This window comes from Triticum aestivum, chromosome 2D, assembly GCF_018294505.1.
Source record: "Triticum aestivum cultivar Chinese Spring chromosome 2D, IWGSC CS RefSeq v2.1, whole genome shotgun sequence".
Taxonomy (NCBI): domain Eukaryota; kingdom Viridiplantae; phylum Streptophyta; class Magnoliopsida; order Poales; family Poaceae; genus Triticum; species Triticum aestivum.
Genome location: NC_057799.1, coordinates 22,984,136 through 23,056,224, shown reverse-complemented (window position 1 = coordinate 23,056,224; position 72,089 = coordinate 22,984,136). Strand labels below are relative to the sequence as shown.

Genomic DNA, 72,089 nt, shown 5'->3' with positions numbered 1-72,089 from the left:
TGGGGCTAGCCATGTGCGCCCAGTTCAAACTTAGCAGCAGCGCGTTTTGCTAATACGCGCTACTGCTAAAAGGATAGCAGTAGCTTCATTTTGTCTAGCGCTACTGCTAAGATGTTTTGTATAAGGTTTTCCCTAGTAGTTTGACCAAATTAATACAAATTCATCATCACACTAAAACCAATGCCACACTATAGTTCTCATTGAAGAAGAAGAGGCTCATGGGGCACCTCATGTGCATAGGAGGTGAGCTAGAGCAACACATACCTCTTCCACGGCCAGCCAAAAAAACATAGCAGTGAGCGAACAGAGAAGTGAGCGGGCAGGGGTATATATAGGCTTCTCTTTAGTCCCGGTTTGTGGCTAGAGCCGGGACAGGAGACTCATCTTTGGTCCCGGTTCCAGCCACCAACCGGGACGAAAGGTGCTGGGCCAGGAGCGAGGCCCATTGGTCCCGGTTCGTGTCTGGAACCGGGACCAAAAGTGTCGGACGAACCGGGACCAATGGCCCCCGAGGCCCGGCCGGCGCCATGGCCTCACGAACCGGGACTGATGCACCCTTTGGTCCCGGTTTGTGAGTGAACTGGGATTAATGCCCTTATCCTGGCCTCAACCAAATCCCTGTTTTCTACTAGTGTGCATACGCCTCCCCTGATGCCATATGTCCTCACCCACCACTAGCCGATGTCGCCAGGGCAAAGTCCCTCGTGGTTGTTGGCGGCGGGGTCTTCGTCCTCCTCCGTCGGGTGGCGCAGTGGAGTGCAGTATTGTAGGGTGCAGCGGCAGCAGAGCGTATGGCCAGGCTTGTGGCACGGTTTGTTGATGAGGATGTCGCTGAGTGGTGCTTTTGTTGGGTGGAGGCGCCTGTCAGATGTGACGTGACGGCAGGGGGGGGGGGGGGTCGCGGCAACCCAGCGTGGTTATCGATGTACGTGCAGTGTGGCGGTAGCTCCTCGCTGGTCTACCATAGTTCCATGGAAGCGACGTCTCTGACTCGATCTGCTTCGCTTTGTGTTGTTTCCTATCTCTGGCAATTGCGGTCATCATCTCCTGGATGGATATGGGGGTGTGCATGGATTTGGGGGAACCACATCCCAACACGGCAGCATCACCAAAGTCTATGCCCTATGGTGCCGATCCCTTTCCTGGAGGCTTCGGTGTGCATCCTGTCCCACTCACCTTCTCCATGAGCATAGGAGAAATTCTCTTTTCCTCTTCTATGTCAGGGGTTTTAACCTCAGGCGCCGCTTGGAATCAGACTACTGATGGTTTGCATCTATCAGACTAGCCATAGGCCGTCAGATGGAAGCAGGTTGTACTTCCGATCACGCAAGAGATAACGAGCTTTCCTTTCCTAATTTATTGCTGCTTCATAACTGCTCCCATTACTTTGTCGTTTCTCCTCGTTTGATGCTCCAGATCAAGCTAGCAGATATCTCCATCACCACTACCTCCGTAAATAACGTGAGAAATTGTTGTTGATTTTCTCATCAGGATGTTTGTTTCGTTAAGATTATGAAGCAAATCTTGAATCCTGGTTTTTAGGTTAGGCTGTTTGCTTCCATATGAGGCATATCTTGAATCCATTATTATTTAAATTTGCTTCCAGGAGTTTCTTGTGACTTTGCATCGACATCAAAGACATTTTATTCCAACGTAATGTAGAATTAAACCTGCATCCATTTATCGATGAATTTGCTCCCACAGTATAAAACCTGAACGTGCTCAATTTGCTTTCATCATATAAAATCATGCTTCCAGCACTACAAACCATGCTTCATAATCCGTAGACGTTTCTGGATTACTAGCAATTTATAGTATGCTGCACCACCGCTACTGTCCCATCCACCTTGTCCGACCTAGCAATTGATGACTTTCTTTTGCCCCACAAATCTGCTGCTGCTGACATCAGGATCCACAAGAGGCCAAAGAGGAGCAGCCAGGCTGACACCATTGACTCTTGAGCATATGTGGTGCTTCGTCTTTCTGTCTGCAGCTATGGAAAAAGTGGTTACAAATAAGAAAGCTTATTTGTTGACTGAGGCCAACAAGAATGTGGGAAGCATGAAATATGGCAAATGAGGACACATGGGTTATGTCGCCAAACATAAACTGAACCCATTGTAAGTTATTATGAGATGAAGGCACAAAAGCATTTTTATAGATGAGTACTGTGTAGAAACACAGAGGTATGAAGTTGGAAAACAATGCAAATGGTGGATTATTAGTGTTGGGAGGAAGCATGTAATTTTGAAAAATGAAACCAGAAATTTGCTCCCATCTAACATTAATTGGTTGGAGCACAGAAGCATACTAAAAACAAGCCTTTTAACAATAATTCTAACAAACAATCCTCAATGCATATATTTGGTACAGTCATGCTTTCATTTTTGTAGACGTATGAAGCTAGAAAATAGTTCAAATGGTGCATTATTAGTGTTGGGTGGAAGCAAGGAATTTTGAAACATGAAACCCGAAAATTTCCGCCAACTGTCGATGCATATATTTGGAAGCTCTTTATACAGGAAGCAATGAAACAATTTTTTCTCAGCATTTCTCACCGTCATTAGAAGCATCGAATATTGAAACTAAGGAATACCGATGGTTGCCCACCTACATAGCTGTGGGTTATCGAATTTACCAGGAGAAGGAACACCCGGAATGTTTGAAGCATATTTCAATGTCGGTCCAAGCATACGCTAACGGCGGTTGAAGCAAAAAGTTTACTATCATAGTAACATATGTGAGAAATATTGAAGTCTAATTAGATGTCCTGGATATAGGACCAAACAATATAAGCATTAAAGCTGGTAAAAAAATACATCAAACCACGCTCCTTGACATATTTAGGCATTACTAAAAAACAGAGTAGTAGATAATAATGTATGTGTACAATTTAATTATATGAGAAATAAAGTAAGCGGCGTGGTTGTGCTATAAATAGAAAATGATGGAAACATATGTCAGAAATGATGAAGCAGTCCTACCAAAGAACCGACACAGATCATAACATGTATCTGTGTGCAACATGTATATGTGAGAATAAAGGAAGTACACATATGTAGTGGTAGAAGCAAACATTACTACCGTAAGAGGGAAGTGAGATACAATGAAGCCTGATTAGTGGTGGTCTAAACCAATTTATTATGTCTGATCGAGAGAAAGATAAGAAGCAGTGGAAGGTTGCAAGCATGCTGCAACCTTCACTTATAATAGTACAATCTCCTCCGAAGCTCTCGAAAGAACATCAATCTCAGCGGCTCGCGATGAAGCATAGCCGGCAGTGGGTGAAGCAAAATTATGTACTATCTAGACATAAATAAGAAGTAGTGGGAGCATGTTGCAACCTTAATTTTTTTGAAAGTGATACATAATAAGCATGGGTTTTTTTGGAAGCAATGGTTAAATGCATTCTCAACATAACTTATATGTTGTGGAAGCATAGAATGTGAATGACCAAAGCTTGCCACCAATAGGTCGGTGCACCATTATATGATCTAGAAAACCAATTTCACCTGAATTCATTGGTGGTTTCGTCAGGTTACACACTAAACTGGGCAGGCTCATGAGGTTACGGGCAATTGAATTCTCTCCGCCATGGTACTGACAATGAGGACAAGTTTGTATGGCTGCAAGCTATATAGATAAAAGAAGCTATGTAGTACACATCAGAAGCATGGATGTTTTGAACCATGAATTAGTGCTATATCAACATGGCTCTCCTTAATAGGAGGCATATAAATTTGCAAAAATTGTCGCTAACATGTATGTGCCTGTTTAGGTGATCAATATACCAATTTAGATGTTGTACAGAATTAAGAAGCACGAAAATATTAGTTTTGGAGCAGATCTATACTTGGATGGAAGCAAGGAAATTTGAAATCATGTCAAAAACTAATATTGCCTGGAAAATTGGTAGTCATACTATTGTGAGATGCATATGAAACTAACCAAAATTCCATTATACATTGGATAGAACATAGATACACTCAAGAAATTCATCGAAGCAAGCATTGCATCCAAGATAAATGTGTGGTCCGCCTTGGATTATGTTCACAGAGCAATTAATTTCACAATTAGCTTTCCATTACACCATCACACAAGAAAAATGTGTGGTGCACCTTCTTAAATATTCATTTGAATCGATCTTGAATAGTTCCAAATCAGCACTACTTACAATGAAATTCGAAACTAAACAAGAAGTGTATGAATTTTGCATGACAAAATTGTGTTGATTTATTAATGAAGGCAACGAAACTGATGGATTTCAAATGAGGCAGGAAAGGAACCTGACCAATCAAGAAAACTGATGAGAGGAAGGAACAAGCGCCATAACTTTACATGTGTAATTGTCTGTTGCCGGTCACCGAAGACCGACGCTTTGCTGTGTGGTTAGATGAACTGGGCATATATGTCGGACATGACTGGTCGGCATCGAGGGGTATCATCATGGCTAGATGAAAGACCCTTTGCAGCATTTGGCTTCTAAGGGACTCTCACGGCAAGGGCTGGTTCTGTGAAATTATTTCTTTTGGGGTTGCTGTAGCTTGGACAAGTACACGGGTAGTAATCGTATACCAGTTTGGTCGAGCTCTGGTCCTCGAGAAGTAGATGGCAGATACCTGGCTGATTGCAATCGTTCCAATTGAGTTATCCATGTTCAATTCGCAATTATTCTTGTTTTGTTTGCATAGAGTCAACTGAGTAAATAGCATAAAAGTACTACAATTGTGGTTAGGGTTCCAAAAAACCACCAGATTGTTTTTCACTGATACTAACTTTGGGGTCGGCTGTTTCAAAAAACTCAAATCACCATGGGTTACAAAATTGATCTGATTTATGACAACTCCGGCCAGCTAATCAACAACTGGTAGTTTGACCGTTAGCTTACAAGTCGGTCCCACGTGTAAGCTATCTCTTCCTCCTCCTTTGTTTCTTCTCTCCCTGTCCTCTCCTCCCTCCCCTGATCTCTCTCTCTCTCTCTCTGCACGGCACACTCTCCTCCCCCAAGGCAGTGATGCCCCTTCCAACACAGGCGGCTCGATAAAAGCGTCGGGACTTGCAGGAGTAGGGGAATCGAGTGCGTCGACATGCGCTCGGAGATGGAGAAGAAGACGGCCGCTGCCGTGAAGGTAGGTGGCGTCTGCTCCTGTCTTGCCGCTCCCATGTGTTTTTTGCTTCTCTCGTGCGGTGCACTACCCTGTCCTGCAGTGGAGGCTCCCAGCTCGAGAAGTGGAGCAGCAGCAGAAGAGGATGTCTAGGTGTCTTGCGCGCTCGCCGTCAGATCCCACAAGGAGCACCTCACCTCTCTCCTTCCCACGGAAATTAGCTTCGACATGGTCGGCTCCCTCAATACGAGCTCGTCTCCTGCCGCTCCGGTCGGCCACCGACATTGGAAAGCATGGGAGCTCCGGCAGCATCCGTGAACCTCGACGCGCCGCTAAACCTGGCCAATGGCAGAAGCTGTCCTACGGGTGCCCGGCGGCAGCACTTCGTTTTAATGGCATGGTGCGGCGGCGGCAAGGAGCAAGGACATGATCACTTTAAAAAAACACAGGGACCCAATGCTTTTTCACAAACACTACGGGGACCTTTTTCTAAATTTGTAAAAAGAATTGGATTTTCAATATGAGGAAGAGGCACTTACATGTGGGCCTGACAGTTATAAACCGGATAAATTTTGTAAGCCATGGTTATTTCGGTTTTTTGAAACAACCAACCCCAAAGTTGGTAGGTATCAGTGGAAACAAAATCCGGTAGTTTTCTCGAACCCTAATCCAAATTGTAGGCTTGGCTATGATTTTCGGTTGGCTGGTTAGCATCGACCATCTTACTGAGTCAGCTGGCTGGCACCTTGAATTTGAAACTAAATCAAGCTTAAACAAAGCCTTAACATGGTATTATTTTTGGCTCCACTAGAATGGCAATCGTTGAGCCCTTTACCCAACTTAGTTGGTGCTTTAATGATATTCTCTTAAAAGGCAACAGTGTAATGCAAGTGGGCCATGTCGAGCGACCCACACTGATCCATCTTAGTTCTGTCAAAGGGATATGTGTGCACAACTTAAGCCACTTGTTAGAGAAGTGAACACCGGTTATGTGGGTGGGTTCAGTGGGTTGTTGATCCATTTTCATTTGTTGCATCCTGCTTTTGCCCTTTCTGTGTGGAAATCTGGAAAATGTTTGTGGTTTGGACTAATAATACTTCTACGTGTCAAAGGCTTTTAATTAACTACTATTCTTTGGAGTGGCGTTTTGTTGATTTTTTTTCTGATTATATTTTGTTGACTTCTATTTTTGAGAGGGTGTGTTTTCATTAACTTGAAGTTGAAACTTTATTCGGAGATGCTGTTATGTCATTCTTTGAATTAAAAGCTGCACTTGAGCAGTAGATCTGATTGGATGGCGACTTTACTAACTTTAATTCTCTGGGGTAGCGCTTTGTTGGTTATTCTTTTGAGTATATTTTTGTTAACTTATATTTTTTTGAGACAGTGTGTTTTTTGTAACTTGAAGTTGAATATTTTTTTGGAGACGCTGTTACATTTTTTTGGGGGGCATTATTCGAGTTATTTATCAGAAACTAGATGCAAGTTAACTTTCTTTGTCTCGGCTATAGTGCTTAGAAAAAGAAAATGTTTCCAGTCTGACATAGGTGTCATGATTGCCGTGTGGATGAACTGTGCTTTCTAGTATTCAGTTTGGGCGAGGTAAACATTTTGATAAACAGACTCTTGGTAGAGTAGTAACTGCTAACAGGTGACCTGCCTTTGCCTATGAAGGTTTTAGAACATGGTTTTCTTTAAACTGTTGTCCAATAAGTATATGATCTGATGAACGTCTGAAGGTAGGACCACCCAATTTGTGAATTATTTGTCTGGGTATCTGTTGAGCTGGAGCCTGGTTCAGAAGGCTAGTGACAATCTGTTCTTGCAACAAAACTGATCCACAGAGAATGTGGATGCATCATGAAAGATAAGGGTCTGCTTTGGCATCTTCTTGCGCTTCATCAATTCTATGATATCACGATACAGTACACATGGTTAGCTTGCTTACTGTCGTGCATCTGCTTCAAACCAGTTACAAGCTGGTTGCATGAGTGCACTAGGTGGTTGGCATGAATGCCTGATCACGTTATACCTCAGATGAATATAATAAATATGTGCTACCTAGCCCTATCTTAAAAACAACAAGATGAAGTGGTTCATTGACAACTCATCATCAGTGCTCCCATATCCTGGATCATGAACTCTTTTGCTACATGGTGAAGCATTTCTTTCTCTTTGAAACAGAGGCAAATGATTTGCCTCCTCCATTACTTAAGCAGAAGAGAGTTGCTTGGTTAATTAATGAAAGCTGGGCGAAAACCATTGCAAACCGTTGAACGGCACACATAGGATACCCCACACAAGCCTCTCCAAAGAGGGTCTCGCCGAGACAGCCCACCGGCATCATCGTCATCACTTCTGCTTTAGAAGGTCGAAGATTGTTTGTGGCAAAGTCGGAGTCGTTTGCACAGAGTTTGGATTGACATGGTGAATTATTGATGTCAGCTGTAAATAAATCTAGATCGGAGAAATTATTTGTACGTGCCATTTTTCTTGGTGCCTTTAAAAATTACAAATTTAGGGGATGCATTTTCAGTCGAAGTAGTAGTATTTTCGCTGATTTGGTACATGCCTGATTGAGGATCGTGGCTTTCTTTACAGAGGGAGTACATGAGACTGATTTCGTACATATGAACATGCCTGATTAGCTGTCGGGTCATGGCATGTACATGAAACTTCTTGCTTGCACAGACACTTCAGTCTCCTCACACGCCAGCAGACTACTATTAAAGACATCTAGCCAGAAGATAACAAGCTGTGATGGCAATGGTGAGAGTGAGATGAAGATAGTGGATCTGCCATCCATGTGACACTGCTCGATCTTGGCTGAGAGGTGGATCTAAGGATGGGCTAATTCGCTATGGGTTGGGTTTGGCTCGGTTTGAACAATTATCAAATCCAAACCCAAATTTAACGGCATTCTTTGCCAACCCATGCAAGAAATCACGGGCAAAAAATTGTGTAAGCGTCCAAACCCAATGGGTCTATGATGTCTTCCCAACACATATACATATGATACAAGCAAAATGCGTACCAATTTTGAGATTAGCACTTTGGACACTATCAAATAAGCATAATACCGGTCTAAGTTTCTCATAAAATGACAACACGACTTCCGCCGTCTAAACTTGGATGACATGGGCGATGACCCCAAATCGCGTCACCACCAGACAAAGCCCATGCAGTGACGGGGTCTTCTCCCCTTATTATGGCGTGTGGTGACGTAGAGGTTGGTGGTCGGCAGTGTGGCTAGTGGCGTTACGCCGACGTATATGCGCATGGTTGCCGACGCTGCGGCCCTATGGTGAGCTTCCCGGCACAACTTCGCGAGTGGGAGGCGGCAACTTGGGTGCTGGTGCAGGTGGCGCTCTTTGGCGTCTGTGCTGGATGGCTGGCGACCACGGAGGTTGGTGTGGGTCATATAGGTGGAGCAGCTTAGCCAGATTAGGGTCATCCCGCTTGGATATGTGAATGAGGTTGTGGATTATGTGTGGTAGCGACCACGGAGGGCTCACCGCTGCCATGGGAGGTGATGGGGTGGTCCAATTGCGATGGATCCATTCTATGCAGTGCAGTTCGGCCCGACAAGGGTCGGGGCTCGATCGTTGGTGGTGTTCAAAAGCAACGGGATATTTTTCGACTAGATAGAAATAGTAAATTTGAATTGAGTATCTTTTACTTCGGATCTGGCGTGAGCGGCGACTTGCCTAGTTGTTAGAGTTGTGGCTCCAATGTGGTTGTGTTGTGCATTTCGTTGGTCGTGTAGATGGCGGGCCACCGGTTGGTGGTGGTTGGCGGTGTTGGTGTGTCATCACCCTCGACATTGTTACTCGCGATGTGACATGGATGGAGGATGGTGCCATGGTGGAGCTCATTTTTGGCAGTGGGTCAGCGGCCATGCGGCTTCAGGTGTCGTGGTGATCATCGGCCGCGGTGAGATGCATGGGTTGCATCGCTATTGTAGCTTGAGAAGATGAACAAGCATGCACTACTAGGAAAAACCCTAGCAGTAGCGCGGGTATTTTGTCTATCAGTAGCGCGTGATGCCGCGCTACTGATAAGGCGCTACAACTAACATGTAGTAGTAGCGCGTGTCATCCAACGCTACTGCTATACATCGCTAGCAGTAGCGAGCTTTAGTGCAACGCGCTGCTGCTAATATTTGCAGCGCTTTTTAGCAAGAAGCGCTACTGGTAAGAGAGCGCTACTGCTAAATTTATTCCCCTCGCTACTGCTAGTTTTATTAGTTTCTGTTTTTTCTGCATATTTGTTTTCTATTTGAACAGGCTTATACAATAATCTTTAGCATATCATACACATACAAATGTAATCATAGCATATACATACAAATAGTCTCATCAAATCATGTCATCATCATAATCATCATCCAACACAAAGTGGTCTCTCGTCATCATCTTGAAAATACTGATACAAGTCTCGATTACTTGCAATCTAAACAATGATATACGCGAGAAGAGCTATCACTATGAGTGAGAGCGGAACTATGCAGTACATGAGTTCGTATCCCTCTCTCACATTAGCGTGAACCTAAACTAACTACTGGCTGTCGCTCGGAGACCGGAAACCAGTACACCTGAGCCTGACACTCCGGCAACTCGTCGTATACTCCTGGCGTAGCACTTCTTCGCCATCGATGATCTATGCACATGCATCGTCACATGAGTCGATGATATGCAACATATATAGTTGAGCAATAGAAAGAGACAGACTTGGCAAAAATAGAAGTAACATATCATAAGCATAAATAACAAAGTTCATCGTACCCAAAATTCCCTAACTAGAGTGATCTTCGCGAGTCGAGGAGGACGGTTTAATTACATCACAAATAAAGTTTCATCGTGCATAACTCAAAGTTTCGTCATACAGGAAGTATGGACTAAATGGACACATTGTCATATATCGACAATCACTCCAACATGTCGTGTCATCCCTCCAAGTCAGGGAGATAGTCCCCGAGCTTAGTGAAAGGCTTCAGGTCGAGACGCTGAGCGGCTACGCGTGTTCGGACGTCTTCCCGCGACATTTGTCCTTCTTCATAGAACATCCCTGTTTTTGCGACGACCTCCTTCATGATGATTTGGGCAAGTTCGCGTTGGATGTGATAGAACTCAGCTCGAAGTCGATGATCCTCTATATCTCCTAAGTTCTTTGCCCATTGCAGAATATGGGCATCGCCGCATATAGGTGACATGCGAAGGTTCTGGTGATCCTGTCTGTCCTCCAGCATGTGGTGTAGGACATAGAATCCATCATTAAGAGAATCACTCAGTTGTTTGATGTAGCAGAAGTCGGTCTTATGGCCGAAGGCGGGCCTGCCGTCCCTTTTCTTCTTGTCCTTGACCTCTCCACCCCGTGCTATGTAGTAAAACATAGCACTGTCGAGAACAGACTTGATGTGAGTGTAATCCTTTTTGTTAATGTTCTTCGATGAGTCCAAGTAAAGAGCGTGGGAGTATCGAGGGTAGAGGATGATGAGGACGGCGCACCCGCCGCTGCGCAAAATAAGTACACCTCAAATTAATTAGCCTCCACCGTGCAAATGAATGATTGAAATCGAAGGAAGGATATCCGCGCGGATGACTTACAGGGGATGATAAGGCACGAGAATCGCCTCCTTGTCCTTATTGGCGAGCATGAAACTGGCGATGTAGTCCCTCGCGTATTCACGGTGCTCTGCGCAGACTCCCAAGAAGCCCTCGTGCATGAAGTCGGGTCAGCGACACAGATATAAGGTATCTGCTCAACCCCGATGAGGTAGTTCATGTGCAAGGCATAAAGACGGACAAACGTAAAATCCAGCTTCTTCACGTGAAACATGTCGAAGATGTAGTCGAATCGAAGGAAGAACTTGTCCAGGACGCATGTGTGGACGTACGAACTTTGCCGCGGAACATTAACCACGTAGAGTGGGTATCCTAGATCTTTCGAGGCGATGAGGCCTTTCTCTATCCTGTAGGGGAACGCAGCATAAAACAAAAAAAATTCCGACCTACGCACCAGCCCAGGACCACTATGGAGACTGCATACAAGGTTCGATCTTTTTCGTTACCGACTCGTAGCGCAGTGGGAAGTAAAGTCGATGACGGGTGCAGATCCCCGCAGCTAGGATTTACAACCTCCCAACCGCGAGGATGTATACCCTCATCTTCTTCTCAGACAGCCCTCCGGGAGGCGGTCGAACAGCCCCCCGGACGGTGTCACGGACAGCCCTTCGGGAGGACTTTCAAAACTCGAACGGTCACCCGGACAGCCCTTCGGGAGGACCTTCGAAACTCGGATGGTCACAGGGACAGCCCTTCGGGAGGCACTCACAAACTAAGACCGAAACTACGATCTCTCTACAGAGTTGCACACATACGGTGTCATCTATCCGGCAGGGCTTCGCCGTCCAGAACTAGTTCCCACCGGAACCCAGACAACCTTTCGGCTCTACGAAACTATTTCGCTGGGAGGAAGAGAGAAGCCAGATCATGCATGGCACTTGTATGTCAGAAGGGATGATTCTTTAGGCAGCCCCCTCCACCCCTATTTATAGGCCAAGCCCAAGGGTGGCTTCTCCAAGAAGCCAAGGGGGGAAATACCAAAAAGGCCCTCAAGGTGGCTTCTCCAAGAAGCCAAGGGGGGAAATACCAAAAAGGCCCTCAAGGTGGCTTCTCCAAGAATCCAAGCAAAAAGCACTTTCACTATTCATGACGACATTTTTCAGCGTCCGTTCGAACTAAAAATATTTATGTGGGCTCAGAACATTTCCAGTACCCACTAAAATAATTTTCAACGCGTTCCGAAACAATTTCGGTTTAGTGATTTTCATCTGCGAAAAGCAAACAAGAATGCGTTTTCACTATTCATGAAGACAATTTTTCGTGTCCACTAAATCCGAAAATGTTTCTGTGTGTCTTAGAATAATTCCAGTACCCACTAAAATGATTTTGGATTCGTTTTGAAACAATTTCATATTAGTGAATTTCATCTGCGAAAAACAGCCAAAGCGGTACCCGCAGCTCCGAAACATTTTCGGTTTTTATTTCTGAAAATTCCAAAAAGTTTCCAGAATAATTCTGGCACCCTCCAAAAATTATCAGGCATGTGCCGAAACCATTTTGACTTAATGGCATACCCCGAAACAACTTTTTTGGTTTCACCGAAACTCATCCGTGACCTCTCTCTGCGGTACGATTCCGCTGTCCGAAACTTTTCGGTGTCCGAAAATTTTTCGGTGATTTTCTCTCAGACTCCCTGTCTAGTATTCAGCAGATAGATGACCCTTAAGCGTGTGACCCTTCGGTGAAGTATAGACATGACCTGGAACCCCTTCCGATCAATGATCAACATCGGAGCCGTGGACACCCATATTGACCCCTATACCCACACGAATGAATATTCAAGTGAACCTCCAGTTGAGGTGAGCTATTCCTGTTGCTTCACGATATATCACAAACACCTGAGGTGAGATTTATTGCATCCCCGTGGGCCAACACTTTGTCCACTATGCAAGTTACCTCGTTACCGGTTTTGTTCTCTTTTCTCGTTTCGTGTTCCGGCATCCCCGTGATCAAATCAAAAAGTGTCTGGCTAGACGATGATGGACACCGTAACACCGAGTGGGCCCGAGTATATCTCTCCATCGTCGGAGGAGCAAATCCCAATCTCGAGCTATCAAGTTACTTAACATACTTTCCCATGAACCCGTAAGCCGCCGTAGTAGCCATCCAGTTACGGATGACGTTTAACAAACCCCAAAGTTCATGAAGCAAGCATGAAGAAACTCGATACTCTCATGGTCTAAGGAATTATGCAAACATTAACTATATCTGTGTTATAAACCATTAACTTGTGACGAATGTATCTCATAGCATAGCATCAATTCGGGTCGATTCAACACAAATGTCCTTCCTGACATTGTGCCCTCAAAGTTGCTTGGCATAGACATGCCCATGATTGGGAAAACATAATCATCATGCAACACTTGAGCTAGTCTTAGAGGCACGACTAGGAATACATTTTACCATTTATTATTCCACACGTGCATATGGGTTCTCCCCAGAGCCTTTATGGATATACGGGCTCGGGAACCACAGCAGTAGTAGCATGGAACATAAACATAATTATGAACAGGGAGATAATCAATAACATTTATTATTGCCTCTAGGGCATATCTCCTACAGACTCCCACTTGCACTAGAGACAATAATCTAGCTTATGCTAATGCACTTCACACCTGTGGCACACCAGTGTAAATATGCTTCGCTTGTGGTATAGCCTGATGTCCAACGGATCTGACGATTTTAGTTCCGTGCGTATCTTTGCATGTCCTTGCGTTTTCACGTTTTCACAAAATTCATATTTTGTGTGGACTTGGCTTTGTATGTATGTGAATCACAGGTCGAACCTGGATTCCTCAGACTGAGTTATGGAGCAACTACCTGCAGTAGTGTCCCATTGTCAAAAGCCATCTTGGAACTATACTAAGTTAATGAATGAACTATATGATTCAACATCTTCTTTGTCGCTTCTAAAGCGTCAACATACTTAGCCCTTGTTATAGAATTCGCCATAGTAACTAGTTTGTACAAATTCCAACTAACTGTGCCACCACATTGTGTGTTACACAAAACCCTTAATTTAAATCGAAAATCGCATGGACAAAAGATGAAGACTGTATCGATGTAACATTTTACAACGAACTCTTCATGATCTCTGCTTGCGAGAAAACCATGTCATCAGTACTTACTCTAGTACTCTGTGACATCTTTCACTGTTGTCCCATGATCAGTAATTTGATCACTTTGGTATCCATACTCGCAACACCTTGGGAGTATCGGACATATCTGGTTGTTTTACATACCATGGAATACATGATTAATCCAAACACAAAAGTGTGTGGAATCTGCATCATGTATTTTACTCATCAGTGTTTTGGGACACCGAGTCTTGCAAAAACTCTTTCCATGTGACTTTGGCAAGAATCACTCCTTGGCGTTTTAAATGCTAAAAGGTTTTAGCATCTTGTCAATATGTATTCATTGCTTAGCCCCATTAGGTAAATCTATCTCCATAGATCATCATGCCTAATATTGAGGCTATTTAGCCTAAGCACTTCATCGAAAAACTATTTTCAAATGAAGTCCTAATTTGTGTCAAGAAATTTATTTCCAATTACCAATGTGCCAACCACATAAGGTTTTTAGAAATATTATTACGCTCCCACTTACTTTCTTGAATTACAAGCATCTTCGTTACCCATTGATGAAGTCAAAACCCCTTTGACCATTTCATCAAAACACGAAGATTCCAACTCCATTTTGCTCTCTTCTGTCCATTGCTGGAACTCTGAAGTTTGCATACCTACTAGCATCCTCTGGATCGACAAATTACTTTGGACTGTATCATATACAAGTCCTAGCTTTCATTTCCATCAGATGGAAATCCTTTTATCATCCATGTTTCATATCTCATGATTGAAATATGTATTAATTGCTAGTTCAACCCGAACCGACTTTAAGCATCGCTATGATGAAAACAACCTCATCGTAGTCAACTCTTGAACTTGTTATTTCAACAAGTCAAGGTTTATGGATAAAACATTTTATCCGTATCAGTTTTAAGTTCCATAAATATTCGTTAGACTCTAAGTCTTCCGAAAGGTGTATCAAGGTTTTAATCTTGAATCACTTATATGGAAACTAACTCGGGTTGTATTGTCATTTAGCCAATTCCGGAGTCAGGGCCCATCAACGCTTCCTTGTGTATCGTAGGTATAATGTTGCCTAACAACAATATCTCGTTTGCGCACCTGAGAGGTTTGCACGAGCCTTGCCTACGTGGTTCAGCTGCAAGTTCGACCGAAGTTCATACATTTTATTGTAGAGACTTCCGTATCAGACGCAGTAGGAAACTCTGGAATTACTTCCAAGGTCTCTTTCCTTTGATCTGATGACGTAGATACTGTTTATCTCGTCGAGTTGCACTATTCTCCCACTCACCTTTTTGAAAGAACCATTCTCTTTAAAAGCACACCGTTTCGCGGCAAAACTATTTGCCTCGGTATAGTGAGGGAGGAATACCCAACATTTTGGTATAACCTACAAAGTAGCACTTGTCTGATTTGGAATAGGTTTGTAACCTTTTACACAAGCCCCATATTCGAAATGTTAAGAAAAGATATAACATGGTTGGGCGTACCATACCATGGCTTCATTTCAACAGACCCGATGTAGCTATTTTCAGTGTAAAAGCCGCAGTCTCTAAAGCATCACTTTAAAGGGATAATGGCAAATTTATTTATGTCATCTTTGACCTTACATGTCATAAATGGTTTGATTACATCTCCACGGACTTTCCACTTGCAGTGGTGTTCCGGGAGGTGCAAGTTTATGAAACCCCTTTCACAACTCATCAGACATTCGCTAAACATGTAACTCAAATATTCCTTTGTGCAATCAAATTGCAGAAACATAATTTTCTTGTTACAATAACTTCTACTTCATTTTTGAGAACCTTTCGAATGATTTCAAAAGATCCAGACTTACGTCTCATCAAGTAAATATCCATATATCTACTTGAGTCATTTCTGAAGATAAATAAATCCACCACTAACAACACTTATCGGACTACACACATCAAATGTATGATCACTAATAAGTTTGTTGTTCGTTCCTTATGGCCTGTGAACGGTATTTTAGTCACTTCACTTTTCGGAGGAAAGTTGCAAGTGTCAGATTATTCAAAATCAAAAAGACTTCAAAATCCATCATAATGGAATTTTCCATGCGGGTTTCTCCAATGTGACCAAATGTAGTGCCACACTTGTGTGGTATTCTTTTAGTCTTGCGACATTTAGCGTCAGTGTTATGGATATATCATATTACCCTCAACATTCATAACATACGTCCCATCGATGATGGAAGTATGGCCCTTATGTTATTCATAATACTTAACAACAATTGTTGTTTTTATGAACAACTCTTTTGCAACAAACATTGTGCAATTTGCGAGAGTGTATGAAACTCTAAAATGAATTATGAAAGTAAACCAGAGGTATTGTATTATTATCAATATTCATAACATACATCTCATTCATAATGAAAGTATGGCCCTTGTGTTATTCATAACATCGAACATAAAAAGTTCTCTTATGAACAACCTTCTTGCAAGATACCTTATGCAATGGGATAGAGTTTGTAAAACTCTAAATGAATTATGAAAATAAATACAGACGACAATACACCGATGGAAGGTATAGTAACATTTACTATGTTCCCTGTGTATACCTTAACCTCATTTCTAGCTAGTCTTTCAGGCCATAGTAGTTCTTACATCGAGTTGCAACAGAATGCAATCGAGCGGGCATTTTTGTGATGAACTCACAATACCCAAAAATTAGTGATTAACATGTTTAACCATAATTCGCAAGAACTATATCTTTGACCAGCCTTCTATACATCAAAAACTGGTTTGACATTCATACATGAGCTGGATATTCTAGTCTTCTTTCCTTTTGCCTTTATACTTCTAACAATTTAACTTTTAGTATTTCTCCTACTCTCAGAAGAAGCACCCAACTTACGAGTGGCATTAGCCCCGGACTTCCTAGGCGTGTAAGTCATACTAACACCCTTTGGACACTTCCTTTCTCTTTAAGTTGTTGTTTTATTCACCTTTCATTATATGACAGGCGTTCTGCTGGATCCCTTTCCCAACAGTCAAATGCATAGTAAACACTTTTACTAATACTTGCAAACAAACATTGCTTTGTTTGTATCTGAAAATAATTTTCAGTTCCATGAATATCATATAACTATCCCAACTTTTGAAGTTTGGGTTTCATGGAAGCAAACATATTCCACTTGACCGTAACAGAATTCTAGCTTTTGGATCGAAGGACGAGAGTCACATGATCCATAGCATTAGAGGGAGGATACGGAAAGCATGCGATAGGACAAAGTCCTTCTCGGCACTTTTGAGGACAATCCTCATATTACGTTACCAATCGTAAAGTTTTAACCAGATATTTAACAGCTATTAAATTTTAATAGGGAAGGTGGAAATGCGAGCCATTATTCTACAACTATTATGCAAGAAACGCTTAGACAGTGTTCATAATTAATTGCACTGAGAATTTAAACATGTTAATTCAACAGTGCGCTCCCACTCAAATCAATATCTCTCACAATTAATTTTGAGTGATACAAGATCCAGACTTCAATTCATCGCCATAGAATCATCATCTCATAATGGGAATTTTAATCGGTAGGCCAACTTGCCGATCACATCTCTATGTGACTCTTGCTCATCTTTCGATGCGTGTGTTCCGAGCTCAGGACGATCCTGCCATGAACGTCAAGACAACCAAGTGATCTTGCTGCGAGGTCTGACCTCACCCGCCTCACACTTCTCTAATCGTTCGTACCCATGCATCCATGGCGCACCCCAAAAAGATAGGTGCCGTGACCGTGCTACACTTGGGAGAACACTAACTACTTGATATTTTAAGTGAGAGATCACCCTAATAAAAGCGACTACCGCGCAATCAAGAAGGGTGCATCATAAGGGATAAACATCTCAGGCAATTCATAATAGCATGATATGGTATAGCCCTTTCTGACGGAGAAGTATTTCATTTCTTCGTCTTCGGCATTCGCTTCGGTGTTCACCTTCGCGAAGATTGCCACCACCTTGTCGATGCACCAGATAATATTGCTATCTCTATAGCTAACGAAATAATACATTACAACAAGGTTGACACGCAGGTCATTAAAGTGCAATCATATGGCTCCAGCCATCATGCCGAATCATGACACGCAGGTCATGTTAATCAAATTACATCATATAGTCATCTGATACATAATTGAATTAGTATGAGCACTGCTATACCACATCACATGCACATCCTGCAAAACCAAGTTAGACGCCTGTAATCGGTTTATGCAAAATTTATTTTACGTGGCTTCCAAGGTTTTGACTTAAACCGCAGCTACCAACATTTTATCATCAAGTATGATTATTCAGGTTGCTAGATTAACATCTCGGGGTGTATGAAACACAGGATAATTAAATCCCGAGCCCCATACTAAACTTCGTCATACGCATGACCCCTGTGCAGATCATATCTGCAATGCCCTTTCATCTGCGAATTTCATCTTTCTTTTGACTACGGGAGAACCCAAAGAACTGATAGCACTTCCATGATCAATCAGGATCACGGATTGCCAGAACTTTGTCAAATTCCACCATGCTGTCTCAAGATTGAGCAAACGCAAATTCTAGGGAAGCAACAAGAACGTCGGGTAATAGATTTCATCTGTCACCCGCATAAATAATTTTCAGCAATAGATCTCATCCACTCCAAAATTATATTATGCAATACCCATACATCTCTATGTATTCTAGATCGCAACCTGCATCTACGCATAGCACGGCTCATGATGCCACTGTAGGGGAACGCAGCAGAAAACAAAAAAAATTCCGACCTACGCACCAGCCCAGGACCACTATGGAGACTGCATACAAGGTTTGATCTTTTTCGTTACCGACTCGTAGCGCAGCGGGAAGTAGAGTCGATGACGATCGGCGGTGCAGATCCCCGCAGCTAGGATTTACAACCTCCCAACCGCGTGGATGTATACCCTCATCTGCTTCTCAGACAGCCCTCCGGGAGGCGGTCGAACAGCCCCCCGGACGGTGTCGCGGACAGCCCTTCGGGAGGACCTTCGAAACTCGAATGGTCACTCGGACAGCCCTTCGGGAGGACCTTCGAAACTCGGACGGTCACACGGACAGCCCTTCGGGAGGCACTCACGAACTAAGACCAAAACTACGATCTCTCTACAGAGTTGCACACATACGGTGTCATCTATCCGGTAGGGCTTCGCCTTCCAGAACTAGTTCCCACCGGAACCCAGACAGCCTTTCGGCTCTACGAAACTATTTCGCTGGGAGGGAGAGAGAAGCCAGATCATGCATGGCACTTGTATGTGAGAAGGGATGATTCTTTAGGCAGCCCCCTCCACCCCTATTTATAGGCCAAGCCCAAGGGTGGCTTCTCCAAGAAGCCAAGGGGGGAAATACCAAAAAGGCCCTCAAGGTGGCTTCTCCAAGATGCCAAGCAAAAAGCACTTTCACTATTCATGACAACATTTTTCAGCGTCCGTTCGAAATGAAAATATTTATGTGGGCTCAAAACATTTCCAGTACCCACTAAAATAATTTTCAACGCGTTCCGAAACAATTTCGGTTTAGTGATTTTCATCTACGAAAAGCAAACAAGAATGCGTTTTCACTATTCATGAAGACAATTTTTCGCGTCCACTAAATCCAAAAATAATTTTGGATTCATTCTGAAACAATTTCAGATTAGTGAATTTCAGCTGCGAAAAACAGCCAAAGCGGTACCGGCAGCTCCGAAACATTTTCGGTTTTTATTTCTAAAAATTCCAAAAAGTTTCCAGAATAATTCTGGCACCCTCCAAGAATTATCAGGCATGTGCCGAAACCATTTTGACTTAATGGCATACCCCGAAACAACTTTTTCGGTTTCAACGAAACTCATCCGGTGACCTCTCTCTGCGGTACGATTCCGCTGTCCGAAACTTTTCGGTGTTCGAAACTTTTTCGGTGATTTACTCTCAGACTCCCTGTCTAGTATTCAGCAGATAGATGACCCTTAAGCGTGTGACCCTTCGGTGAAGTATAGACATGACCTGGAACCCCTTCCGATCAATGATCAACATCGGAGCCGTGGACACCCATATTGACCCCTATACCCACACGAGTGAATATTCAAGTGAACCTCCAGTTGAGGTGAGCTATTCGTGTTGCTTCACAATATATAACAAACACCTGAGGTGAGATTTATTGCATCCCCATGGGCCAACACTTTGTCCACTATGCAAGTTACCTCGTTACCGGTTTTGTTCTCTTTTCTCGTTTCGTGTTCCGGCATCCCCGTGATCAAATCACAAAGTGTCTGGCCAGACGATGATGGACACCGTAACACCGAGTGGGCCCGAGTATATCTCTCCATCGTTGGAGGAGCAAATCCCAATCTCGAGCTATCAAGTTACTTAACATACTTTCCCATGAACCCGTAAGCCGCCATAATAGCCATCCAGTTACGGATGACGTTTAACAAACCCCAAAGTTGATGAAGCAAGCATGAAGAAACTCGATACTGTCATGGCTAAGGAATTATGCAAACATTAACTATCTCTGTGTTATAAACCATTAACTTGTGACGAATGTATCTCATAGCATAGCATCAATTCGGGTCGATTCAACACAAATGTCCTTCCTGACATTGTGCCCTCAAAGTTGCTTGGCATAGACATGCCCATGATTGGGAAAACATAATCATCATGCAACACTTGAGCTAGTCTTAGAGGCACGACTAGGAATACATTTTACCGTTTATTATTCCACACGTGCATATGGGTTCTCCCCAGAGCCTTTATGGATATACGGGCTCGGGAACCACAGCAGTTATAGCATGGAACATAAACATAATTATGAACAGGGAGATAATCAATAACATTTATTATTGCCTCTAGGGCATATCTCCTACATATCCGCAGCACATCGTCATGAAGTCTCCTTAGATCACCGAATCTGGCCCCTAGCGCTGCTTCAAGTAGGATTGGTTGACCGGGGATATGCCATTTTGCCGCACCGGGGATATCTATACGTTCTTGAACCCGAGGCTGCTGAGGCGGCTAGATCATAGAAGCAGCTTTTTTCCTTTCCTCGGTCTCTTCCTAGACTTCTTTACTACCGGAAGGTCATCCATAATACGTTCAGCCTCCAGGGACGGCAATTCAGGCACCAACTCATGAAGCTCAAACCCTATTGAGTGCCATCATGATGATCCTCATCCTCATCTATGGCGACATCACCAGCGACTAATGAAGCCTTTTCCTCACCCCCTCCGCTATCACCCAGCACGACAGCCGACGCTAATTGGGTAGGTGAGGTGTTGATGTTCATACCTAACTGCGTGCTCATGGGTGTGCTCCCGGCCGCCTCCAGACAAAGCAGACTCTTTGGCCACAATAGGACCCACCCATTGCAACAATCACCAAGCCGCCGCGGGGTCTCGTCATCATCCCCACTAGTACCAGAGGAGCCAAATTCTTGTGGCCCGGTTTGACACTGGCCACGGAAACCTTGAAGACGTCCGGGGGGATCGGCCGGCTATGGAACAATGGTTCCTTCGGCTCCATTATCGTCGCCTTCCCCACGTCCACCTTCTGGTCGCCGATGGTGTACAATATGGTGCACGGGGTTTTGTCGGCCTGCATAGAAAAGTCTGCGACGTGAGACATCCGAAAGGCAACGAAAACGGGAGATTATACATTTATTGAAGGGGTCCGGTGTGACAGATACCGTGAGGGCGTCGAGCTCAGCCAAAGACGAAGAACCGCCAGCACGTCAGGTGCAGGAGCCTGTGCCAAAGCAGGTGCGGGAGTCGGTGCGGGAGCAGGTGCAGCTGCAGGTGCTGCTGCAACGCTAGTCGAGCTGTTGCCCAAGAAGTCAGCAAGGGGAAAGTCCGCTGCATTTTTTTTGGATTTTGCCTGCTCCAATTGAAAACGGCCGAAACCAAGGTAGTAGACATATCTACACGGAACTGTTTTGCGGCAGCTACCGCTGTTGTGACTTTCTCAAATGATTTCCTCTCAACCGCAATCTCAACCTTCTTGTCGATGTTTTCTTCAGTTATCCTCTGTCTTTCCTTTCTCTCCTCCGTGGTCTCACGGTAGTACTTCTTCCACGTGGCGCCGTCTCCGACACCGTGCACGCGTCCATACGACGGTCGAGTCTCCACCGGGAGTCATTTCAATATGTTCAACGCCCGGTTGAATGGAGTGTCCCACTTGGGCCTCGCCAACGCCTCAGACGGCGAGTCGCTTTCGGCTGCAATCCTGTGCTGCTCTCTCTGCAAACGGCACAAGGATCGTTTACAAATATGACTAACGTGCAGTAGAATTGATCAGAAACTAAAATTACCAACAGTCTCATGAACTCCGTCGTGACCGTGTTCGTCTCGAAAACCTTCTTCCCTGGGTCCCAACGGTGCCGGGCCCTGAGGACGTCACGCTCCTGCGGGACGGTAAATTCCGCCAAGGGGTCTGGGATGCCCAGACTTGCGGCTTCCGCGTCCTCCTTGGCCCATATGGACCTCTTCCCGCCGTAACCACGGCTTCCGAGGTGGTGGCACCCAATGTTCCTTTGTTGAAGCCCCTCATGTACTTCGACTTTTTTTTGGCAGCTTCGGCCTCGCAAGCCGCCTTGAATATTTGAAAGTGCTCTGCCGTGATTGTTGGATTATCCTTTACAATCTCGGACTAGGGTTCCTTTTTGTTGACGATCCGATATTTCACCCTTGGTTTCCAGGCGGCCAACGCGTCGCTAAACTTGGTCATGCCGTGTTTGTTTATCTTCTTCATTGCCGGGTCCTTATCGGGATCTTTATAATCCTTTTCATTCCGGCCCGGGAACAAGAATATCTGGTGGAGCTTATTTAGGAGGGAGGGCCTCATATTATCTATCTTGTTTAGTTTCTCATTGTTGATGGTGGCGGTTGTCCGTATGATGCAGCCTATTTGATTGTCGTAGCACGCGCGCGCTTCCTCGGGCGCTTATGGCTTAAAATTGCCGCCGTCCACCTCCGTGACCACCAGTCTAGTAGTCCTGAGCTTGTTAGGAAGCCGTTGCCTCTTTTCTTTCGGTCCTATACCGGCTCCGCTAGTCTCGGCGCCGGTCTCAGTCTCGGCGCCGGTCTCGATGCCGGTCTCAGTCTCAGCGCCGGTCTTAGTCTCAGTGCTGGTCTCGATGTCGGTCTCATTCTCCGATGTGACAAGTGGACCCAGCAACATCAACTGTTGATCGACGGCTTCCCTCAAAAATTCCTCTGCCGCAGGTACACGTTGTCGCAGTAACCAGAACCCTGTCCTTGATCGTTGCTAGCCATGTTTTCTACGATTAAATCTAGTCAATTAATTCTAGACCTAATAAAATGAATAATGACATAAAAAAGGCCTATGCTTTGCAGGAACGTTGACTCCTTCCCGGTGCGGCAAATCTCGGACACTCGATATGTCCTAGTTTGTAGCACAAGTCATGCCGAAATTCATGGAAAATTTCGGCATGACTTTTGTAGAAAGTGGACAAATCGAGAACCTGAAATTTGCCGGAACGAAAATGAATCAACATTCCGGTAAAACATAGGCCACTCGGCTTCATTCCCTGGAAACAACAAAGCCTCTTCGGCACAATCGAAACATGTGCAAACACAATTGAGGAATTTGCATATATCCTGACCACTTCAAATTTGCATCTCCTAGCATTTGACACTTCAAGAAAATCTACACAAATCTCATGATCTCAAAAACTAAATTCAAAAACCAAATATAGAGTATATTTAGTTAACTACTGAACTAAACTTTACTCTAAACTAAACCCTACCGCCCTAATTAACATCTAGTTAAACAAACTCAATTGAAAAACAAAACCCTACTGAACTAATTAACATCTATATTATCTACTACTTAACATCTATTATTACCCTAACTAAAAATATCTACAATTAACCATACTGCCCTAGTTAACAAGTACCATCACTATTACTAATTAACATCTACTACTACTACTAAAAATCATTATCTATGAACCCTAGTACTAATTAACATCTACTACTACTGCTAATTAACATGGCAGAGGAAGAAAAAGCAGAGAGAGAGGGGGTGGGGGAGGGGTGGGGGGCTTATAGAGAGGGGAGAGACGGTGGCGGGGAGGTGCTAGGCGACGGAGGTAGGGGCGGCGAGGGCGGGCTCGGGATCGGGAGGCGGCGGTCCTGGGCGGGCTCTGGCGGCGGCGGTGAGGTCGAGGGTGGCGGCGGTGAGGTCGAGGGCGGCGACGGTGAGGTCGAGAGCGGCGGCGGGCGGCGGCGGTGAGGTTGAGGGCGGCCTCGGGCGGCGGCGGTGAGGGCATGCTCGGGCTCGGGCGGCGGCGACAGAGGAGTTAGGGGAACAGGGGGAGAGGGGGGAACAGGGGGAGAGGGGGGAAAGGAGGACTTAGCAAAATTTTGAGCCCGCGGTTGGATAAGTCGAACTAGCAGTACCGCGGTTTCGAAAATGGGCTATAGCTAAGTTAGCTATAGCGCGTTTTAGCAAAACGCGCTACTGCTATAGGAAGCAGTTATTTCTTTTGTTTATCCTTACATTTTTTTTTTCATTTCTCTGTTTCCTACTTCTTTCATTTTCATTTACTTTTCTATTTTTTTTCATTTTTCTTTTCTTTCTTAGCAGTAGCGCTCTACGCAGGAAACGCGCTGCAACAACGACCATAGTGGTAGTGCGCTTTTCGCGGAACCGCTTCTACTATTCCTAGCCTACCGCCAACACGGTGGGATTTATAGTGGTAGCGCTTTTTGCTGCACATGCGCTGCTGCTATAGTTGTAGCTATAGCGTGCTTTTCTGGAACGCGCTACTACAAAGTAGCAGTAGCGCCCTATACCTCTGTGTATAGGCTTTTCCCTAGTAGTGATGATTCAGTGACGATGTGTTTGGTGAGCTCTAGGTGAAAGACTAACACCGACTTCAGATGATGCCGCCGCCGCCGATGTTCTTAGACATGGCTGCCCTCCTTGAAAACATCTTTGTAGATCCCTTCACCTCACTCGTCATTTTGATCTCGGGCTCTTCCGACCCAAGTTTTGGCCTTGGTCCGAGTGGCCATTTGTGTCGTTCCCGTTGCTGCCCCCTTGGGGGCGTCGCCTTGGAGGGCCCGGTCTATCAAGGAGTATTAGTATTGATTAGCTCTCCTTACATATTCCTTGAGCTATGCTACACATATAAATTGGTCCCCTAACAAATAAATTGATTGAAATTTGAGAGGATCAATAACCTATAATGTTGGCACAGGTCCAAGCTTGCGTACACACCAATAGAGCTTCAGCCATAGGCCCAAGTCAGCTACGATGTGCACGGCCACTAGTGCTAAAGGTTGATTCTAATGTCACCACTGTCATAGGGATATGCAATATTTTCATGAGCAATTCTTTGGAAAGTAGGATACATTGCAAGCCCAAACTTCCACCAAGTGATCATGTCCATATCTTTATCTGGTATTCTCTTGATTTTTTTTAGAAAAGGAGGATGACCCCCGGCCTCTGCATCTGAGAGATGCATACGGCCACTTTATTTATTATTCTCGAGGACCTTACAAAGTATTACAACAATATGCCCGAATCCACCATCTTGGCAACATCTACCGCTACTCCTACCCAAATGATGAAGGGGTGCTAGCTGGGCCACTACCCAGACCACTCACCTAAGCCTAACATCAAAAGCCGGAAGGGGTGCTACAGGGGTGGTAAGTCCTTGGTAGACAACATCTTCCTTCTTTAAGGCACTGGCTTGAAGCGTTAGGTCTTTTGTCAGCTCAGATATCACATGTAGGTTTTGTGCTTAGATTCGGAGAAGCTACCGCGAGGCATGTCACAGTTGGTTTTGCTTCACATTATTTTCAAATATATTAAATACTATATGTGCGCGCGCGAGCTTCAACCGATGTAGAAAGATGGGCCATATCCTCCTTCCTGAAAACAAAAGCAATTGCTAGTTGCGAACTGGGCAACTAAGTATGCAAGTTCAGACAACAACTATACCTCATGTCAAACTTCAGTATACAACAACTACAGCTCATGTCAAACTGCAGTATACAACAAGTTCCAATTTCAGAGAATCCGCGGTCGTCCCTTATAGGAAGGGACATTACTCTCTGTACGAATTGGGATATTGCACCCCCAAAAAACATTCTGACACTCCACCCCTCTGCTGTTGTAGGTTTGGAGATAAAACAGGCATATGCCTTGAGAAAACAAAACAAAACAACATCCTTTTCGAGCATCTATGTAAGACAATACAACATGTTGACCGCACTTTTTGTACAGACGGGGCGTTCCATCGCTCTCCTCTTGCAGATGCAGACATACAATTAGCTTCACCACAGGTACACCGCTCTTCTACGCTGCATAGAAAAGGGAACAGCATCAGTTTATGTTATAACTGGTAAGTAATACCTTGCACATACATTATAGTGAAAGAGCACACTTGCTGATAAACTAATGGACATGAGTACAAGGATAAGCAATCTCACGATGAATAACTAATTCAGAAAAAATTCTATTTCATTTTATTTTATTTTTGAAGAGCAATCTGAGTTACAATGCAAGTAGACACACAGCCTCACGATGAATAACTAATTCAGAAAAAAAATTCTGTTTTATTTTTGAAGAGCAGGGGGGAGGGGGGGCAAGGCCCTCCCGCCTGAATATTTTCCATTTTCTATTGATTTTTCTCCATTACAGAGGCGATCTCAATTCAGAATTTCTATTTTCAATACCTTGCAAATAATTTTACTTATTTTATTTAAGAATTCATAAATTCAGAACTTGATGGAACACCTGCTTGTGCACAAATGAGATAAAAGGATAATTACCACAAACAAATATGGAAATTGCAAACATTCTGATCTCAGAAGCTTCCACTTACCAGAGATCTATAAGTTCTATCACCACTGCGACGGGAGAATACTCACAAACATCTCTTTCAGATCTTCATCTTCAGTCATCTGTTCCAAAATCCTGTCATTGGAAATAAATTCTGATGACCGGCTGCACTCTGCAGGCTGTGGCTCACTTGAAAATAGCAATTTGGACATTTGGTCCTTCTTAGCTTGTGTGTCATATTTGGCCTTCTCTTGTGTTCCTTTTGCGATTAGATTGTATGTATGGACAATCTTTTGTTGACCAATACGATATGCACGTCCAATCGCCTGCCTTCCAACAGAAGGGTTCCACACAACATCAAGGAGCACCACACGCGATGCTCCAACGAGGGTGATACCTTCTCCACACGCCTTGGTCGATGCAAGCATCACGTTGGCCTCGCTCTCCACATCATTGAAGGCCACCATCAAGGTTTTGCGGGTTTTAGGGGAGACATTTCCACTCATATACATGATCTCTTTGCCTTTGGTCCAGTTGAACTCATTCCTCAGTTGTTGCATCATCAACTCCAATGGTTCAAGAAACTGGCTAAACACAAGCACTCGCTCTTTTAAAGCTTGACATAAACGCACAACCTCGTACACAAACCTCGTCTTAACTCCTTCACTTGGCTTCAGCCGTAACCTCTCCAATGGAAGCTCGTCCACAACAGATTTTACTTCTTTTGGCAACTTTTCCATGCCAGCAACGAGGGACGGATGTACAGACGCAAGAGATATCTTGTATTCCGACTCAAAAGTGCTGCCCTGTGTCTTATTTTTCTGAGGATGTTTGCCACGTGTTTTATGTTTCTCCATCATTGCGATTATCCTCTTCTGGCTGGGAAGAGGATTCAGAATCACAACAGATTCTCTTAGTCCTTTGAGGGATTTATGAAGAATGTCGCCATTATGGATGTGCACAAAAGGGTCCAATTTTTTCCTGATCTCGTCTACCATCACATCTGTCATGTTGTGTAGTTTCGAAGAAGGAAAGAAATCCATGGCTTCAAAATTTGCCAGAAGTAACAGGCTAAACATGCTCCGAAGCTCTTCAAAGTTATTTTGAAAAGGAGTTCCGGATAGGATAATTCTCCTTTTTGTACGAACTTCAGCAAGAGCCTTAAAAATATTGCTCTCCTTGTTCCTTGGCGTGTGTCCTTCATCAAGGATCAGCAAGTCAGGCCTTTGAAGAAGCATCTGCCTCAGCTTGTCATCATCATTGCCTTCTCCTTTGGTGAGCTTCTGGAACAGGCTGTAGCTTAGTCCAATGATTCTACTCCCCTCAGCCCACGATCGCAATTTCAGCGCGCGCATATAATTCTTGTCAATGCTGCTTATGGACAGCCTTCGGGCCAAATCCTTATCATTCGAGGCCAGTTTTTCGACCGTTTTATCTCCATGCCAGTGGATATCTCTGGAATTCAGTATGTGGAAAGGTATCTTCACATTCCATTTCCTGAACTCAGTTTCCCATGTGTCAAGCATCCCCTTGGGGGCAATGATGACCGGAAAACACTGCGGGAAAACCTCGAGGTAAGATTGAACAAATGTGATCGCTAATCTGGTCTTCCCCGTCCCTGGGGCGTGAGAGATCACACAGCCACTTAGAGTATCAGTTTTCACAATCTTCTTCACTTCTTCAATGTCAATTCCTCCGGCCAGTTTCTTCCACATGAAAGGCTTCCTGCTGGTGTGGGAACATGTCTTCTCGGATACCAGGAATGAGATTCCATACAGGGCCACTTTTATGACTACCAGTGATGTACTCTCCTTCATACCCCATTGTTGTTAAGATGCCATTAAAAATAATATTATCCATGTTCAGCTCGCGAGCCGTTGGTTCCCTTTCCGCTGAATAATTCCCCTAAATCGAGTGAAAAAATATAGGAATCATATGAGTCGATTACAAGAAGTATTGATATTGTCGGTGAGGTCTAAGCAGTTATTTGAAAAAAAATGTTGGATAGCGCAGTGCCTTACCATAGGGGCCATTACATATTTAATTTCAAGAACAAAGCCGCAGTGCTTGCACCAAGTTCCAATTTGGTCATCGGTAAATAAATCATGCTTCCCTTGACTGCTTAAAGTTTTTTGGTCTGATGGAATATCTTGCCCCTGGCTCTCTTCAACCTGAAATGCAAGATGTAAGGATTGTTTATATCTGAACAGTTAACTGGAGATGATCACAAATACAAAATTTACACGATTACAGAACTTATCATTTGAGAAAGATGTAACATGTTTGCATTTGATTTGTGAAATAAAATAGAAGGCTTTTGTTTAAGCTTACGGGTGAAAGCTCACCCACCTGCGTTTGATCCGCAGGGGACACTCATTTCTATCAAACTAACGGACTGTTAAATGAGGGACTCTTCCCCCTTTAGCGAACATTTTATAGTATCAAAACAGTTAACTGGAGATGATCACAAATACAAACTTTTCCCAGGCACCGCAGAAATGAAATTTCCAGGATTGGTAGCGAGGACTATTCTACAGCAAACAATACTACTTCAAAGCAAATGTAGTACTAGTATAATGAGAAGCACTAGCAGAGAGCTAAGTACCTCCTCGGAGCTGTGAGCATTGGCATTGTTGGCTTCAAGGACAAAATCGTAGTCTCCCCACAGTTGATCCTCAAGCTCGTCATGCTCTGATTTCACTTCTGCTTCCTCCCCGAACTTGAACACCAGAGGCATCGTGTCGCTGCCGCCGCCCTGTGCATCGGCAGGAGCAGAGCCATTCCGGTAGCTCGGTATCCCGTCGAATAAGGAGGAGAGTCGATCATTGCAAGGGATGTCCTCCTCCTCCGGATGCTTCCTCTTGCGATGAGACAGGGAGCTTTTCTTGAAGGAAATGTCATCCTGCAGACCGCGCCCCTCTGCTGTGTTCGCAGCGCGATTCTTGGCGCGTCGTGGGTTGGTAGAAGAGCCAGCGTGGGTTTTGCCACGTTCTTTGGCAGCGGACTGCTGCCGGTTTGACGCTCCGGTCTTCGGCCGGCTTGAGCTCGGCCCCTTCCTGGCGTTCCATGGGAACGTTCTGTCGTCGTCAGGTTCAGCGTCTGGGTCGTCGTTGTGGTCGTCCTCTTCCTCTGAGCGCCCGCCTTGGCCGATCTGCTCCCGGCACCGTCTCTTCTTCTTCCTATTCGCCGGCCTTCTGTCTTCGCCGGCGCTGTCGTCCTCGGCCGCCCAGCTGGTTGGCTGAGGCGGTGGCACGGCTTCCTCTGGCTCGGAGCCGGAGGAAGATGTGTCGAGCAGGACCGGCCTGCTTACAGTACCACGTTTCAGCAGTTTCTTGTTGGAGCAGCTCAGCTGCGACCGTGTCCGCTCACTGATGAGACCCCGGCCGGGAGGGGGGGCGGTGGTGTCGGGCTCCTCGACGATCCACAACCCCTCGAATCTCCTCTTTCTGATTCTTGGCAAGCCCTCGACGGCTGGTCTGGCCCTCCCACCGGCCTCGCCGGTGCTGCGAGGCGCGACACGCTGGTCCTGCCCTGCCTCGCCGTTGCGTCTAGGCGCGACACGCCGGTCCTGCTCTGCCTCGTCAGATTCTTCTTCTTCTTCCTCCTCCGCCTCCTGCTCCTCCTCCTCCTCCTCCTCCTCCTCTGTCTCTGTAGTGTCGTCAGACTCCTCTTCGTCAGCATTGGCATCAGAACTGTCGTCGTGAGTGCTGTTTCCGTCGTCCTCCCCACCGACCTCCTCCTCTACGGATTTGCATCTGCCGGGGCTATTACCATTGTCATCCTCCTTCTTCTTCCCCTTCATCACATCCACATCCTCCTTCTTTCTCTTCATCACATCATCAGCCCCCTTGCTCTTCCCCTTGTTCTTCCTCTCATCATCATCCTCCTCCTCCTCATTGTCGTCACTTTCATCATCCTTGTTCGTCCCGTTCATCACATCCTCTTCCTCCTCCTCCTCCTCCTCGCTATCGCCACTATCGCCACAATCGTCATCCGTGTTCGTCCCCTTGATCCCATCCTCCTCCTCCTTCTCCTCGTTATCTCGGGATTCCTCATCATTGTCATCTGAACTTCCCGTCTCTTCATCTCCATCGTCATCCCCGCTGTCATCAGTTACCACAATTCTACTTCTTCGGTGGCCGTCGCGTGAACGATTACGAGATGCAACAACCGCGCCGGCCTGCCTCGCCGGTGCAGCACCATGCCGGCCCGTATGGCCGAATCTCCCATCGTCAGCTGAGCTGGTGTCTTCCATCTCTTCATCATCACCTTCCTCCACGCTATCTTCGGACACCACGGGTGCAGCATACTTCGCAGCCACTTTTCCTCGGTCGCCGCTCCGCGAACGAGGGCTTGACGCAACAACTGCGCCGGCGCCGAGCTGCCTCGCCGGCGCAGCATCACGCCGGCCCCTGTCGCCACCCTCGTGGCCGGATCTCCCGAGCCGTCCATCGTCGCTGGAATGATGAGACCGAGGACGACGGACGGCCTCGAGTCTCTTGTGCTTCCTCGACTCGTGGGAGGTTCGCGGTTCGTCAACAGGCCTCGTCGCGAGAGCGCGACCCCCCGCCCCGTGCGCCTTGGCTCCGCTCGACGACTCTCGTCTCTGCTGTTAGTAGTAATCTTGACATGCATAGATTTTTAGCCGCATGCATACATCACGGTCAGTTAGCCGGGCCATATTCAGTTGGTTGGCTGACTTGATGTGTTCAGGTTGTTGGCTAGCTTTGTGCATGAAATTGTGAGTGGACTCGGTCATTAGAGGATAACCACCACGATGGAGTAGTGGCCGGTGTGTTGGCCGGATCGTGCGTGCATGGATGCATGCAAGTTAGTTGGATTAGCAGGAGTTAGCGGCCGAGTGTGGCGGCTGGCCAGTGCGTTTGTGACTCTTTTGTACTGGTATTTAAAGCGATCAGGTGAATGAGAAAGAGCGTCCGTGAGGGCTGGAGAAACAATGTAGCCACTGTGTGATCACCAAGGGAGCTTCTTGGCAAAGCTTGTGAGTTCTTCCTTGGTGCATGTGTGCGTGGGTGTGTGTGGAGTTTCTCCTTGTGTGAGGCAAGAGGTAGAAGAAGAGCGGCGTCGATGGAGGCGGCGCCAACAATTGGTATCAGAGCCACAAGGTTCGAGGGGCGGCCGTGGCGCGTGGTGGCGTCCGCGGCGAGCGCGGTGTGCGTGGCCGACATGGAGGCATCGGCTGCGACGCGTGGCGACGGCAACGCGCGGCGAGTCCATGGCTGTGCGGTGTGATGTCGTGCGCGCGAAGGGCACGGCAGTCGTGGAGACGAGGAGGTCGCGAAGGACCTGCGTGGTGGCGCAGAGGTCGCGACGGCTCGGCGCGACAACCGTGGAGGCGCGTGGCACGGAGACGCGGCGTGGCGGGGCGCGGGACTGCGGGCTGCTGGAGCGCCAGCGAGTGGCGGCTTGTGCCGGAGACGCAGCGGAGGCGTACATGGCGACGAGGCGACGAGGAGGAGGCAGGGCCCCTGTCGGCAGGCCGTGCGGCGAGGCCACGGCTTAGGGGGTGAGTGTTGGCCAGAATAAGCCGCGGCGCCAGTGTCGGACGCGCCGGGCACGTGTATGGGCGCACGCCGGGCGTGTCAGGCGCGGCGGGACCGCGGTGTAGGTGTGTGTGGTCGGGCTCATCGGGCGCGACGGATTCGCGCGGGACGTGCGGGACGCACGGGTGCAGTCGGGCTCGTCGGGCACGTTGGGTACGCGCGGGACGTGCGGGACGCACTGGGGCTGTCGGGCTCGTTGGGCGCGCCGGGTGCGCGCGGGACGCGCGGGGCGCAGAGGGACGTCAGGCGTGTGTCGCCGGCGAAGGAGGAGCTCGGCGTATGTCGCCGGAGACGTGACGGAGCACGGTGGGACCGACGTCAATGCGCCAGGTCAGGTCCGTGGCGGTGAGACCGGCGTCGTTGCGCCAGGTCAGGTCCGCGGGCTGGGTCACGGTCGTGGCGACGACGACGACGGGAGCTGCGACAACTCCGGCGAAGGCAAGTCAAGATTAGGAGGAAAAATGTTAGTAGTAATCTTGACATGCATAGATTGTTAGCCGCATGCATACAGGAGCGTGGATCACGGTCAGTTAGCCGGGCCATATTCAGTTGGTTGGCTGACTTGATGTGTTCAGGTTGTTGGCTAGCTTTGTGCATGAAATTGTGAGTGGACTCGGTCATTAGAGGATAACCACCACGATGGAGTAGTGGCCGGTGTGTTGGGCGGATCGTGCGTGCATGGACGCATGCAAGTTAGTTGGATTAGCAGGAGTTAGCAGCCGAGTGTGGCGGCTGGCCAGTGCGTCTGTGACTCTTTTGTACTGGTATTTAAAGCGATCAGGTGAATGAGAAAGAGCGTCCGTGAGGGCTGGAGAAACAATGAAGCCACTGTGTGATCGCCAAGGGAGCCTCTTGGCAAAGCTTGCGAGTTCTTCCTTGGTGCATGTGTGCGTGGGTGTGTGTGGAGTTTCTCCTTGTGCGAGGCAAGAGGTAGAAGAAGAGCGGCGTCGATGGAGGCGGCGCCAACGTCTGCTTCTTCGCCTTCCTGGAGCCACCGGGCGAGGAGGCCGCCGCCCTCTTGCGACCTCTCGCGCGTGAATAATCCGAATCGCTTCTCGGACAGTAGAGGTATGTGGCTCCACTATCGGAGACAGGATCTGCCCCCCGGCCATGATGGCGTGCGGCTACCTTGTTCGAGCGCCGGCCACGCATCTCGTCGTCGTCGCTGTCACTGTCGAGCTGGATGGACGGCGGATTCGCGGTGCCGGAGCGGACCACGGACGGAGAAGACGCCATGGCCGGGTTTCGTCGCGCTGGCGGCGATCCCGCCGCCGCGCGACCACCGACCGACGGACCCTCCCGACCGCGTTCGCGACTACCGGGGCGGCCTCCCTTAGCGCGTCCTCCGCCTTCACCGCGTTCCGAGCGGCCACCCTTAGCGCGGCTTCCGCCTTCACCGCGTACCGGACCGGCGGAACGGCCCCCCGTAGCGGGGCTTCCGCCATGACGGCCGCTGCGACCTCCGTCATCGTCGCCGTCGCCGTCGATGTCGACGAGCGGGACGGTCTTGCGTATCGGGAGGTCGACGACCGGCGGCGGCTTGGGCATCACGGTGGGGCGGCAGTGGCGAGGCGGATGCGGGGTTTGGAGCGGGGTTCTGCGTTCGTGCTGGGTTGGTCACGGGGACGGCTCACGAGGGGCGGGACGCGCGTAGATTTTAGGAAATCTTTTCCCCTCTTCGATTGGGAAGCAGGAACGGATGCTATGCTTTTAATGACGGCCCGTCTGTCATTGGCGCTCAAGCGAACGGGTGAAAGATCACCGGATTAATGCGGGAGAAGAAGCGTCGGGGCGTACGCATTCGGCCATCTACAGCCTATGACCTGTGGGTCTCGACATTCCCCCGATTGTTTGGACCCAGTGTTCAGCGTGCCAAATATTTTTGCGGGTGGAGAGAGGTCAGTGTGGATAGGCTAAGCGTATCGTATCTTTAGTAGGGAAGATTGTCAAGCTCATTGGTAGCAAATTAAGACACCACCCCGCAATATCTTAGGCTACTCCCATGCAAATAAAATTAAATAAAATAAAATCTTAGGCTACTCTCTCGCGTTCGCAGTATTTCTCATGCGTACACATCGAATGAGAGTGTGGTCTGTAGTGTCCTGATTTTGCACATAAAGATTGCATGACACCGTGTTGTCATGCAGTCCAGGCCCGCCTAACTCACCCGTCTATCATTCAAGTACGGTATTGAATAATCAGCCAGACGGGAATTTTGAAGGTTAGAGGCACCTTGGTCTTCCACAGCCATGGGGCGATGAAGAGAGTCGAGCCTTCCAATAGTAGACCATAGGTGGAGCTTGCTAGATATGTCCCATATTTACTCCAACGTCAAGAGAACTTATCGTCCTATTGCATGTTGTACTCCACCGCAGCAACAACATCGCATAGCTTGATGCGTTGTGTCAGTGCTTGAGTGGTAACTGGTAAGAGCACCTCAGATGTCTCGAACCCAAGCATAGTTTAGCAGTCCCTTGGGCACGGGGCGGTTGTTAGCAGCTTTAGCATTCACCTTGACCCACACGAGCGGTGCGATCTCACACGCCATTCACCCATTGATCCATCTGTCCTTCCAACACAGAGCCCTCTTGCCATTGCCAACTTGACTTGAGCAAGACTATAGAATATTGCATTTGACTTTTTGGGCCTGAGATGAGACTAAGGCCTTGCTAAGGCTTAGCTGGGTCCATGGGGTGAGCAATCCACGTGCTCGAGTGACGTGTTGTGGCGAACTGGCGGAAGCTCACTGGATCAACCGCGGGAGAATGAAGCGTCGACGCATAAGCGTTCACCGAGCTATTCCCTATGACTTGTGGATCTCTGAATGTTTGAACCCGGTGGTTAGTGTCAAATTGCTTGTGCGGGTGCAGTGGTCGGTGTCGAAAGGCACGGTGAGGGTTATCCTACTGGATTTTCCGGGTGCCTATGAAAAGATCAAACAACCAAAGTTGGAACCTATACACTACAGTTTACTACTCCGTCTTGCTTGCGTAAAAAGCCTTAAATACATACTTGTCATTGTAGAGTCGCAACAACACAACTTGTCAAGTGCTGGTCAGCTCGTTCTCTTGCAAAGGTTCATGCCGGAGAATAAACCAATGCAATTAAAGACCATGATTCCTAACCAGAGTCTTTTCCTAAAGATTTTTCTCTATGTTCAATTTCTTCGATCCATCGGGAAAAAACATGATGTTATGCATTGCCTACATAACAGATGAATAAAAGACAATGTGATTTGCTAAGGTAGATGTACATGGTTGCTTCCATGGGATTCGGTTTTGTGTTGAATATGAATTCAAATTGAATGATAAAGGAAAAACACACGATGTTGAGTTGTGTGTGAGTCTAAAAGAATAATAAAGGAACGAAACATAATGTGATTTGCTAAGCTATGTATGCGTACCAGGTCGCTTCACGACACCCGATGATATAGTCAAAACGATAAGCAATGGGCGAGTTTTTTTTAGCACCTAGCGCTTTGAGTAGTGCCGCCCCAACATACCTAATGAGGACAAATGATAGATACAAGGAAAGACAAGTAAAGTGTTAACATGGCCCGTTCTGTCCCAATGGATGCTACCATGTTAGAGATTTAGGGTTACCTCTGCCTCCTCGATCCCATCCGCCATCCGCCATCCGCATTAGTAGCAACACGTAGTGGCGCAAGTAAATAAGCATCAACTATACTGGTGGTGTGGTGACGATGACCAGTTGACGAGGGAGATGCTGCAACGACCTTCACCACCATTACCTGTCATCCCTCGTCATGCAGAGCAAGGTTAAGTATTGATTGGAGTCATCGATTTTAGGAGGTGCTCGTTTTCTCGACAGAGGTTGTCTGCCTAGACATCCAAAGCATTGACGCCGTGTGTTTGGCTGGTGGACAATGAGCCTTACATGGCCTTTCAAAATCTTGGAGTTGTTTCACGAACTAGAGGTACAATGTTTCACACATCAAAATAATAGGAGGAGGAGACAACTACAGGAGGGGTAAGAAAAATGAGGGTGGCAGCGATGCTAGGTGGTAAGGAAAATGATAGATTTGCGTCAGGGGGAAGGGGATATATAAGGAAAGATAGCGCAATGTAGAGGGGGAGGAGGAAAAAGGCTAGGGCGACAGCGGGTCGTGGCGTTGGCGACGACGGGGAGGGGGAAGCTGGGGTGGCAGCGAGGTGGGGGAGGTATATATGCCAAAAACGGCTTTCGCCCCGTTTATATATAAAGCAATGATCAACACCAGAAAGCTCCAAGGCGGCGCCTTCAGGAAGGTTACGACACCAGAAGGCTGTCACTGTCCGACCCGAGAGACAGAGTTTCCCCTGGAGCAACACGATGGCAATGAGAGCCGCGACGACGCCTTCAAGAAGGAGACGAGCGGCGTCACCGGTCCGTCCGACGATAGATAAGGTTTTCACCCCGGCCAACTCTCACCGCCACCGAACGCCACACCCCAGCGACCACGTCGCCCACACGGCCATGGCCATCGGGCAGCACCAAGCTGCGGGCTCTGCCCATGAGCACCGTGGTACCACCACTAGGGCCGCCGCCCCGGCATCCAAGACCTTGCCACCACCTCACCCGAGACTTGCTGCTACCCCAACCAAAGATACGAGTGGAAAGGACCCGCCTTTCGCATCCCTGGGCGGCCCCTAGTGCCGTGACCCAATAGGCCGGCCAAATCTGGCCTCCATCGACTCGTCCTGCTACACCGGGAGCGAGACAAGGTCGTCCTGCTGCCGGGCGCGAGACGAGCTCGCTCCTCCAGCACCGGGCGCGAGACGGGCGATGGACCGCAGCTGGGATCGGGCCGACCCCCTGATGGAGGTAGCGCCCGGACAAGGGAAGGGGTAGAAGGCCGACACAGACCACCTAAAAACGGGCGAACGCCGGAAAAAACCAGCCGCAGCCGATCTGCCACCACCACACCAGCGCCTCCACCCCCTGGCCAGATCCGTCCGGAGCCCCGCCATCCCATACCGGAGCAGCGGAGACACTAGTCGCATCACCACCACCTCATCAGGGCTGCCAGCCACCTTGCCAACGCCAACCTTGACCATCCACCGGATCTGGGCAGGGCATCCCATATCCGTCGCGCTCGCCAACCACCTGTGGGAAATATGCCCTAGAGGCAATAATAAATGGTTCTTATTATATTTCTTTGTTCATGGTAATTGTCTATTGTTCATGCTATAATTGTATTGTCCGGAAATCGTAATACATGTGTGAATACATAGACCACAACGTGTCCCTAGTAAGCCTCTAGTTGACTAGCTCGTTGATCAACAGATAGTCATGGTTTCCTGACTATGGACATTGGATGTCATTGATAACGGGATCACATCATTAGGAGAATGATGTGATGGACAAGACCCAATCCTAAGCATAGCATAAAAGATCGTGTAGTTTCGTTTGCTAGAGCTTTTCCAATGTCAAGTATCTTTTCCTTAGAGCATGAGATCGTGCAACTCCCGGATACCGTAGGAGTGCTTTGGGTGTGCCAAACGTCACAACGTAACTGGGTGACTATAAAGGTGCACTACGGGTATCTCCGAAAGTGTCTGTTGGGTTGGCACGGATCGAGACTGGGATTTGTCACTCCGTGTGACGGAGAGGTATCTCTGGGCCCACTCGGTAATGCATCATCATAATGAGCTCTATGTGACTAAGGCGTTAGTCACGGGATCATGCATTGCGGTACGAGCAAAGAGACTTGCCGGTAACGAGATTGAACAAGGTATTGGGATACCGACGATCGAATCTCGGGCAAGTAACATACCGATTGACAAAGGGAATTGCATACGGGATTGATTGAATCCTCGACACCGTGGTTCATCCGATGAGATCATCGTGGAACATGTGGGAGCCAACATGGGTATCCAGATCCCGCTGTTGGTTATTGACCGGAGAGGCGTCTCGGTCATGTCTGCATGTCTCCCGAACCCGTCGGGTCTACACACTTAAGGTTCGGTGACGCTAGGGTTGTAGAGATATGTGTATGCGGAAACCCGGAAGTTGTTCGGAGTCCCGGATGAGATCCCGGACGTCACGAGGAGTTCAGGAATGGTCCGGAGGTGAAGAATTATATATAGGAAGTCAAGTTTCGGCCACCGGGAAAGTTTCGGGGGTTACCGGTATTGTACCGGGACCACCGGAAGGGTCCCGGGGGTCCACCGGGTGGGGCCACCTATCCCGGAGGGCCCCGTGGGCTGAAGTGGGAAGGGAACCAGCCCCTAGTGGGCTGGGCGCCCCCCCATGGGCCTCCCCCCATGCGCCTAGGGTTGGGAACCCTAGGGTGGGGGGGCTTCCCACTTGCCTTGGGGGGCAAGGCACCCCCCTTGGCCGCCGCCCCCACCCTAGATGGGATCTTGGCCGGCGCCCCCCCCCTCCCAGGGGGCCTATATAAAGGGGGGGGAGGGAGGGCAGTACTAACACAGCCTTGGGCGCCTCCCTCCTCCCCTGCAACACCTCTCTCTCTCTCGCAGAAGCTCGGCGAAGCCCTGCCGGAGACCCGCTACATCCACCACCACGCCGTCGTGCTGTTGGATCTCCATCGACCTCTCCTTCCCCCTTGCTAGATCAAGAAGGAGGAGACGTCACTGCACCGTACGTGTGTTGAACGCGGAGGTGCCGTCCGTTCGGCACTCGGTCATCGGTGATTTGGATCACGGCGAGTACGACTCCGTCATCCACGTTCATTGGAACGCTTCCGCTCGCGATCTACAAGGGTATGTAGATGCACTCCTTTCCCCTCGTTGCTAGTACACTCCATAGATGCATCTTGGTGGGCGTAGGAAAATTTTAAAATTATGCTACGATTCCCAACACCACCACCATCCAGAACGGGGCAAGGGGCCAGATCCGCCACCAGCTCGCGCCTGGGCACCTGAGCCCCGAGCCCCAGAAAAGGGGAGGAGGCGGCGCTGGTGACCGCAGGACGCCGGGAGGAGGGAAGGAGCCGGGGCAGGGCCTGCCCCGACGCCCGGCGCCACCAAGCAGAGGGGAGGTGCCCCGCGGAGCCCACCAACTGTGTGCGGGAGAGAGCCGCCCCGTTGGTGCTAACGCCACATGGTCTTTTGCCGAAGACGCCCCCGACGGTGGCGAGGGAGGGGGTTGAGGCGAGGGGGGCGGGGAGGCGGCGCCAGGGTTTCCTCCTAGGGCCCCCGCGGGAGCGCCTCTGGGAGGGAGGGAGGAGGAGTCCCACCAAGTCTGTGGGGATGTATATAAGGAAAGGTAGGGTACCGTCGTCGGGAAAGGAAGACATGGTGACGACAGAGGGAAAGAAAAAGGCATGGGTGTCAACGGGGCAGGGGGAGGTATATAAGGAAAGATAGGATGGCGGCGGCTGGGGGGAGCTAGGGTGGTAGCGGGGGGTGTGGGAGAAGGAAAGATAGGGTGGCATCGGCGAGGAAGGCACTACTAGGAAAAGGCCTACTAATGGCGCACCTAATTTGGCCATTAATGGCGCATTAGTGGTGCGCCATTAGTAGCACGCCATTAGTATATTTTACTAATGGCGCACCACTGGTGCGCCATTAGTATCTGGTATACTAATGGCGCACCCCAGATGCGTCATTAGTATCTGGTATACTAATGGCGCACCCCAGATGCGCCATTAGTATATACAAGAGTGCGCCATTAGTATGCCTCCCAGGGTGCCATCTATACCCAGGTGTTTTGGCATACTAATGGCGCACAGCAACGGGATGCGCCATTAGTAACTTCGGCATACCAATGGCGCACTGTTTAGTGATGCGCCATTAGTATGCTCTGGCATACTAATGGCGCACTATGATGTGATGCGCCATTAGTATGAATATTAGGTTTTTTTATTTTTTATTTTCTGTTTTTTGCACAGGTTACAAAATGTATAATTGGACAAAATATAGACAGCACACATCAACAACAGATTCATCGAATACAATAGAAGATTATACAATTCATCATTTTAGTCTCCGAATACAATTCATCATATTAGTCTCCGAATTGAAAAGACCGAACAAAGATAGAACATTATATTACAAGTCTCGAGACCGCGAGTTTGTCTTCACATTACAAGTCGATATCGATCATCTAAACTACCATCACATAGAAGAGAGCTGCGGTCATCACGATGAGCATCATCACGATGAAACTCGTCTTCATCCGGTTCCTCCAACGCTCCCTCCCCTCTCCCGCTAGATAGCGGTCGTATCTAGATTCGGCCTCGGCCCTAGTGGCGTACCCTTTGTAACTGTTACCGCTGAATCGGTGAACCTGTCTCCGACACTCCTCCCAGTCGTCGTAGACTCCGGGAACCTTACCCTTGTACACGACATACCACGGCATCGCTATGCAGTAGCCAAACGAAACGTTAGTACCAATTCACAGACAATACATAAGCAATATATAAGTATGCAACAGAACGATCGGAAGAGAAAAGCAAGACATTAATAGCATCGATTACATCTAAGTTGAACGACTCTCGAAACCAAAGAGACATACTACAAGTTCATTAAAGTTTAATTACAACATGAGCCAATCGATGTTTCAGAACTAGACACAGCATCACTGCTTTCGACTCGACTCAAGGGACCGGAGCGTGGATGAAGCCGCCGTCTATCGTGGGAGTCATGAAACAACGGGCGTTGTCAGCCTGCATTTGTAGGATTGTGTCGATGTCACTGTTGGACGGTTGATTTCTGAGGTAGAACTGCCCCGAGGTACGAAGGACATCTTGATGGATGATTTCCGCAAACTCCGACTGGATGCGAAAGAATTCTTGTCTGATGTCCGCGTCCTGGATTGCCCCCAAGCTTGCGGCCCAATCTTTGAGATTATTTGGTAGGAGAAGGTGATTATGGTCCCGCACGATCGCCCGCATGTGATGGATGGCGTAGTAGGCATCCTTCTGACCGCCAGGCGGCTGCTTGACGCAGCAGAACGTCGTGTTGTGGGAGAACACGTGCTTGCCGTACTTACGAATAGGCCTGGTGAAGGTGCCTCCAGATTTGACGTAGCCGGGGAGAACATCATCAAGAACCTTCTTGACATTTGTGTAGTCTACGTTCGACTGACGGTCCGGGTCGAAATACGTGGCCATGGAATATTTGGGGCTTAGGAGGATGAGCGTGCAATGTGTGTCACTGCAGAAAACACGGAATGTTAAAAGAAAAACGATCGAAATCTAAGAATTCATATGTTACGGGGCGGTTGAGGGGAGGACTTACTCGGGAAAGTAAGGCACGAGGAAGTTGTCCTTATCTTGGTTTGCCAGAATGACGCCTTCGAGGTAAGAACTCGCGACTTGCCGGTCCCCAGCGCTGCCCAAGATCTTGGCACGCATGTAGAAGGGGTCGACTATCACGATGTCCGGGGTCTTGTCGCGAATGATCCGCATCTCCATACTCAGCGAAAATAGCCGAACGAAGGTGTAGTGCAGCGGATGAAGGTTCAACATAGCGTGGATGTCATCAAACCGCAGGACGATCGTACCCCCGATGGAGTTATCCACAAAGCCCTTGCCCTCTGGCACCTTGGCCGCGAAAACCGGGTATGCCACATCCTTCTCTCGGAGACGCCGCTTCTCCAAAGAAAGCACACTGTCATGCAGACTCCGCATAGCACCGGTTGCAGCATCGAGCATATTTCTCGGTAGCATCGGCCTACCCGCCACATGCACCCTCCTCGAGATATCCGCAGTTGAAGGTGGCCCGTCCTGAGCACGGATCGTACTCGGTGCCGGCTGGCCCGCACCCTTGTTAGTCTTTCTTTTGCGTGCCTTCTTCTTGATCTCCTGTAATGGGACCGAGTTCTGCTCACAGACCGCCTTCTTGAGTGTGTTGGGGCTGATCATATTTGGCACCTCGCCTATCTGAGGCTCGGTGAAGTCGGCAGCTGGAGGCGTCTCCTGAGAGCTGAACTGCAGACGACGCCTGTTGCAACTTGGCTTCTCCGCGGTACCAGCTAGATCGCACACGTCTTTTGTTGGGTTGGGTTCTTGAGAAGGAGGCCCCATGAAGTCGCCACCATCCCCATGATCGGCAAAGTACTGATCGACGTTGGCAAATGTATCGTCGTCGTCGTCGTTCTGATCCTGTGCCATATGCATGTTTGGATCCAGTGGCATAGGGATGTCCGGCACCGTTGCGGCGGTCTTGCCATGGGGCCGACTTGGCGCCGGCACGACTGGCGGTGTTGTCTTTGGGGTGGTGTCCCCCGCCCCCAAACGAATCTGGCTCTTCGGCCAAAGCAGGGGCCAGCTCAGGCAGGCGCTGAGGTTCATCACGTCATCATCGTCGGCCCCCATGGGTCGAATCGGAGGTAACACCTCGTCGCAGCCTGGCAGCACCCGAACCAGTTGAACCCTAAACAAGTTGGGTGGCATCTGGGTACCGTGGAACAAGGGGTTGCCCGGTTGAACGATTTTGCCCTTGGCGACATCGACCAACTCGTTGTTCACGAAGTGCAGGAGAGTGCACGGAACGTCGGCGGCGCCCTGCGAAAACATGTAGGGCGTTAGGGATGCCCAGTCAAAGGCAAGGAGATGAAGTCCTCGGCCGAGAGAGGCTTAATTAGTTACCGTGATGATGGCGTCGAGCTCGGCTAATGTCGAGGCACCGCCAACGGCGGGCGTGCAGTTGACGGAGGGGCCGCTTGCTGCAGAGGTGCCGGCCGGCGTACACCCGGGTGCATTAAGCTCCCGTGCCGGCGTCGGAGACACCAATGCCGGCTCCGCCGGAGACACCAATGGCCCCGCCATCGCGTTCAGCGAGTTGCTGGCCGTGAAGCTAGGAATCGGGGGCGGCCCCTGTTGGCCGCCCGCAATCCACGCACTAATCCCCTGGATCAAGGTAGGCACAATGGCGGTGATCGTCGCTCCGAGTTGTTGTTGCACTTGCTCTTGGACAATCTCTGGAATCCGCGCCACCTGTGCCCTGAGTTCTTGAACCTCGCGCGCCTGGCTTTCCGAGCTGGTCTTTTTCTCCTTTCGCCCAGCAGTGTCATAGTATGACGACCATTTTGTCGACAAGCCTTTGCCGGCCACACGACCAGCTGACGTCGGCTTACTGAGCTTATCCTTGTTCTTCATTACATTCAACGCCCTATTTAGAGTGGTGTCCCAAGGGTTGCTCTTAGTCGACCCCGCGCTACTGCTTTCAGTCGCCTGCGGAAGGAATGTGAACCATTTAGAAATTTGGCTTCATTAATTAGAATGCAACCATATGGAGCTAATTACGAGGGGGTGTATTCCTTACCAGAACAAGCTCAAGCGCCCTGGTCTTCGGATCCGTGGTAAGCTCCTTTGTTTTCGGGTCCTTCTTGTACCGGGCCCTGACAAAGTTCCTGGTCTGCTTGTCACCGTATTTATCGAAGAGGGGCGGTAGGCCTTGCTCGGCACGGTCCGCCTCCTCCTTGTCCCATATAGGCTCCGCCACTCTGTAACCGCCGGGACCGAGTGTGTGTTCCCCTAAGTTCAGCTCCCGCATTTCTTTCCCCCACTTACTTGATTCGGAGTTTGCGGTGCTCGAGCAATTGATCTTGAAGTCGTTGTAGTCATCTTCGGTGATCGAAGGATTTTTCTCCTTGATCTTCTCATAACTCTCACCTTTCTCGACCATTCTCTTCACATTGCTTTTCCAAGTAGACAGGGCCTTGCTCATCTTCGTGAGGGCAGCATTGTTCACTTTATTCCCTTTGAGGCTTGTGTTTTCAAATTCAGCGGGGAACTTGTATCGTTCGTGCAGCTTCGTGAAGAGGAGGTTGCGCAAATTCCCTCGGTCAGGATGCCTCAGGTTCTCGGTGTTGATCGAGACGGTGCTCCGGAGAATGCACCCGAGCTGAAGCGAGTACCCCTTGACTATTCGTTCGGGCGCCGTTGGATTCCCGTCGGAGTCCACTTCAGTAACTTCCTCCTTGAGGGTGCGGAGCACGGTCGGGCGCCGGTCCTTCCGTTGCCTCTTCGGTTGGCTGCCATCTGTGCGTGCGCCGCCATCATCAGTGGTGGCATCCTCGGCGGCACCATCAGTGGTGGCATCCTCGGCGGCACCATCAGTGGTGGCATCAGTGGGGTCATCCTCGGCGGTACCATCAGTGGTCTCAGGATCGGTGGGGAAGGCGGCGTCCTCATACAAGTGAGGTTGTTCCTCCATCTCCTGGGACAGCATCCAGAATGGCTTGACGCTCGAACCCCCGGCCTCATCGTTGTTGGCCATGTTTCTCTCTAAATAGGAACAAAGTTTGGTCAAAAAGTTGGTTATTGTCAAGGAACAAGATCATGGTCTCATCATTTAGGGTTTGTCGACACCGAGGCATCCTAAAAGCTAAGCTTTTATCATTGAGGGTTTTTCGACGCCGAGGCACCCTAAAAGCCTAAGCTTTCATCATTTCGGTTTTTATCGACACCGAGGCACCCTAAAAGCCATGCATTAGTCACAAGTACGCCGGGGCACTTGATCCTACTTAATTAACTACTAAGATACCCCGGCCCATGCATTAGTCACAAGTACCCCATATGTCCTATTTTTAGCAAAGTCATGCTAAAATTCACGGAAAATTTCAGCATGACCTTTGCTGAAAATAGGACATATGGAGTACCCGAATTTGCCGGAACGGAAGTTAATCGACATTCCGGCAAACTCAAGGGCCTCTCGGGTGGACAAGGCAAAAAAGGCCTCCATCACAACATGGAAAATACACCAAGCAGTATCATCCAGCAGTATCATCTCCAAGCAGTATCATATTTGTAATGACTGAAAATATTTACTTCAGGAAATATTTACTACTGTAGTTTCTGTTACAAACAAAAAAAAGACTGAAGTTTGTCCTAGCTATATTTCAGGATGATTTTTCAGTTGCTCATGCTTTTTACAAATTGTAGCTACTGTTTTTTATACCTAAACAAAATTGCCCTAGCTATATTTGCTACTGTTTTTATACCTAATTTTTTGCTACTGTTTTTTTAATTTGCTACTGCTTTTTTTTATTTGCTACTGTTTTTATACCTAAACAAAATTTCCCTAGCTATATTTGCTACTCTTTTTTTATTTGCTACTGTTTTTATACCTAATTTTTTTGCTACTGTTTTTAAAATTTCCTAAAAGATTTCTAACTTTGCTAACTGTACTGTGCTAGATTTGCCCTAAAATCTATGCACAAAAACACAGAGAAGGCATTAGGCATTACACAAAAACACAGAGAACTGCTATAATGTACAACAGGCTTTTGGTTTCTGGAACCATTTCATGCCCAAGTGATCTGATCCTTGTACTTTTGCTACAATGATACAGTGATACAAGTAGAATATGAAGGCATTAGGCATTACAACAAAAGGAACAGAGCTGCTATATTTACAACATGCTTTGATACATACACCACCAAAGTCCAAAGAGTAACCACTTATTAGCTACCAGGAGTAAGTAACTAACTAAATACACGACCAGAGAATAACTCACTTTGCCTCTCACTTGCTTCCTTCACCTCAGAGCGATCTTCTCTTATTACTACTCCTGCACAACATTGTCATAATTTTTATTATCTTCACAACCAAGGTACTGCATTCTGTAACAACCAACTACAAAACTACAAATCAATCAAGGACATGTGGTTATTTCCTCCGCACTAAATTGGCAGGTGAGTCACAAAAGGAACCCCGCCAAGTTTCATAGCACTATCACCCAAACAAGGTACTGAGTTTCTTGGAGCAACTCATAAGCTGGTCTGTGGTGCTAGTTCATGATGAACTATGCAAACGTGTACAGAGATACACAAGAGATTTAGTCTTATACTCCATCCAGCACTGTGTCCACATATTTGGCAATATCTGCCTAATCAAAGCGAGGTGCTAGTTTGCTCACTCTTACTTTTACTGCTCATATACTGTTCAAATATGTTGGTTAGAAACATGTGCTCTAAAAAAAGAAACTTATTATCTGTTCAATATGAGTAGGATTACTCAAGATTCCCCTTGTATGTAAGTAGGCGGTGTTTAATTTAAAGTTATGGTGTTCTATGCATTGCTAAAAAACTCTGTTACCGCCAAAAAAACTGTTACCTCTGCCTTTTTTATTCCATGGTTTTAGTCCAGCATGAGCATCCTAACCATTTTTACTAAGGTTTTTTCTTTTGACACACCATACACGAAGAACTATCTGGACAGGTAGTTGCTACTGACTGGCAAGCAGGCTTCTAGGTTGCTGCATGACCAGAAACGTCGGCGGGGAAAAATGGAGGCCGGGGTGGGTTTACAGTGTAAATCCACTTAGAATTATAGTGTAAATTAAATCCACTGGATTCTAATTACAGTGGAACTCCGGTAAGAAAAACACTATAAATCCAGTAGGAATTACAGTGTACATCTACTTAAAATTGTAGTGGAACTCCACTAAGAAAAACATTGTAAATCCAGTAGGAATTACAGTGTAAATCCACTTACAATTACACTGTAAAAACATGAATTACACTACAAATCCAAACAATGAGAAGTACAGTGTAAATCTACTAGGAATTACACTATAAATACAGACAGAAATTACACTGCAAACCCAAAAATGACAAGTACAGTGCAAATCTACTAGGAATTACACTCTAAATCCAGACAGGAATTACACTGCAAATCCTACAAGGTTTACACTGTAAAATCCATTGAGAAATGCAATCACAATTCCCAAGGCGACCAGCATACCAATCCTGACAACAAACCATTGAGAATTACAATCCCCATCTCATAGACTGATAGAACTCACAAATTAAAGGAGGGATATGATAGGTACAGAGAACAGGGGAGAAGGTTCAGACTAAAACTCACACATCACACACGGCATGCCAAGCTAAAAAAAACGCACACACCCTGTAATGTTGGCGCATCAGGAGTCCAAAAGCAAAGTTCAGAGACAGATTGTTGTATTAGGAGCAGAGAGGGAGAGGTGGGAAATGGAGGCGGGGGTGATTTGGATGGGGTACCTGCGGGCGTAGAAGACGGGGGCGTCGTCGGGGACGAAGACGTCGACGCTGTGGATGTTGGTGGTGGTGCGACGAGGTCCGGGAGGCGACGAGGTCCGGGTGGTGGTGGTGCTCCGAGGAGACGAGGAGAGCGGCGCCGAGGAGACGAGGACGACGGGGCGGCGGGGCGGCGGCGTCGGGAGAGGAGAGGGCGGCGTCGCGGCGTCGGGGCGTCGGGGCGGAGACGAGGACGACGGGGCGGCGTCGAGGCGGCGGGGCAGCGGCGTCGGGAGAGTTGAGGGGAAGGGGATCGAGGGCGAGGGCGAGGGAGAGAGAGGGGATAGGTTATCCAACAGGTACATCCATACTAATGGCGCACCTCACCCTGGTGCGCCATAAGTACATCCATACTAATGGCGCACCTCACCCTGGTGCGCCATTAGTATTTTTTTTGATTTCTGCTCGAGCCAACAGGTTATCTTCCACCTTACTGATCCACACCAAGTTCCCTCTACTAGCTCGGCTGGTCAGCAGCTAGTTCTCACACCAGGAGGTCCTGGGTTCGATTCCCAGGCTCCACAATTTTTTTTATGCATTTAAAATGCTGTTTGATATTTATTTGTGTTTAAATATGTTCAAACTTGTTTAAATCATAACAATAATATGTTTTTATAAGACAGTAATAATTTTTTTAAAAATATCATCAAACAGTAATGCCGGTGGAGCGGGGGAGGGTGCGCGGCGTGCGGGGGGCCGGTGGACCGGGGGGTGCTTGGCGGCGAGGGGGACCGGATCTGGCAAGGTGGGATAGCGATCGAGATGGAGGGGGATCGAGATCGAGTGTCCATGAAATTTAAAAATATTCATGATAGTTCAAAAAGTGCCCATGAAATACAATCGAGAAATGAAGGCTACGATTTAAATACAATCGATCTCTTAGCTAGCTATCTGTTCACAATCTTCTTGCCCTTCTTTTTCGCAAATGGAGTTCTTCTGTGGAACGGACGTCCATTAGGTAGGGTGGTCCTGCTTCTTCTTGTGGTGTATGCTGCTACTTCATCATCGTCGTCATGTTCGATTCTCGGGTCGCCGTACTTGTCGAAGTCTTGCTCATTGGCTACTCCATCCATTCCGATGATCTTCCTTTTGCCTCTCCTCACGACAACACGACTGGGCTTTGACGGGTCGGTAATGAAGAAGCATTGGTCCACTTGGGAAGCCAGTACCCATGGCTCATTTTTCGCGGTGACGTTTGCGCCTGCGGTCTTGGATTTGGCTTCGGGTATAACCATGGTGGTGAAATACCGGTCTTCTTTTAGGACGCTCTTGGCCCATCTGACACGGAACATCGGGACCTTCTCTCCAGCGTAGCTCAGCTCCCAGATCTCCTCGATCCTTCCGTAGTATCTGTCCTTGTCGTTACCGGTGTAGGATTCCATCGTTACCCCGGAGTTCTGATAACCATCGCTCTTCATGTCCTTGGCCTCGGTGTAGAATGTGTAGCCGTTGATATCGTACGCCTCATAGGTCATCAGGTTGTGCTCGGCGCCCTGTGACAAGGCGAATATGAGTTGTTCTTCCGCGGAAGAATCCTCATGTAAAGGGTACGACAGAAGCTTCTGCTTGAACCAACGCGTGAAACATGAGTTGTGCTCTTTGAGTATATCTCCGTCCGTCCTCTGTTGGCCTCGGTCATTGTACGTCTTCTTAATAAAGGTTTTGTGCTCTACCACCCAAGGATCGACCACGTCTATGTGTTGTAGCGCGACTAGGTTTGCTCTTTCAAAGTCGGCGAGTCGACCCTCGAAGTCGACATGCATTTCGCGGCGACCCTCACGGTGACCCCATCCAGCGAGCCTGCCGAGGTGCCTGTTGACGGGCAGACCAACGGGGTTCTCGATGCCTAGATAATTCGTGCAGTAGGAGATGCACTCTTCGGTCAGAAAGCCCCTGGCTATGCTTCCCTCTGGACGTGACATGTTGCGAACGTATCCTTTGATGACACCATTCATCCTTTCGAACGGCATCATGCTGTGCAGGAACGTCGGCCCGAGTTGGATGATATCGTCCACGATATGGACCAGCAGATGCACCATAACGTCGAAGAATGCGGGCGGGAAGTACATCTCAAGCTCGCATAGTATCACCACGATCTCTTCCTGTAGCCTTCTGAGTTGCCTCACGCCAACAGACTTCCGAGAGATGACGTCGAAAAAGTTGCATAGGCCAAATAGCGTTTCACGGACGTGCGCGTCCATGATCCCACGGATTGCAACTGGAAGTATCTGCGTCATCAGCACGTGACAGTCGTGAGACTTCATCCCGCTGAACTTCAGCTTCGCTAGGTCTAGGTATCTGCTTATCTTCCCCGCGTAACCGTAAGGAAGTTTTACTCCTACGAGGCAGGTGAAAAACTGCTCGATCTCCTCCTGACTTAGAGTGAAGCACGCGGGAGGGTAGTCATTTCCGGTCTTCTTGGCCTTTTTGCCTTTGCGACGACTTTCCGTGTCCTGCTTCGCCTCATCATCATCATCATCATCATCATCATATATAGCGTGAAGCTCCTGCCTGATGCCCATTGATTTCAAGTCTGCCCTTGCTTTCGGCCCATCTTTGGTCCTCTCTGGCATGTTGAGCAGGGTACCAAGCAGACTCTCGCACACGTTCTTCGTGATATGCATGACATCAAGGCTGTGAGGCACACGGTGGATCTTCCAGTACGGCAAGTCCCAGAAAACAGACCTCGTTTTCCATACCTTCAGCAGCGGCTCTGGCGCCTTTCGCTTCTTTCCCGGCTCTGGCGCCTTTTGCTTCTTTCCCGGCAGTGGGCAGTCTTTCCAATTTTTCAACAGCTCGTCTATTTCCTCGCCGCTCCTCGTACGCGGGCGTCCTCGGGGTTCGGTTTCACCATCGAATAGATCCTTGCGTTTTCTCCACGGGTCATCGTCGCGAAGCCACCTTCGATGTCCCATGAACACGGTTTTCGAAGACCCGGGATCTCTATCTAGCTGGCGATACGTTGTGTCATCCATGCACCTGACGCATCCAGAAAATCCGTGGACCACCTGCCCCGCGAGATATCCGTAACCGAGATAGTCGTGCACCGTCGTGAGCAGCGCGGCTCTCATAGGGAAATATTCTTTCTCTGCGGCGTCCCACGTATTGGCTGGCGTTTTCCACAGCGTGTCAAGCTCCTCTTTCAGCAGCCCCAGATACAGATTGATGTCGTTCCCTGGTTGTTTCGGTCCTTCAATTAGCATACTCATGTGAATGTACTTCCTCTTCATGCACAACCAGGGGGGAAGGTTGTACATCCACACAAACACAGGCCAGGTGCTATGTGTGCTTCTCTGGCTGCCAAACGGATTGACTCCATCGGTGCTCGCGCCCAGCACGATGTTCCTTGGATCGTTCCCAAATTCTAGGTCTTCGAAGTTCAACGCTTGCCACTGGCTCGCATCCTTAGGGTGACTCAGCATCTTGTCTTTTTTATCTATCTCCGGATCATTTGCGTCATCTTCTCGCTTCTTCTCCTCCCTATCCGCGTGCCAACGCAGGAGCTTTGCTACCTTAGGGTCCGCGAAATACCGCTGCAGACGAGGAGTGATCGGAAAGTACCACACCACTTTTCGAGGAGCTTTCTTCCTCTTCTTGTATCGAGTGACGCCGCACACCGGACATATGGTAGACTCCGCGTGCTCGTCCCGATAAATGATGCAATTGTTCATGCACACATGGTATTTCACGTGCGGTAAATCCAGAGGACACACGATTTTCTTCGCCTCCTCCAAACTGGTCGGGCACTTGTTCCCCTTGGGAAGACGTTCGTGCCAGAATGACATGTTCTCGTCGAAGCATGCGTCGGTCATTTTGTGTTTTACCTTCATCTCCAGAGCCATGAGCGTTACTTTCAGGCGGGTATCCTCGGGCCTGCATCCTTCATACAATGGAGTAACCGCGTCTAACTCAAGTTGATCCATCTTGGCTTTCTCTCGGGCGGCAGCTCTTGCGTTATCCGTCTGCTTGAGAAGCAGCTCTTGAATATGAGGGTCCTGCACCCAGCCCATCGATGGTCCAGCGTCGTCTGCTCCGCCGGCATCATCATCTTCATGATCATGCCCGTCGTCTGCTCCGGCATCTTCCTCATCATCATGTCCTGCATCTTCTACATGATGACTGTGTACAGCATCACCGTCGTGATCATCTCCTGGGGATTCTTCGTCTTCTCGCCCGCCCGAGCCGCGGTGGTTGTCTTGCTGCCCTTCCTCATTTCTTGCCCGGCCCCCATGGACGACTTCGTAGTCATCTTCATCACCTTGCCACCGATAGCCATCCATGAAACCACGCAAGAGCAGGTGGTCCCGCACCTGCCAGGATTCCGGGTCCGCAATAAGGCTCTTCAGCTTGCATCTTCGACACGGACATCTTATCTCCGTCTCGTTCTTTTGAAGCATCTCGGCCTTCGCGGACCTCAAAAACCTATTCACGATGCCTTCGGTCATCATGCGGACCATGGTCGCCTGCGGGGTAGAGCAAAACGATATTTTAGAACCAACAAAAAATTTGGCATGACTTTCCCTAAAAATAGGACCAAAAAGAATGCTTAATGCCAAAATTCTCGCCGAAACGGAAATGAATCAACATTCCGGCAAAATATTGGCAACTATCGCATTTCAAATACCGGTACACCTCCAAACACAAACACATATGCAACACCACAAACATATGCAACACCACGAACATACATAGATCTAGCTAGGCCATAAAAAGTGCATGTGCACATTGTTGTAGGGAGAACAACATAAATATAGCTTCCCCCCTTACTTACCTACCAAAACAAGGTAATTTAACCACTTAAATTGAATGAATCTATGGTGGAAATGAGGTGAAAAAGAGGAGGCACCCGAGACAAGGAGGAGGTGGAGAGAATGAAGTGGGGAGAAAGTGAGTGTGGGTAGGAGAGGCTGTCCAAAATATCTTGTTGCTGCCCAATTACTAATGGCGCACCAACACTAAATGCGCCATTAGTAATCCAGGTTACTAATGGCGCACCTTCTGGTGGTGCGCCATTAGTATATTTTTACAGGCGCACTAGTTAAAAAAAACTTTTAATACTAATGGCGCACCCTGGGCCAGGTGCGCCATTACTAGTTACAACTAGTAATGGCGCACTTTGTCAGGATGCGCCATTAGTATGTTTGGACAGGCGCACTAGTTAAAAAAAAATTTGATACTAATGGCGCACCCTGGGCAGGTGCGCCATTACTAGTTACAACTAGTAATGGCGCACTGTGTCTGGATGCGCCATTAGTATGTTTGGACAGGCGCACTAGTTAAAAAAAATTATACTAATGGCGCACACTGGGACAGGTGCGCCATTACTAGTTACAACTAGTAATGGCGCACTGTGTCCGGATGCGCCATTAGTATGTTTGGACAGGCGCACTAGTTTAAAAAAAAATTTGATACTAATGGCGCACTCCTGGCCAGGTGCGCCATTACTAGTTACAACTAGTAATGGCGCACTGTGCCTGGATGCGCCATTAGTATGTTTGGACAGGCGCACTAGTTAAAAAAAATATTTTTTGATAGTAATGGCGCACCCTGCGCCTGGTGCGCCATTAGTAGTTTCAACTCTAATGGCGTATCAGAAGGTGGTGCGCCATTAGTATATACTAATGGCGCACCGCTTGTCTGGTGCGTCATTAGTGTCAATCCCATCTATAGCCCTTTTTTTAGTAGTGAGGGGGAAATACGCTACGACGACATCGAGGGATGGGAGGCATATAAGGAAAGACACGATGGCGGGGAGAAGAAAAAGGCTAGGAAAGTAGTGCGCGGGTATATAAAGAAAAGATAAGCTGGCGACAGGGGAGGGGCTAGGGCGCCAACAGGGGTGGCGGCGAAAACTCATATGTTACAAAGGCATTTCATTTTCTAAATAACCTAAGCATTACCAAATTGAATATAATGTTAAAACACACTAATATTAAACATAAGAAAAAAGAAGAACTGGAAAATCTATTTTCAAAGTTAAGTTATTCACAAACTAGTGATTCACACAAATTTCAAATAATTCAAAATTTAAACTATTCAAATTTGAAAACTAAAAAAAATAAGAAAATAAAAAAGCCCACCTACTGGGCCAAAGCGGCCTGCATACGACTAGAAACCCAACCTGTAGTTGGGCCAGGATGCAGGCCCGCAAGCCCAGTAGGCCCACAGACAGAGTAGGAGAGGTTGGCCCAGAAGTCCTGCTTTTGGGAGGAGATCAATGCAGTGCCCGCGTCGGGGCTGATAAACAGGTCTTGGCGCTCCTCAACTAGCGAGGTGGGACTAAACTTCTGCGCCCCTCGCCTGGCAACGCACACCCTTTAGTACCGGGTCGTGGCTCCAACCGGTACTAAAGGGGGGGTCTTTAGTACCGGTTGGAGCCACCACCCGATACTAAAGGGGGGCGCTTCCCGCCGCTTGGCCTGGCCAAAACAGACCTTTAGTACCGGTTGGTGGCTCCAACTGGTACTAAAGGGTGTTCTATATAAGTAAGCACTTCAAAAAAATTCAGTTTCTCATCTCTCCCTCTGCTTCTTTCTCCTCTGCCCCGTCGCCGCGCCCCGCCCCGTCGCTGCGTCGCGCCCCGTCATCCCGTCGTCCCCGCCCGGCCCGTCCCCGTCCCCGTCGTCGCCGCCCCGTCCCCATCCCCGTCGTCACCACCCGTCTCCGTCCCCGTCCCCGCCCCCGTCGCCGCGCCTCGCCGGTGAGCTCCTACCCCGGCCGCCATGCCCCCCCCCCACACACACACACATTGTTTTTTTGTTTTTTAGTTATAAATTTTAGTTATAGAAATTTTTCTGTTTTTTAGTTATAGAAATATTAGAAATGTTACTTATATAGAAATGTTATAAATTTTTCTATTTTTTAGTTATAGAAATATTTATAGAAATGTTAGCAATTTTTCTGTTTTTTAGTTATAGAAATATTAGAAATGTTGTAGAAATGTTAGTTATATATATATAAATGTTAGAAATTTTAGAATTAGTTTTAGCTAGATGAATTAGATTAATGTCAAATTGTTAGAATTTGCATATAGAATTTTAGTTATCACAATCCAATCATTTAAAAAATGTTACTTTTTGCAGGCATATAGTATTTGTTCTCGACGATGCCCGGCCTGCATCCTCGCCGTCGACCCGTTCGCGACGACGTCCCTGATCTCCTTTGGTGGCGTTCACGTGGCTGGCACTGGGAGGTGCTACCTGGAGGGGCGCGCCGCTTGGTGAGGAACCCGGCCTCGGGTCCCGTCGTCGACCCTGATCTCCTTTGGTGGCGTTCGCGTGGGCCATATTCGGTGCAGAGGGAGCCGGCCCCGCCGGAGGTGGTGCATCGTCGTGTCATGGAGGAGGACGAGCACGTCCATCGCTACATGGCTGCTATGGACGTCAGGTTCTCTAATACCTGGCAGGTTCTTTGGGCAGATGACCGGAGATATGGTCTTGTGATGGTTCCTTCTCTTTGGGTGTCCACTGCCCGCGCCCCAGGAACCGCGAGTGGCCTAGATTCTTCTGTAGTTTTCGATCTTTATTAGCTACCTAGCCAGTGATGTATTCGATATATAATATTCGAGACGATGTATTCGAGATTATATATATTATTAGAGACGATGTACTCGAGATTATATATTATTTGAGACGATGTATTCGAGATTATATATTATTCGAGACGATGTATTCGAGATTATATATTATTCGAGACGATGCATATTATGTAATATATGATTCAGTTTTTCCTTATTGATTGCATCCATGCATTGTAATTTGAATACTAAATTGTTTTATATTTCTTCTGTATTAGTTAAATAAAAGCTATGGCGGACAATACCGGCAGAGAGGGAGAAGAGGCCCTGTTCGAGATCATACGCAGCCCTAACAGGCCAGATGATCTGAATGAAGCAGATGACGGCTCCCAATATCTGAACAATACCGGGGAGGATGATGATAAGATATTCGATCTCGACGACCGAGCTGATGAAGTCATGAACTATGATTATGATTATGATGACGCAGACAATGATTATGATGACGAATACAATGTTGAGCTTGAAATAACAAAGACTACCGGCGAGGTATATTTATATAAGCAGGCATCTAGTGATCATCACATGTTTTTTTATTTGAAGATATATTAACGAATCGATCTTTCTTCTTTCAGCCCTCCGGATTGAGCAAATCTGCTTCTACAGACAGCAGGACAAAGCGAGGTCCGGGCAAAAAGTTGAAGGAGGGTGTAAACTACAACATAGATTCCATCAAAGCTAGTGGCGAACCCCTCACGCCTAAGAACATTGCAAACAAGTTCATTCGTCAGTGCGGATTTCTTGTGAAGGACCAACTCCCGATCTCCATTCAAGAATGGAAAGTGCCAAAAACTAAATGTCCAGATGTTAGTTGGGTCGACGACAGAGCAAAACAAAAGCTTTGGGAATCTCTGATGGAACATTTCACCCTACCAGATTATTTCACTGATGCAGATGTGCAGAAAGTTAAGGACGCTGCTCTTAAGAAGATGTCAATTGCATTCAACACCCACAAGAAAACTGTATGGGCCAACTACCTCGCTGCAGAAAGGAAGACTCCAGAATTCAAGGGACACTCGAGAAGCAAAGAGAACACTGGCACTCTTTCGTGAAATTAAAGGAATCTGAATTATCTAAGGAACGGTCGAGAAAAAACAAGGCCAATGCCGCAAAAAAGACGAAGTTCCATAGGCTGGGTCTAGGTGGCTACGCGGTGGCAATGCCTAAGTGGGATAAGTCTGAGCAAGAGATGGAGGATGCAGGGGTCACTCCGGTTACTAGGAGCTGGCCCCCCAGGTGCAGAACTTGGTTCTATGCGCATGGGGGGGCGTTGGACCCGAAGACAGGCCTGGTTTCGAAGAAGGCAAGTCTAAAAGGAGCCGAACAAAAGTTACTTGACGCAATACAATATGCTCGAAAGGGGGTGTTCACGCCCAACAGAGAGAACGACGAGCTTACGCGCGCCCTGGGAAATCCTGAACACCCGAGAAGAACACGAGGCAAGGGCGTTATTCCCAGGTATGAGGACTTTTCGGAATGGAAGGACGACGACATGACCCGTGCAAGAAAGAAGATGGAGGAGGAGAAGAAGAGGAAGCTGGAGGAGGAGCAGAGGAAGCAGGATGCAGAACGCCTTCAAGGCCTAGAAGCAAGGCATGCGGACTTGGCACTCAAATTCCAGCAGCAGATCGACTCACTTAGCCAGGAAAGCGGGTCTCAGCAGCAGCAGCAGCAACCGGATGATCGTCCAGCATTGGATAGCACCGTCCCATCCATGCTGAGAAGCAGCGTTGGTTCCGCCCCGGGCGACGCACTACTGGATACATACCCTGTGGATGACATCATAGAGAACACTAACTGTGAGCTACACTTCAAAATGAAGAACATATCCATGAAGGTGGCGGACGCCGTTGCTTTTACAATTACCCCCGAAGCAACCTCCATTGCACCCTGATTACAGCGGGCTATGCTTGTGTCTTGGTTGATGAGGTGGTGGACCCATATTCGGAGCTACAGCTTGACATTCCTGGAGGTGACGACGAGCACACACTGGGAGAGGCCATACATCGTATCATCCTATGGACAAAGGATTGCATCATCTTTCGAAGTCCACCGACACCGCGTCTGCCGGCTCCTCCTCGAAGTCCGCCACCGAGTTAGCAGACTACCACTCCTCCAAGTCCACGAACGCGTGAGCTGACTCCTCCTCGAAGTCCGCCACCGTGTCAGCAGACTCCCGCTCCTCCAAGTCCACGAACGCGTGAGCAGACTCCTGCTTCATGTCCGGCACAGCATTAGGCCACTCCTCCTGTTTCAAGTCCGACACCGTGTCAGGCCACACATCCTGCTTCAAGTCCGGCACAGCGTCAGGCCACTCTTCCTGCTCCAACTCAGCCACGTCAGCCGTCTCCGCCGCCTCAGCAATCGCAGAAGAGACACGCCGCAGCTATGGTGCGTAGCGGTACGAGTCGAGGTAGTACAGGAAATACAGGCGGAGACAAGCGATATAAATATGGTCCAAGCCTCGCTCCTCTTCCTCTGAGGCCTTACGACATGATCGAGGAGCAAAACGAAGCCATAGTGAAGGCCGAAGTGGACGCCCAGTTCATTCATATGGCTAGACCACCGAGGAAGAAAGTGCCTGAGGAAAAGATTGACCACTTCATTCGTATGGCTAGACCACCAGCTCCCAAGCCTGTCGACTCAGACTATGAGCGCCAAATCAGGAAGGCACATCGAGCACGACTACAGAAAGAAGCGAGCTCGAGCTCGAGCCAACAAGCAGCTGTCAAAAAATGCAGGAAAACCATTCCCCAGCTGGGAGAACAGGTGGCGCAATCGATCCCCCCGCTCGTTGTGCCAACAACACATGAGAGTACGCGCGCCCAATATTATTATGGGCAAACCGTTTATGTTCCCCAGCTGGGCAATGTGGTAATAACCGAGGAGCATATAATGCAGGTTGAAATGCTCAAGATCACTGTTGGACAACTCCTCGATATGGAGCCCATGTCTCCGCTTAGAGAGGAGGAAATAAAACGGAAATATGTCCGGGGCCAACCTTTGGTCGAGCCAGACGAGGTCAAGAACCTCCCAATGAGAATGTATGAATTGCATCAATGGTAGATGAACATTACCAAGATTTCCAATCAAGAGTCCCTCATGGTGAATGTCAAGGAGGAGCATTACTTCCATGAGAAAGCTGTGTCCGTTGAGTATTCAGAACTATTTCAGTTATACAATCAACACGCACTCGACAAATCTATCGTCAGTTGCTATTGTCTATAAGTGATTTCTTTCTGTAATTTAAGTCTCAAGCTAGCCGTAGTGATCATTTTGATCAATCATTACCTGTAATTATCCTCACTATATTCTTTTCTGTGGTATTATGCAGGATGAAGATGTATGAAATGAAAAAATTTGGACGCTATGGCATTGGGTTCATTGACCCAAATACCATTAATGAGTACACATGGAATATTCCAAGTTGTCGAGCAAGTTTAGAGGAAAGCATGCTAGAGTTCTTCAAGCGCCTCAATACCAATGAAGATATACTACTTCTTTACAACTTCCTGCGTTTGCTTACTAGCTAGCTATATGTTAATAATTAAGTGTATAGGGTTTAGGGTAGTTGATTAGTGTTATGCACATGCCCGCTTAATTAAGACATGCAAACATGTGCGCATGCAGTTTCCACTGGATCTTGTTAGACACTAAAGTTGAAGAAGGAAAAGTTGAAGTACTGGACTCACTACTTAAAAAAGAAAGTGACTACACCATCTTGTTTGGGACAGTCAACAGGTAATTTCAATCATTATTAACTATATCTCGGCCTATTTAGTTTGTCATTCCTGATATGAACTATTTAATAGCCCCTTTATTAATTTTCTTTGCCGGCGGGCAGGGCTTGGGCAAAGTTCATCAAGGTGACTCCAGGCAAATGGGCAAAAAAGCTGTTTTGGTATCGACCCAAGGTAAGTAATTAAGTAGTACTAGCTAGCTACCATGTATTTAATTCTTCTTTCAATACCATTTATTAATTATCATGCTTGATTAATCATTATCTGATTCAATTCCACTCTCATAAAGGCCCTGAAGCAGGCGCCGGAGACTGATCTGTGTGCATACTACGTTTGCGAGAACATTCGCATGATGGCGTCCGAAAGGAGCAGATCTCAAAGACAGGACTGGTACGTTTGTCAGAACACTATTCACAAATTTTTACACCATTATCGATATCTAGTCACACAACTAATACACATGCATATTGATCTCCTTCTTAACAGTTCAGAGAGGTGCAGGAGCAGCTCCTACCAACGGAGCGCATACTAGCACTTCAAGAGGAAATAGCGGGATTTTTGCTCGACCAGGTCATAGATCCCAAAGGAGAATACTATTACCCGCTACCGCCCCCACGAACCACTTGTCATCGTGCTTCGAAGGCACCAAGGCAACATGTAGGAGAAATTGTATATATATACATGTGTATGTGTGAGTAATTAATGGTGGTGGTTGTGAGACATTCGATGATATATATATATATATATATATATATATATATATATATATATATATATATATATATATATGCGGTTCTACGAGAAAATCTATTTATATATATGCATAATGTGTACAATATGTAGTATCGTAAAATACCAGCAAACAAAAAAGAATTAAATGGAAAACACAAAATTAATGGAAAATAAAAAATAAAACCAACCCCCCCCCCCCAAACATTTAGTATCGGTTGGTGTTATCAACCGGTACTAATGGTCTACCAGCACCCGGACCTGGCTCATGCCACGTGGTGGCACTTTAGCGCCGGTTCGTGCCGAACCGGTAGTAAGGACGGGGAAGGGGGGGGGGGCTTTAGTCTCCACCCTTTAGTGCCGGTTGTAGAACCGGCACTAAAGGCCCTTACGAACCTGCGCTAAAGCCCGGTTCTGCACTAGTGTCTATATAAAAAAACTCATAATATAATTGAGAGATGTATAATTTATATATGCATCCCATGGTTTACCCGTCTCACATTAATTGTTTAAGTAACTATTTTGGCGGGAAAATTCTTTAAGTAACTTGTAATATTGTATTGACTATTAAATAATATACAATAAGATGTTGTTGATGCAATTTTCCATCTGCCTACTAATTAACCACTCATGCATGCACACCTGACAATATTCGGATGCCATATAATTTATGTATCAAACAAATGTTTCATTACGTCCATGGCGTAGATTACACATGATAATTTCTGCTTTGCCAGTACGGCATCAACAACCTAATGTCATGAATTAAAACTACATTTTGATTACCACATGCAAGGAATTTTCTTCACTCTCTTCACGTCCACGGAAAAACACGCCCAAAAACTTGGCTGGCATAGTTAACAAACCCCTATAGTGATTGTGCCGGTCACAAACTAATTTGTTGATCTGTCTTGGAGACATGGACCTTCGAATCCGAGCTAGTCACGTTATCCAGCATTGCATGGTGCCAACCATATAAATGATCGTTGTCGTCTATGGCCATATTCTCGTGCTTTGATGGGAGATCGGATGGCCAACTTTAACTTACGTGATCGCCGCAGAGATGCTCCACTTGGACTTCTAAAAGACCTGCTTGGGTTGCAACGCCACCGCTGAGTTCGTGCATTTCATATACATGTCGGGGAGGTGTATATATATACCCAAGGCGATGATGCCTTTCTTGCGCTTCATCAAAAGCAATGTCAGGGCATGTTCGACGTTAGTTTTATTATCAGAAAGGAGGGAAGTAGACTAAAAAATATTTCTTTCTAAAATAAACATAACTACATGCTACAAAGTACATGTTTGTCAGCAACATTTTCTTTAGAGATTGTCATTTTCTCTTTAACCGGGATCATTAATACGCCCAGATGCATGCCAGGAAGAAATGAGAAGGAAGTAGCACGGTGTCATTATGACTACATGCATGTAAGTATTAAACACATTGCTAGTACGAGTAAACATCATTAATGACTCCATTTAGCAGAATTTCATCCGTTTTACCCCAGTTAGCAGTAGTGTTGTTAGTTCCCAATTGTGAGGTCCAGCTGACATGCCACATACGCTAATTTTTTCATGATAGTTTTTCTGCATGTTGAACCACATCACCTATCTTCTTGCAACCATGCAAGCTCGATATGACCGCACCAGAGCAGCTCGCCGGATGACCAAGTCGCCCAGGTCGGCCCGCACGACACTGGCCTCCATTATTCACGGCACACATCACTCGCATTCCAATTGCACATCCGATCTTGCCTTAGTCTGGCCCAAAACCACTGCCTCATTCATTAGGAGGGTTAAGTACAATGTAGGTAACAAGCGGTATGCAATACTTCAAGGTGTGGCCGCTGGCGATCATCAGAGCGAGCGACAGCTGGTACGACAATCTTCTCCCCTCCCATGCATGGATGCATCCTCTGTTTGTCAACCCTGGTGGTTACACTATAGGAAAAAGCTACTTTACCGTCCGTGGGGATCTTGGTCATGAGCTTTTCGTCGGGGCAGACGACAATGAACAATTTTCCCATCAACTGCTCATGGCAAAGAATGACTGGCGGCAAACTTTGTCATCTGCAATATTAGTTATAGACGGCAAAGAGTATACATTGCCATCTATATAAAAAGCGATAGACAACAAAGTATGATCTTTGCCGCGTGCGTTTTTTAGCATGCTACTTTTTCGTGTGTAATAAAAACGCAGGCGGCAAAGAAGAAACACACCACGCGGATCGATCCCACGGATCGATGACATGACAGGCCCACTCAGCCACCCACGCAGCCCCACCCACCCATGCACACAACACACACCCGCCCCCACCTATCATGCGCTCTCTGCTCTGCTCTTGGCCGACGCGAGTGAGCAGAGCGGGCAGCGGGCGGTACGGGTGAGCAAGGCGGGCGGCGGAGCTGTGCCCATGGAGCGACGATGCCTTGGATTGATGCGGTGGCGAACACGCGGATCTATGACGTGGCAGGGGCCATGGGCCAGGCCTATGCCGACGGCTAGGCCGTCGGCATAACTCTGCCACCCCACAGACCCCCTACGCCTCAGATCGATGACGTGGACACGGCGCGGATCGATGATGTCAGCAGATCTATGCCGGCAGCATTGCCGGCGGCATATCTGTGCCGACGGCCGCCGTTAGTACCCGTCGGCGTAGGTCCGGCGCCGTCAGACGGTCGCCGCTGACCGGGTAGCCGGGCCCGGGCTTTGCCGACGGCCCGTGATATGCCGACGGCAACCGTAGGTGTATCTCGAGCGGTCCTGAAGGCCGTACTATGCCGACGGCCCCCGTCGGCATAGATGGCCATATGCCGATGGCTTTGCTACTCCTACGGCTTGACCTAGGCCGCCGGGATATGTCCATCTATGCCGACGGCCCCCGTCGGTAATTGGGTAAATTCTCGTAGTGAATAATGCAATTTCATTAATTATTACACTCTCAGCAGTAAAATTGCCGTATAGATAACATTAGACTGTTTTTTGAGAGTTGCTATGAAATGCAGCCAGCGAGGCCTTCGACAGCATCAGGTAATTTGAAGTATTGTTTTGGCCTGCGGGTGCCCCATATGTGCAGCACCACCAGGCATCAGCACAGTGGCTTTGCTCCGACAGTGGGCGAGCACAGCCGATTGGACAAGGCAGGTAGCTCATGTACCACAGTGATATCCCGTCACCCGGCCTTCTGCTGGATTTTGAGAAAGTAAGCATAAGAATACCGCCTCCTTACTGTGCGCGGCTGCCGGAAATGCTAAGGTGCCCAGCGCGGGATGTCCAAATTATACATAAGGCATCCAACGATCAAAGGAAACTTGGTCTTTGATCCCTTGTGTATCTCCCAATGACTCTAAATTCTACAACAACGCAGGGCACTACAATGTAGTGCTTACAACAATTTTCTTGGATAACAGAGAAAATTAATTAAATAACCATGTAAATGATAATGCCCGTAATAAAACATAAATAGAACTCAGATGGTATGTATGTGACATCGTCGAGCCCTGCTTTCTCAAATTTATATAGAGGGCAAACGTGACCTGTAATAGCGATTCACCAACAAGAAATATTGGCCAGTGATTACGCAGACTACAAAAGGACAAATAATAACTCTATTTTGATCAACATAAGTATCTAGTGTTTTTATTGTACACAACAGCTGGATGCAGGGGTGGAACTAGAAACTATTCTGAGTGGAGGCAAAATTTGTACAAATGCACATCATGCTGGTATTTTTTTTGTCAAATTTGAAAGTATGTTTTATTATACTATCATAGTTTGACTGTGTTCTAGCCCCCCCCCCCCCCCCCCCCACTACGCTGAACATGGGTCCGCCCTGGCTGCATGCTATCTCAAAATAAATTGCTATCTCAAAATGTTTCCTTTTTCAAAAGGAGGTTGCAACTGACGGTCTCTGCATCATTGTGATACACACAATCATTCTTATTAATTATTCTACAGAGTAAACAATAAATACAAGCACGGTCGAAACATTACTTGATATGAAAGAAACACCTATGACCAAGTCTACTTTAAGCACCTGTTAAAAATACCTCCATAGTCCATGCAGATGTTTGCAGTATACTTTATTTCTCTTCTCAACACAGATGAGAGCATCTATAACTCATTCCCTATAATTTAGAAGACGATATGGTGGAGAATCCTGTAGAGGAGTATATTTTCCCTCAAAAAGTAAATTTACTAACCGAGATCATAATAATATAGAGTAAAAAATACCTTTGCCAAATTCTTTTAACTTTGTGCCACCATCACTATAAAATTATTTTATTAAATGTTAGCTTGATCACATACTTCATCAGTTGTTCACTGAGAAAACAGATTTAAAAGAAAACTGTAAGAAAACATACACACTTCAATAGAAATGCAACTTCCCTGACTGCTCCTACTAGTCCGATCAATGCTTTCTCTAACTCTTCATTGCCTACATGGTTGCTTTTTTCTATTGGCTTTTCGAGATTTTACACTACTTTCTTCTCGTTCTTCTCTAATTTGGACAGTGCATCCTCTCTAGTCTCATCTCTAGCAATTAGTGCACCAACAGCGGGCAAATTTACCGCTATCAATCAAAAAGGTTGTTCTCTTTGTCCCAATACAAAAGCTTGCATCCTTCCTACATACAATTTTAAGCATACAATGAGTTTCAAGATATGACGAATCCAAAGAACAAGTGTACAAAATGTAGAAAACACATCCAGGATCTTTCGACGTGCTCGAGACGAGGGGCAGCACCAGCCGCCAGTAGTGATCACACTAAATGACCAATAGAGTTCCGCCGACGAGTTCTTGGGCGATGGCTGAGCCCAGCCAACGGGGGGACGGGGCGGGGCCGGCGGTCGGTCAACGTTTGATATGCGAGCGGTGAGAGGAAGAGGACATGCCGAGAGGCTGCAGGAAGTATTAATGGTGCATGCATGGTTTGGTCCCTGTCAAGTCACTCGAAAATGTGATGGCGGAGGTGACTGGGTATGTCCATCCGGAGACGGCCTTAGATCTACCGATTTAGGCGCCATAACCGCCAAAAACTTACCAAATTAAGCTCGACATTAAGCAAGGATGTACAAAACATGCCCTGTAGACAGCCAGATTAATAAAACATAAGAGATGTGTTTGCTGTTTTGAAACAAGTTGTCATCTGGCATTGTTACATTTCCTAACGATTGACACTTTAATGACGCACTATGTACAAATGTTTGAAATGTAATTTGTTTCCCTTTGCAGCACACATGAGTTCTGTTATTGAAGTGACGAAGAACGCCCAAACATTATTGTAGGATCCATAAATGGGCTGTTGTAGGTGTCCATCAATCAATAAATTATATCTCTCTATCTCTCTATCTCTCTAACTCTTAGAGGATACTTGCAGAAAATTCTCTGAGTTTTCTATACCTTTTTTTTTGCAGAACAAAGGACTTGCTACAATCATTAACTAAGAAAATGTTGAAGAGCATGACCAAAAAACCGGCACACTCTCAGGCGGGGGAGACCCAGATGACGAGCTCTGGCTAGGGCCCAATTTGTCAGTTCTTGCTTGGTTGGTGGGAAGAAAATGGCAATCCTTGTGTTGTAGCTAGCTGTTTGCCTTGAAAAAATGACTATGATCGCACACAATTTGTTCTCCGGATTTATGTGTGTAGCAACGATCCGTGTGCCCATGCTGTGACCCATATCTATATTGAAATGATCAGTTCATTCTGCTGCAACATGATCAGTTCGACGTAGTCCGCACTGTACAAGACTAGGAAGAAGACACTATTTAGTATGACGGATCTCTATTTTAGGATGGTAAATTGAAGGCAATGGTCGCTCATGTCTCAACTAGTTGTCTAAATGGCTCGGTCCTCTTTGTTGTGTAATGATCCTGCGTACAAGATACTTATCCCATGCTATAAGTTTCCCAGTGCATCCCCATCCTACACCATTATCATTGTGTAGATGACTACCAATTCGCACCCGCTGGATTGTGATTGGCATGGACAAATAAATTAATCAAGCTCATCACTGGAAAGCATGCACTGTACATACTAGATATACTTATACACATATCGATACTGTCCAAGACATGAAACAAGCATGCACATATTTTGGGTCTAACCCTAGACTAGCTCTCTTGGACGAAGGTAGACAAAGGTATTTAATGCGCATGCATGGGACTCTGGCGACGTACGCCCGGCCGCTCGAACGGCCTTTCTTTCTTCAGCTCAAACTGGCTCACACACTGATTTCAAGAGTCCAAACGGATTTTATAAGTGGCCTAGCACAGGCGCAGCGTACGGACAATGCCCACCATTTCCGCTCAGCATGCACACGACGCGCTCTTTGCGTCGACGATCAGGATGACTAGCCGGGCGCGGCTTGACTCCACAAGCAGCGCTCCACGCCTACCCACTCTCGCCAGTGTGATCCGGGTCAACTTGTTACGGGACTCCAGCTCGAGCACAACTTGGCCAGACACCGTCGTCTTACCTGCACCAACACACACACACGGCACAATTGCGGCACCAACAAAGAGGACGGTGTGGGTGGCGACCGGCACCAACACACACACACGGCACCAACCAGCGTGCGCATACACGCGCCGGTCGCCACCATGGGGCCTGGTTTATTCCAACAAAATAGATCAAGCACATAGGACGACTTTGTCGATGATGTTTCTTCTGTTTCTCATTTAGTTGTCATGCATGTCGGGGGAAACGACACCTATGGGACCACGAGGATCCCTTCTACGGTTGGCGGGCGCGAGGTTGTGCAAAGAGCAGGTCTAGTGGTCAACACAAAGGGATTTTACCCAGGTTCGGGCCGCAAGGATGCGTAATACCCTAGTCCTGCTATGGTGTATATTTGAGTGTTCTTAAGTTCTTGAACTAGCTGCGGTGCATGCCTGCCCAAAAGTCCGAATCCTTCCTCAGTATGCCTCGGGCCTCTTTTTATAGGTTAAAGGTGTAGCCACAGTGGCACACAGGAGGTGAAAAATATATACAGTGTACAAGCTTATCGCCTGACATCACAGGACAAAACGCATTTAATGCGCTACTTAGGTGTCCTCTTGCTTTATCGGGGACGGCAACGAAGCCTGTCCCGTCCGCTGGCGCCTCGCCTTGCTTCGACACGCGTCCTGACCAACGGGGCATGCAAGGCCATGCAGGCTGATAGGTTGTTGAGCTGGCGCGGTGGCAGGATCTTCACGAAGATCTGCATGCCACCACGCAGGTGCTTTACTAGTTGGTCTAGAAGCCACACACTGCCATGTAGGCACTTGCCTAGTTGGTGGGTCGGCCGCTGAGCTGGGTCCGCGACGGGGCGGCAAAGCCTTGCCGCGATCTTGATGATATCCCCGGCAAGGGTCTTGTCGGCGCCTTGCGGGCGCCCTCGGCAAGGATCTTGCCGGGGCCTCGTGGGTATCTTCGGCAGGAGCCTTGCCGGGGCCTCGTGGGCGTCCTCGGCAAGGAGCCTCACTGGTGTCTTTGGCAAGAGCCTTGCCGAGGCCTAGTGGGCGTCCTCGGCAAAGAGCCTTGCCGGTGTGTTGTCTTCTGGTTCTCATCTAGGCCTCGCAGGCCTTTTGTCTTCACAAAGATCTGTATGCCACCAAGTAGGCGCCTCCCGAGCCTTGGTCCCAATGTTCGTCGATGGTGTCAGAACTCTCAGGCTCAAGGGTGTCAGCCTTGTTGGCGTTTGGGTAAGTTGCCCCGGCAAGGCCCTTGCCGGGGGAAGACCATCTTGTCGCTTTGCTCTTCGTGCCTCTGGCTTGAGTGCTTGCCTTTGCAGTCTCGCGTTTTTGCTTCCTCTGCCCCGCCAAGCATGGTTGTAGGCGCGGCTACAACTGCCCGTGCACAAGTTAAGGGGTACAGAAGGGACCCTACTTTTGTACACCGACAATGCATGTTTAGTTTAGCCACGATACCGGCTCTGTCGGATTGATTACTCGCGCCTTCTGGATCGTGGCACACGTATTTGGCAGCTCATGGACCATTTGCTTTGTAAACAGATCTTGTTTAGCATTCACCGACTAAATACACTTAGGGGGAGATGCAAAGATGCCGCGCATAGTAGCCAGTAGGTGTCACAAAAGGACTATTTTGTATTGATATTGTTAGAAGGGAGAGAGGGATTTGGTGGAATAGTTCATTGTATTGCTTGAGCCTCGTGGGCATATATATATGAGTACAATGATCTACTTAGAGTACAAGACAAGCCAGAATAAATCCTAGTCTATCTCGTCTTTCCTAATAAACATTATACTCAACATCCCCCCGCAGTCACAACGGTAGCGACGCAGATGGTGAGACTGGAGAAGAATCCGAAGGCAAGCCGACGGACACACCCACCACAGTCGTAACAGGCGATGCATCGCAGAGTCGTGGCTGGAGTGCAAACCGACGAGGTTGCATAAGCAAGGCGGTAGCCCTTTGTGTTTGTCGAGGTAGCCGAGAGCGTGAGTGGTGGAGCCGTGGTCGAGGTAGCCATGCGAAGAGTGCCCTGGTCGATGTCGAGTCGGGGTGGCCGGTGTCGAGGAAGTCTCCTTGGAGCCGCGGGTGCAAGGGGGCACCGAAGTAGTGGTGCCCCGGGAAGAAGATGTTGTTGACGACGCATCGTGGCAGGTTTGCCAAGCTCGAGGACACATCGTGGACGAAGGCACGCACCGGTGTTGCCAGCACCGCGCATGCGTAGACGGACGAAGACGAAGTTGATGAAGCGCTGCACCAGGCTTGCCAGGCCTGGGGACACGTCGTGGACGAAGGCATGCATCGGTGTTGCCAGCATCGGGCATGCGTAGACGAGGGACCTGCACGAGCTGTACGCCATGTCGAAGAAGTCGGAGGGGCCAGCAGAGAAGAACTCGACGACGGTTGCGGCGCCAATTGGCGCGGGGCCGATGTCGCCCGCGGTTATCGGAGTAGACGAAGTGGTCGGGGTAGATGACGGCGACACTGGCGACGGGCTGGTGCTTGGACGAAGACGAAGAGGGTGGACGGGCGGCGGCGGCTACGGAGGTAGCGGCGGCGGCGGCCAAAGAAGCACGGCGACGACGGCTAGGTTAGGAGTGCGGCGGCGGTGCTCGAAGTAGGCGAAGAACCCTGACAGTGTGACGAAGGCCGGCGCGGACGGTGGCGTTCCCGCACCAATGGAGACGGGAGGTGGACGCGCAGTGACAGCGGAGTGGACCGCGGGCCGCGGCGCTACGGCCCGAAGGGGCGACGCAATGCCAGCGGGCAGGTCGGGGGCGACGGCAGGAAGACCTCGGGGCGGCGGCAGGGACCGCGGGCCGCGGCTCTACGGCCCGAAGGGGCGGTGCAGCGACGGAGCGCGGGTCGGTGCAACCGCGGGGACGGCCTCGGGGCGGCGGCTAAGACCGCGTATCGCGGCACTGCGGCCCGTAGGGGCGACGTAGCAGCCATGCACGAGTCGATGCAGCCGCGAGGAGAACCACGGGGCGGCAGTGCTGCGGCCCGATGTGGTGATGCAGCGGCAACCCGTTGCTCAATTGGCAGAGGGGCGCGCTGAACTCGGGACAATCTTCACGGGACCTGCGGAGGCGCGCGCAACCGACGGGCCAGGTTGGTCACGTGGCGTAATGGGGCGGATCGCGGCGGCGAGCTGGTGATCAAGCCGATCGCGCGCGAGGTCGGGGACGCCGCTCGGTGGAGGCGTGGTGGCGGCGGAGTCCGGGATAAGGCCGGCGACGATGGACGGCGTGGGACGTCGCGTAGACGAGTGTGTCAGCACCGGCACCCGAGCTGCCAAAGCAGCATCGGCGCCCGAGTTGAGGCATCCGACGAGCGTGACGCAGCCATCCCGACGCAGCTGAGGACGAGGCCGGCAAGGTAGACCGTCGGGCCGCCGTGCAGACGCGGCGGAGGCGGGTGACGTGGATCGATCGACAGGCCGGCGCGCGAACGACAGCTATGATTGGCCACCGTATGGCGCGAGGCCGCCGGCTGTAGGCGATGCAGGTGTCCCGGTCGGAGCAGGGCGGTGACGGCCGGCGCAGGGCGACGGGCAGGCCGGCGCGCGAACGACGGCCTTGAGGAGCCACCTGTCGCGCGAGGCCGCTGGGTTGGTGAAGTAGCCGGCCGGGCGCGCCGGTGTCGGAGTGGAGGCTCGTGGTGTCGACGGCGGCGGCGGGCGACGCAAACCGATCAAGCAAAAATCGGAAACCAAAAAGAAAACGCCGATCAAAACGACCGGCGAGAGAGCGAAAAACCCAGAGCGAGGGCTCGGGAAAAAGACTCTCTAGGGCTGCCGGCCAACACGGCCGGCGGACGAACCCTAAGTACGGGCGGCGCGGCCCCCGGCGGCGGTCATGGATACCGCCCCAGGGGCGGCGCGCGGATGCGGAAGCGGCGGCCAATGCAACCAAAAGACCGATCTGATGGAAGAGACTAGGCAGCACATTATACGTCAACACTCCCCGTCGCGTGTGGCTCCCTCATGCCTAAACGTGGACTGAAAATGGGCTGCAATATAATTGCGCCAGCCGGGTCTTGAACTCAAGACCTCTTGGCTCTGATACCATGTAGAAGTGCATGCTCTAGCCAATGCAACATAAGACCGATTTGATGGAAGAGACTAGGCAGCACATTATATGTCAACACTCTCCTCACGTGTGGCTCCATCAGGCCTAAACATGGACCGAAAATGGGCTGCAATATAATTGCGTCAGCCGGGTTTTGAACTCAAGACCTCTTGGCTCTGATACCATGTTAGAAGGGAAAGAAGGATTTAGTGAAATAGTTCATTGTATTGCTTGAGCCTCGTGGGCATATATATATATATAAGTAGAATGATCTATTTAGAGTACAAGACAAGACAGAACAAATCTTAGTCTATCTCATCTTTTCTAATAAATATTATACACAACAAATATGTTCATCTCCAAGTGACTGTAAGGCGCGCCAGTGTGCCAGTATGTGCTTCGAGGCATCTGATATATGGAAAATGATAGGGTGTCTGGCAGAGACTCGATTAATATAGCATAGGCATGTAGCCGGAAAGAAATCAGACTCTCGTCGTTTGTCCTGCCTGATAGATATAATGGAACGCTTCACTTGCGCCGACCAGGACATCCACACCACAACGGCACAACGCAGTTGTACACTACTGTATGAAGTCCAACTACAGTTCGAGGACTGCGAGTGCTGCATGCTAGTAACACCTTGGGTCCCATCATGAGTGATGATCGTTGTTCTGCTTTTCCTCGTGGAACTGCGTAGTTGATATTTGTGCCCTACTATTGGTTTCCCGAAGCATCCCGATCCTAGTTGATCACCAGTCACCACGTGATGGCTTCTAGATATATTTCTTAAGCCCTCAATGGAAATGCTACATGGATACATAAAAAACTTATAGATGTTTTCCTTGCATGGTTTGGCGTGTCAACTCTATGTAGTTGTACGTTTAAAGTGGGCGCTGCAAGAGAACGAAATAAAGTCTTGGTAACTGTGGTAGAACCTAACCATCCAGTTGTCACGGGTGCTTACATTTTTTAAAATTTGTTTGAGGATTTTGCACGCTTTTGTATTAATGGATTCCCCTCAACTACGAGGTGTCTGTGAGTCTCCTCTGACCTCGGCAGAGCATGCATTGATTCTTTCATGAACTTGCGCACACCAGACTTCCCCAATACTCACCCCGGCCCTTACCTGCCAGTGATTCACTGAAATAATTGTGGAAACAGATGTTTTATAGTACATCAAGTTAATTTGGGCTGTTTATTTTTGTGGTTGGACGACTCAGATTAGACAATACTACACCAGATTTCTGGTAGTAAATTGAGATATCAGGGGCATTTTGGGTAGTTCACTACTTATTAGTCCCGCAGTCCTTCCTCAAAAAACGAGTGAATCAGCCGGTGACCGCTACGCATGGAACACTCCACTATAAGCAGACAGCCCACCACATCTCAAAAGACCGGCCTCAAGGGAGGGTGGCACTCTCCCTTATATGGAGGTTTTAGCCTCCTCCCATATCCGAGGTGGCACTAAAGTCATTAGCGTTGCCCAAGGTCATCATCTCCTTCTTACTACCTTCGTCCGGTTTCCGGTCGAAGGCGCCTCCGTCAATCCGACCGCCTGGATGTTCCGTGACCTCTTTGATGTTGCTGCCGCCTCTGAACTTCATGGACGCGCCTTTGTTCTTCCCTGCCAGTGTGATCACGCTCAGTACTGGGTGCCTGTGCCTGCAGAACCTGGGACTCTGGCCTTGATATCTCCTACGTTCCAGTGCCCCGCCTTGACCTCCCTGTGCCTGGCTTACTCAACGGTGTTGCCATGGTCACTACTGCAGGAATGCCTAGCAGTGGCGGGCGCAAAAAGGCCAGCAGTGGCGGGCCAGGCTCCCAGACCCGCCTACCACTGACCTCCCGCCACTGCTAGTACCCCGTCAGTGGCTGGCGCGTGCCCGCCACTGGTAGAGCACCTCCAGTGGCGGGCATGTACACCTAGCCGCCACAGCTAGATGTTGTAGTTATGGCGGTCAAACTCCGCCGCCCGCCGTAGCTAGATCCACCATGAGTAAAAATATAACCAGCAGATAGAATTTATATATTTGATCACATGCATTACGATGTACCACAATTTAGTAACACATTTTATCATAGTCAATAAACAAGGTAACAACAAGTTGCCCAAGTACATATAGTACCGTCTACAGGAATTTTTGTAGAAATAGAGAAAGAACATTCATGCATAGATCATGGAGACCACATTATGGCACTGCACAAATAGTTGACAAACAAAAGTTTAGCTCCATCATAGGAACTTGCAATTAAGCTCAGCTTTGTGAAGAGTTGTCCTTGTCTCCAATCATCTTCTCGACCTCGGCTAGTGCGGGCTTGGCAGTTTCAAAAACTCTCTCGGCAGTCTCA

General features: G+C 48.2%; 1 protein-coding gene across 1 annotated transcript; it reads right to left on the bottom strand.

Moving 5' to 3' along the window:
• Positions 1 to 26,691: 26,691 nt before the first annotated feature.
• Positions 26,692 to 34,788, bottom strand: LOC123048400 (uncharacterized). Its single transcript, XM_044471507.1, has 5 exons — positions 34,706 to 34,788; positions 34,361 to 34,496; positions 29,235 to 31,238; positions 28,651 to 28,800; positions 26,692 to 28,440 (listed from the first exon to the last, which is right to left on the bottom strand). The coding sequence occupies exons 1-5, from the start codon at positions 34,786 to 34,788 to the stop codon at positions 26,692 to 26,694; spliced, it is 4,122 nt and encodes a 1,373-aa protein (XP_044327442.1).
• Between the last annotated feature and the right edge of the window lie 37,301 nt (positions 34,789 to 72,089).

Coding starts and splice junctions, on each gene's coding strand:
- LOC123048400 (XM_044471507.1), bottom strand. CDS start 34,788: ATGGCAAGAGGGCTCTGTGTTGGAAGGACAGATGGATCAATGGGTGAA. Junction 34,497..34,705: donor CACCGCTCGTGTGGGTCAAG/GTGAATGCTAAA, acceptor GGACATATCTAG/CAAGCTCCACCTATGGTCTA. Junction 28,801..29,234: donor ATGCTCACAGCTCCGAGGAG/GTACTTAGCTCT, acceptor CTTGCATTTCAG/GTTGAAGAGAGCCAGGGGCA.